The following is a 72,089-nucleotide window of genomic DNA, read 5'->3' as shown; positions in this document are numbered from 1 at the left end:
ATAGAATACAGCCATGGTTAACTCCTGATTTAATACGAAACCAGCTGCTAACCTCATTTCCTACCTTAGCCGCAGCAGTGTTATTTTCGTACAACAAACTTATCGCTTTTATGATTTGTCTGGTATACCACACAAGGATACGACCTTCGCTAAAGCTCTTCTATCAACAGAATCACACGCTTGCTCATAATCTATAGAACTGAGGACTAAAGGTGTTTGATATCTCAGACATAGATAAAAAGTTATGGTTTATGAATAGTGTGTGTTCATTCTGTCTTGATTTTGACATCAAATTTATAACATTGCTTGAAAAAAAAATGATAAGTTTTTAATGATGACCTGAATTTTCGGCTCAGTTTTACAAAGTTTAAAAGCTGTTTTAAATACTCGTTAATGTGTCTAGACTAATTAAAATTTTTCAATAAGAAGACATAAATACTATTTATTGAAATAAAACATATTATGTTGTAATTTTTATGTATAAATTCATTGTATGTTAGGTCGAAATCAAATTAGACTTAATATAAAAAAGTAATGTCCGATTCATACCATAGTCACATTGGTCAAGAAAACAAGTGATGAAAAAATTACGTAAAATGTATATTTTGACCTTTTTTACTCACTTTGCGAGCTTGAACACTCTTTGAAACAAACGTTAATGTTTCTAGGCCAAATGGAATTTTTAAAATAAGATCTAAATTATCAAACAGTTCGTGGTAACGAACTGTAAGTAAGGAGCGACCCGGATCAATAGTAACCGAAACTCTAAAAAACGGAATTTTGATACCAATAGATACATCAAAAGAATCACATTTCTGTGGTAATTTAAAATATACAAATTTCATCAACTTTAGTCCTAGCTATCAAAAGTTACGCACCTGAGAAAATTTGCCTGATTTTCGAAAAAAGGGGAAAACACCCCCTAAAAGCTATAGAACCTTAATGAAAATCACATCATCATATTCAGGGTATAAGAGAACCCTACTGTAGAGGTTTCAAGCACCTATCTACAAAAATGTGGAATTTTGCATTTTTTGCCAGAAGAAAGATCACGGATGCGTGTTTATTTGTTGTTTTTTTCCCAGGGGTGATCGTATCGACCCAGTGGTCCTAGAATATCGTCGAAGGGCTTATTGGAACGGAAATCAAAAGTTCTAGTGCCCTTTTTAAGTGACCAAAAAATAGAGGGCAACTAGGCCCCCTCCAACGCTCATTTTTTTCCAAAGTCATCTGATCAAAATTTTGAGATAGCCATTTTGTTCAGCATGGTCGAAAATATAATAACTATGTCTTTTAGGATGACTTAATCCCCCGAAGTCCCCGGGGGGACGACTGAAAGTTATGAACTTTACCCAATGTTGACATATAGTATTGGTTATTGGGAAGTATACAGACGTTTTCAGGTGGGATTTTTTCTGGTAGGTGGGGGGGGGGGTTATATGGGAGGGTCTTTCCATGAAAGAAGTTGTTATGGAGGAAGGGACATTGCTGTGAAGGGGGCGCCGGATTTCCCATCATTATTAAAGAAAAAGATCAGAAATTAAATAAAAAAAAAAATCAACTGAAAGTAAGGAGCAACATCAAAACTTAAAACGAACAGAAAATATTACGTGTATGATTGGGTTCACCCCCTAATCAACACGTCGCTCTTTAAGCCAAAGATTTTTTAGTATTTTCATAAGATCCATTTATTCTAATTAACGGCCTTTGTGATTAAGGGGTCATTTGTAAAGAATTGGAACAAAATTCGAACTTTAGCTTAAAGAGCAAGGTATTGACTAAGGGGCGAACCCCCTAATGTACGTATTAAAAATCTTTGAATTTAGAAGTTCGTTACGTAAGTTAATTCGTAAGTTACGTATATTTATTACTAATAAAAACGTTCGTAAATAAAATTAAACAAGTTTCGAGAAAGCCATTTAACCAAATAAAAGTAAAATTAATATGTAAATTTTATTTTAATTATTCATGTAAGATGAGCCAATATCAAAACCTGCATTAAATCAAAAACTTTCAAAAATTAAATAAAAAAACAAGTTTTTTTAACTGGAAGTAAGGAACGACGTTAAAACTTAAAACGAACAGAAATTATTCCGTATATGACAGGGGCTGTCACCTCCTCAACGCCTCGCTCTTTACGCTAAAGTTTTTTTATTTAAAAAAAATAGAGTTGTGAGAAAGTCAAACTCAGAAAGTTTGATTGAAAGTTTGACTGAAAGTCAGAAAGTTTGTGAGAAAGTTTTAACGTCTTTCCTTACTTTCAGTTAAAAACCTTTTTTTCTTTATTTAATGTTTATTAAAAAGGAACATATTATGCTGTATTTATTTATGTACAAGTTCATTGTACATTACGTCAAACCAAATTAGAAAGTAAATTAGACACTTGTCGATAAAAACGCTAAGTTTTAAACGCTAAGGAGTGATAACTATGACGAAAGAAAAACGCAATATGTACTTTTTGAATTTTCTGAGTTTAAACTTTACATTTTATTTTCCGATGACTTTTCTGAATTTGAATTTTACAAGTTTAAACGCTGTTTGAAACAAAAGTTAATATGTCTAATCCATATTAAATTTTTCAAAAAGGAATCGTAAATCATATCTATTGAAATAAAAAATACTATGTTGTATTTTCTTACATAAGTTCATTGTATGTTATGTCAAATTAGATCAAATATTAGAAAACATGATTCAACATTAGAATCATATGTTAGAAGTATTGTTCGAGCAACACAATATTCAAACCTGCCGTATGGTGCCAACGAACTATAAACCCGATTCCATAAAACTAACAGCCAAGTCGAAAACATACATACCATCTGCTAGCAATGTGAGTGGCAAGGGCATATCCAGGATTTTTGTTCAGGGGGGGGGTACAAAAAAACTTAAATATGCATAATTTTTTTTATGAATTTTCGTTACGTTTTTACGAGTCAGATAAAATTTCGGGGTGAGGAGTTCTAACCCTTTCCCCGCTCCCCTGGATACGCTCTTGCTATTGGATGACCATAATTTCTTTTTTATGCTGTTTGCTACTTTAGGGTTACGCTAACAACCCCTACTTGAAATATACACTATTTCAGAAGTTTCTATAATTTTCTGCCATTGATAGCTTTTGCAATTGTCAACCCTATGGTCCAATTCGTGCGTTAGAGAATCTACTGCATAAGTTGTTGCCATAAAGCGGGTGCGCAAAATATAGAATATTCATGTCAGCTGATAAAATGGCATAATTGAAGATCAAATTTACAATATTTCCAGTGCCTCTATGCAAAGAGAAAGGTAAAAATATAAGAAAAGGACCTTTGGCAATATGGCACCAACCAACTTAAGAAGAGGTAGCTACCCTTTGAAGTTATAGGTGGCTTTAGGAATCAACGGATCGTCGACGTTTACTTATTACGGGCGAAAAGAAGTGTTAATTTAACAAATTGTCTTTGCGGCTAAACGTGGTGACACTGACGAAGATGTGGGAAGTTTGGTAGATTTTCTACAACTACCAGTGTTTTCTTGATTTTTCTTTTGTCAGGTTCTAGTTTTCTTTGATATTAGTTCGTGCGTTTTCGGTGTTTCAATTTAATCAGGGGCGTTATTTGCTATGGGGCAGGGATCAACTGCCTCCCCCAGACCCTAGTTTAACCCCCAGCTGAAATTTAGTTTCTTCATAAATCTTGTCAAAACTAAGATTAATCTGCATAATTCAAGCATCCACAGAAACGAGCCACTTTTCTTTTAGTATATGTTTGCCTTTATGGTGCTATATGTCTCATTTTCTGTTTTCACGGTGATTTTCACTTGATTTGGGAAAGCTGGCTCCAACTTTGCCCCCCCACCCAGGATATTGGCGAAATTATACCACTAGATTTAATTAGAAATTTAAATAAACAATGAAATAGCTAATTTAGCTCAATCAAATGCCACTATTAACAGCAAGAATAATATCTATTGTACACGTGGCCGCACGCGGCTCGCGAGCCACAAGCAACTCTGAAAAATTAACGGAAATGGGATTTATTTTCATTAAAATGGAAAGAATGATGAAAAAGTCCATGTTATTCGTATCTACCATCATAATATCTTGCGGCAAAAACAAGTTATTCTAAATAACAATTCCGAAAATTACATAGAAAATAGGATAATTCTTCAAGAGGGTTGCAGTCTTAAAATGCATCGCAAGTTACACAATCTGCAACTAGGCTTGGAATCTAGTGCCACAATCAGAGTAGCACAATTTAAGAAAAGCTGCTTACAGATTACTGTCCATAATGGGGTAAATAGAACTTCAAGAGGAATACAATCTTAAAATGCATTACACAATCTGTAAATAAGTTTGGAATCTAGTGCCACAATCAGAGTAGCACAATTTAAGAAAAGCTGCTTACTGTCCATTTTCGGAACAAAATGGCATTGTGAGTCAAATTTTTTCAACAATGAAGTTTATAAAAATCAAAGCACCGTTCACAGCTCACAAACGAGAATTTAACGAAATTAATTCGTACTGCACCAATAAACTATAGAACCGACTTCAGAAAATTCACGACCAAGTTACAAATACACCTGCCATCTACAAGCAAACAATACTGTCATGAAACAAGATTTAAATATATTTATGTAGTTGAATGTATTATTTTGAAAAATAATAAATTCTGAAGTATAAGAAAAAAATTAATTTATTATATTTGAATTTATTATCTATTTATTCGAAGACATACACGAGCAAATAAAAATAACATAATGCCTGATGTTTTGATATTATATTTTTACGTTGGCTCTTGTAACGAGATATTGGTAAAATACAGCTCCGTCTGCAGTGAAGGACATCTCTGGTACATATACTGTATTGATACTCTCATATCGCATTCACAGGATTACATATTCATATCACAAAATTGTATATTTTATAATTCATATATACCACTGTTTGCATCATGATTCTAGAGTTTTGGCATCTGTCACTACTGACTTTGCCGACAAGTAGGAGACCGCAACCTCTTTAGTTGAAACTATTTTAATGATGGTGGTGAAAATAGCTGGAGTTCTTAAGTTACAAAAATTTGGCTTTATCCAAATTTTTGTAACTTTTGTAACAAAATTTGGCCACGCTATTTTCAACGTTATTGTTTAGTAACGTTTAACTTGCACTATTTTAATGACGGAAAACTAGGAAAAGATATACTAAAGTATATTATAGTAACTATACTATTATACTAAGTATATATATTATAATAACTATAGAAAACTCTCTACTAACTATAAGGGAGAAGAGTAAGCATCAAACCCTTACTTTAGGAATTATTTCTTAACGCTTAGTATTAGATCACTAAGCGATGTAACCGTTATATCACTTTTTTAACTTGGCACTCTAGTTTTTATGAAGGAGAGATGAGCCTCGATTATCTCAATGACAGAGATGCTACAGTAGCCTCATCATATATATATATATATATATATAGTACCGCGAGCCCGACGGCTTCGTCGCCGAGTCCCGGCACTCGGCCGGCTTCTATATATAGATTCTCAATGTCGCTTGTCTTCTAAACGCAGACAATTTGAAAGACAATTGAAAAGACATCTCTTGTCATTATGAAAGATATATCACCGAACCTTTGTTTCTTTCAATTGTTCAGGTGGTAGGACAAAACTTCTTTTTTTGTCTTGGCTGGTCTTTTGTCATTATGAAAGACGTATCGCCGAACCTTTTGTTTATTTTAATTGTTCAGGTGGTAGAACAAAACTTCTTTTTTTTTGTCTTGGCTGGTCTTTTGTCATTATGAAAGACAGATCACCGAACCTTTGTTTCTTTCAATTGTTCAGGTGGTAGGACAAAACTTCTTTTTCTGTCTTGGCTGGTCTTTTGTCATTATGAAAGACGTATCGCCGAACCTTTGTTTCTTCAATTGTTCAGGTGGTAGAACAAAACTTCTTTTTTTTGTCTTGGCTGGTCTTTTGTCATTATGAAAGACATATCACCGAACCTTTGTTTCTTTCAATTGTTCAGGTCGTAGGACAAAACTTCTTTTTTTGTCTTGGCTGATCTTTTGTCATTATGAAAGACGTATCACCGAACCTTTGTTTCTTTCAATTGTTCAGGTGGTAGGACAAAACTTCTTTTTTTGTCTTGGCTGGTCTTTTGTCATTATGAAAGACGAATCGCCAAACCTTTTGTTTATTTCAATTGTTCAGGTCGTAGGACAAAACTTCTTTTTTTGTCTTGGCTGATCTTTTGTCATTATGAAAGACGTATCACCGAACCTTTGTTTCTTTCAATTGTTCAGGTGGTAGGACAAAACTTCTTTTTTTGTCTTGGCTGGTCTTTTGTCATTATGAAAGACGTACTGCCGAACCTTTTGTTTATTTTAATTGTTCAGGTGGTGGAAAAAAAAAATTCTTTTTCTTCCAACGATTTATCTAGTCCAGGTTTTTGATTTTACAAGGTATGGAATGCATTGACCACCATCTTTGTTTCTTTTAATTCTTCAGGGGGTGGGACAAAAACTTCTTCTTTTGCCTTGGCTTGTCTTTTGTCATTATGAAAGACATATCGCTGAACCTTTGTTTTTTTTATGTATTACAATAATTAACCGAGTCAACTCCAAACGAGCAGAAATTAACATAAGTTGGGTCCAAAAACCCTATGCCTTCCCAAGGCCAGAATAAAATTTGCACTTTACTGAAAAAACATAAATGTTCTTACTCTTATAACTTGAATAAATCAAATAATTTTAACAATTTGATTATTAAATATCAGTATATGTATATTAAAACTGACAATGCACATTCATTTGTATTTTTTCAGTAAAGTGCAAATTTTGTTCTGGCCTTGGGAAGGCATAAGGGTTTTGCACCAAACTTATGTTAATTTCTACTCGTTTTGGGTTTGACTCGGTTAATTATTGTAATTTCTGTTCGATTTGGGTTTCAATTACTTATCGATGCTGATTTGTGGTAGTTTCAAGCTTGGTAGATCACTTGATTTTATCTTTGCTCAGTTTTGGTTTAATGTGGTTCTTTACTTTTCTTTGAAAAACTTGTTTTGTCGAAATAGTTTTTTAATTAATTTCTGTTCGTTTTATATTGACATAGTCTTTTCAAGGAAAAAGAAAATAATACTTTAAATCTTTTCGTTTTGAAGACTTTATAGTTTGGCCTGCTATTTGTATGCCGGAGAAAAATTTTCAGCAATTTTTAACAGCATACACCCTTTTAAAAATCTGGACACAAATAGGACTGTTTAATTTAGTTTCATAACTCCTCTAGTCGACCTGTAATGGAAAACTTGATACCATTCGCAAAAAAATCTGTTTACTTTCTTTGATATCTTGGATACACTTACGCTATTTGGATTTGGTTAAATTTTAAGAGCAGAAGTAGCCCCGAACGTTTGAACATAGTACCCTCAGTCGTTCTTGGGATACTGCTGTGATGCCTTATTGGGAATTAGCATTATCACAGTGCATTTTGATTTAGCTTAAGTCAACATTTAGTTTTTAAACACATAAAAATTTGATTTGAGGAAGACTAAAATCTATTCTATAAATACAACAACTTTCTATATAAACCTTATATGCCCCCAGGGCATAACTTACAACCCCTACACTGAGGGCTCTGAGGGGGTTATCATCCTAAAAGACCTAATTTCCGGAACTATCAACTACGTTGAACAAAATGGATATCTCAAAATATTGATTGGATGTGTTTGGGAAAATGGTGGGCGTTAGTCGCTATCCAATCACTTTCAACTATTGAAAAGGGCACTAGTCCTTTCAATTTCTAATTGAATGAACCCTTTTGAAGTTTCTATGACAAAACTTTCAATAAAAACTTTATATGCCCCCAAGGGCGTAACTTACAACCCCTGCACTGAGGGTTGTGGGGGGGGGAGGGGTTGTCATCCTTAAAGACCTAATTTCCAGAACTTTCAACTACGTTGAATAACATGGCTATCTGAAAATTTTTATTGGATGTGTTTGGGGAAAAGGTGGGCGAAAGAGGCGGGTTAGTTGCCCTCAAATCACTTTTGAGAATTAAAGATGGTACTAGTCCTTTGAATTTCAAATCGAACGAGCCCTTTTTCAAGTTTCTACAACAAAGATTTCAATAAAAACCTTATATGCCCCCAGGGCATAACTTATAATCCTTGCCCTGAGGGTTGTGGGCGAGTGTCCTCCTTAAAAATATGTTTTCTATCTGGAAATCAACTACCCTGAACAAAATGGCTATCTCAACATTTTTATTGGATGTGTGTGGGGGAATGATGGGTGTGGGGGGAGGGGGACTAGTTGCCCTCCAATCCCTTTTGACTATAAAAAAGGGCACTAGCCCTTTGAATTTCCAGTCGAATGAGCTTTTATTGAAGTTTCTACGACAACACCTTCTTTAAAAACCTTATATACCCCCAGGGCATAACTTAAAACCCTTGCCCTGAGGGATGTGAGGGAGTGTCCTCCTCAAAACATATTTTCTATCTGGAAATCAACTACGCTGAACAAAATGGCTATCTCAACATTTTTATTGGATGTGTTTGGGGGAATGATGGGCGGGGGGGGAGGGGGCTAGTTGCACTCAAATCACTTTCGACTATCAAAAAGGGTACTAGCCCTTTGAATTTCCAACCGAATGAGCCTGTTTTGATGTTTCTACGACAACGCCTTCTATAAAAACCTTATATGCCCCCAGGGCATAACTTGGAACCCTTGCCCTGAGGGTTGTGGGGGAGTGTCCTCCTCAAAAACACATTTTCTATCTGGAAATCAACTACGCTGAACAAAATGGCTATCTAAAAATTTTGATTGGATGTGTTCGGGGAATTATAGGCGTGGGGGGGGGGGGCTAGTTGCCCTCCAATCACTTTCGACTATTAAAAAGGGTACTAGCCCTTTGAATTTCCAATCGAATAAGCCTGTTTTAAAGTTTCTACAAACACGCCTTCTATAAAAAGCTTATATGCCCCTAGGGTATAACTTAATACTCTTGCCCTGAGGGTTGTGGGGGAGTGTCCTCCTCGAAAACATATTTTCTATCTGGAAATCAAGTACGCTGAACAAAATGGCTATCTCTTAGAAAAGGGTACTAGCCCTTTGAATTTCCAATCGAATGAGGCTTTCTTAAAGTTTCTACGACAACGCCTTCTATAAAAACCTTATATACCCCCAGGGTATAACTTAAAACCCTTGCCCCGAGGGTTGTATGGAAGTGTCCTCCTCAAAAACATATTTTCTATCTGGAAATCAACTACGCTGAATAAAATAACTATCTCAAAATTTTGTGTGGATGTAGTTGGGAGAATGATGGGCACGGGGGGGGGAGGTGCTAATTGCCCTCCAATCACTTTCGACTATTAAAAAGGACACTAGCCCTTTGAATTTCATATCGAATAAGCTTTTTTTGAAGTTTCTACAACAATGTCCTCTACAAAAACCTTATATGCTCACAGGGCATAACTTAAAACCCTTGCCCAGAGTGTTTTGGTGGAGTTTTTTTCTCAAAAACATATTTCCTATCTGAAATTAACTACGCTGAACAAAATGGCTATCTAAAAATTTTGATTGGATGTGTTTGGGGAAAAGGTGGGCATGAGAGGGAGGTTAGTTACCCTCCAATCACTTTTGACTATTAAAAATGGCACTAGCCCTTTGAATTTCAAATCGAATGATCCCTTTTCAAGTATCTACGACGAAGATATCAATAAAAACCTTATATGCCCCCAGGGCAAAACTCATAATCCTTGCCCTGAGGGTTGTGGGTGAGTGTTCTCCTTAAAAATATGTTTTCTATCTGGAAATCAACTACACTGAACAAAATGGCTATCTCAACATTTTTATTGGATGTGTTTGGGGGACTGATGGGTGTGGGGGGGGGGCTAGTTGCACTCCAATCACTTTGGACTATCAAAAAGGGCACTAGCCCTTTGAATTTCCAGTCAAATGAGCCTTTTTTGAAGTTTCTACGACAACGCCTTCTTTAAAAACCTTATATACCCTCAGGGCATAACTTAAAACCCTTGCCCTGAGGGATGTTCGGGAGTGTCCTCCTCAAAAACATATTTTCTATCTGAAAATCAACAACGCTGAACAAAATGGGTAGCGAAAATTGTTGATTGGAGGTGTTGGGGGGAATTATGGGCGTGGGGGGGGGGCTAGTTACCCTCCAATCACTTTCGACTATTAAAAAGGGCTCTAGCCATTCCAATTTTCAATCGACTGAGCCCTTTTCAAAGTTTCTACGACAACTCCTTCGATACGAAGTGCCCGGGTGGAGAAAAAACACATTGTGCCCACATCGTTCTTTACTTAGGCAGCGCTTGGGCGCTGCCTAAGATGTATGCATTTTTTCTTGAAAACGGCTCCTTTTTTTTCGGGAGAATTTTTACCGTAGGATATTTTGGTTTAAAAAAACGGTCTAGACAGGTAAGAAGTTTGAGAAAATTCATTAAGAGCCCTAATTTTGGGAATTTTTTTTAGTGATATCATTTTAAAATAAATCAGTATTGCAATGACGTTGTCACATTTATGTGAAAAAATGGAAGATTTTTCTGCAAGGAAAAGTTTACAATGAAGAGATTAAATTGCGTAAAGAGAAAAAACTAGTAATTGCAAAAACATTTGTATATATTTTAACAAGGGATTACAACAATTCAAAAACCTTAAAAAAGCAAACCAAAAGTTTGAAGCTTGGTAGAAATCAGACTTGCTTGAATAATCAAATATCTTTGAAAAGACATTAAATTGCTTAACGAGCAAAAACTGGTAAGTGCCAAAATATTTGTATATATTTCAACAAAGGATTACAACAATCCAAAAACCTTAAAAAAGAAAACTAAAAATTTGAAGCTTAATAGAAATGGTTGTTAGGAATTGGATTTGATTGAATACTCAAATATCTTTGAAAAGACTTCAGTGAAAAGACATATGTGTATGAAAAACTTATCTAGAGGTAGACCCAAAAAGTGAAAATTTTCAAGTGTTATAAATGATAATTCGTTGGAAGAAAAAGAAGTTCTTGGCCCACCACCTGAACAATTAACAAATCTAGTACCTGGACCATCATCTTATAGTAGACCAATTAGGGCAGCTAAAGCAAAAGACATTGGCATTAAATTCCCAATAAGTGGAAATCAACAACTTGGACGATCAACTGAGACGAGACTCAAAAAACAAAAATTTACAAGTCTTATAAATGACAATTCGTTGGAAGAAAAAGTTTTGTCCCACCACCTGAACAATTAACAAATCTACAACCTGGACAATCATGTAAGACTACACCAATAAGGGAAGCTAAAGCAAAGGGCATTGGCAAATTGCCTGAAGTAATGAAAATCCAAAATGAAGTAGAAAGAAAATGGGATTAGAAGATAAGCGACAGCGAGAATCAAAACGTGTCAAAATTGAAAATGATATCAATGAGAACTAAAATGATAATTCTTTGGAACCACCTGAACTATCAAACGTGATAAGACCAAGAGAACAGCCCGAACAGATTAAATTCACAAGGGTGAAAATCAACAACCTGGACTATCAAACAAGACAAGACAAAACAAATTTTTTTTTACAAGTATTATAAATGACAATTCTTCAGACGAAAAAGAAGTTTAGTCCCACCACCTGAACAATTAACAAATCTACAACCTGGACCGTCATGCAAACCTAGACCAATAAGGGTAGCTAAAGAAAAGGCATTGGCATACTTTATGAATTAATGAAAATTCAAAATGAAGAACAAAGAAAAATGGGGATAGAATAAAAGCGACAGTGGAGTCAAAACGTGCCAAAATTGCAAATAATAGACATGATAATTGGGTTTTGGATTTTGACATGGATAAGATCATTGATACTAACCATGCCTTTGTAAAAAAAAAAAAAAAAAAAAAAAAAAAAAAAAAAAATCAGCAATAGGCTTATGTATTTCATAATGACAAAAGACAAACCGGAGCAAAAGTTGACGTTCAACATTTTATAAAAGCTCCAAGCGATGAAATAGCAATAAATAAAGTCATTAGAGATTATAAGGACGGTATCCAAAAACCTGATACTGCATCAGTCTGTGTTAAAAAACAAAGGTTCGGCGTTATGTTTTTCATAATGACAAAAGACAAGCAAAGGCAAAAGTTAAAGGTCCAATAAAAAAAACACGTAATTTTATAATGACACTAATTCTAATTTAGGTTAATTTAAAATACGTGAGCGTTTGACTTGTGAACATGAATCACAAGTAAATACGACTAGAAAACTAGTCGATTTAAGAATCACAACAGCAAGACAAAGAGATTCGGAAAAAACGATTGTGAGGATCATATTGAACTTAACACAACATGTTTAATAGTGGTATGTGGTTGGAAACTGGAAAAGACGTATTTGTTATCAATAACACCTTAAGAAATTAAATGAGATGATGTATCGATCTAAACAGCTAAAGCAAAAGGTATGGAAACAACTTTTTGAGGTAAAGATGAACACAAATGGACAATGAAGTCTACGGTTAGAAAACAAGGGACAGCGATGACTGACCACAGAAACGATCTAAATAGGTCATGAATTTAAGAAGGTATTCGTATTTTTCACAGGGTGGCTATACCGAACCTGTGGTGTCATCATGACATCAAGAAAGGCTCAAATTGTCTGCAGTTAGAAGACAACAGATAATGAGAGTCCATATATAGAAGCCTGTGAAGTGCCAAATGCCGGGGCCCGGCGGCGAAGCCGCCAGGCTCCCGATACGATGTATATATATATATATATATATATATATATATATATATATATATATATATATATATATATATATATATATATATATATATATATATATATATATATATATATATATATATATATATATATATGTTTCTAAACGTTTAGCATTAAATCCTTAAACGTTAAATTTCAAAACACTAAATCACTTTTTCAACTTAGTATTCTAGTCTTGACGAAGGAAAGATCTTCAGGTGTGAAAAAACGATCTAGATAGGTCAAGAATTTTGGAAAATTTCTTTTCCCTCCCAGCTTCCTTAACTTTTTTCTTAAATCCTCAGCTACCTGAAATTCGAGACCAAAAACAGGAGAAACTGTCAAGCTGAAGTTTGACAGTTGTATAAGAGTGAGTAAAAATCAGTCGCGTCATTCCTGTTCTTAAACTTTCCGACTTGGTTTTCTGTTCAACGTTCCGACTCTGCATTGCATTTGATCTCCTATTTGTATCAAATTCGTATGCACCGGTTTTTTAATAAGTTAGCCACCTTGTAGGTCAACTGAACTTTATAGGCTGAGAGAACAGGTCCATTGAACTTTAATTGGAGCGCGGAGGGGCTCCACTTTGGGGAAAATGGCTCTAGAATTTTAATATCTCTGTCCGAAATCTTTATTCTTTTCAAAAAAAAAAAAAAAAACAAAAAAACAACAGACTTATCAAACTATTTATCTAGAATTTACTTGCTATATTGTAGATGCCGTCTTAGACTCAATTAAATTTAGTCTTATCTTACAATATCAGGTTCAATGTAATTTACAAATTTCCTTCGTTTTTCAATAAATGGAAGAGAACTATTAGTAATAGACAATTTAATATTTTTACACTAGAATATTTAGAAATACTTTCCAAAACATCCCAAATATATTTTAAAAGTTTTCTGGCACCTTCACTCCAGTTTCTTTGGCTAGGTATAGCATCTCCTCTGAAAAAGAAAAAGGTAGGTAAAAAAAAGCCTGGACATTAGTAAACACGAAAGCAAAAATACATTTCTATTTCACTTGGAGGGGAGAGGGATCAGGGACGTATCCAGGGGGGGGGGGTTAGGGGTTTGACCCAACCGTCCAAGTGAAACAGAAAATAAATATGTTAATTAATAAATATATGTTTGAATAGCACAATGCTTTGTACGCTTAGTGATAGTTGATAGTATTTCTAATTTTTCTTTATTTATTTCTTTTATTTCCTTTTTTGGGAATGTTGTGAGGTGTGTTGGGTTGTTTGTGTAAATGATTCTCAAGTTCCCACTTCTTGATTTTATTATCGGAGGGGTGGGAGAGTGAAGCGAGAGAATATATTTATTTGTTTTTTGGTTGGGTTATGTTAGGGTCCAAGGAAATATAAGGAAATAATTATCACATATTTTTTTTTTTTTGGGGGGGGGGGGGTTTGTCCGGCATGCAGTAATGCATTGGATAGTGTTTTTAAATGAGAAGTTGTTTATTTATTTATTGTAACCCGTTTGTAAATAAATAAATAAATACAAAATTGCTTGGGCATCTGGAGGCTGTCTATACATACATCTCCATATCATATATTTCTGTATAATATAAACCTATAAATTCTTTGTCATATTTTATGTAAATTGGGTTAACCTAATTCTTTCGACGTATGCTATTCTTCTGCAAATATATTAGGCAACAATCAGACGTCTTGCATAACCTTAGAGCTGATTACATTACCATTTGTGTAAATTTTTAATGCAAGAAGTTAACCAGCCTCCTTAAGAGAAATATATGGGTTTACAGCCTAATTTTGTTGTTGATAAAGGAGTCTTTGCTCCTCTCAGGATCAGACCAGTTTATTTCTCTGACCTTTTCTTTCTGGGATGAAACCACATTTACTTGGACAATTCCCAAGTACATGTAAGGGCCAGGGGACATTTAAGCACAAATTTAGCTCTTAGAAATCACTACACCCTATATTGGCCTCAAGCGATGGAGTTGAAATAAGTGAGATATATACACATCAGGAACATTGATAAACAGATAATCTTAGCCTCATAATAGAAATCCAGGACATCAACACAGATATGGAAAAACTATTTTATTGAAAAAGTAAGAATTTTATTTAATAAATTTAAGTTGTGTTTAGAATATAAAGTTCAATATTTGTAACTTACAAATTTTGGAGTCTTGGTCAAATTCTGGTTCATGCATAAGCTCAAAATTAATCCTTACTAATATGAAAGAAAGGCAAACAAAATTTCTAATTGGGTAAGGCTAACATATTCCTTTTTGAATTATGATAATAGTATTATTACTGAATTGGGTGTGACCCCTTAACTAGGATTTGACATTAAAATTAAGTAAAAATAAAGAAATAGAACGATTAAGAACATTAAGAAGTAGAAATTTTTCATAATTAATTAAAACAAACAAAAATAATTAAGGAATAGAATTAAAATTAAGAAGTAATTAACAAATAGAAATGAACAAATTAGACTTTGGTTCTACAGCATGAAAAAGCACAAGCTAAGCTATATATATTAAATATGTATGTTACCGTGAACAGTGGCGTATCCAGGATTTTGTTTCGGGGGGGGGGGGGCGTCAGTCTACCTTTTTATAGCAGTCATGTGAGCAAGAAAATTATCTATCATAGTGCAAGATTTCAGGCGAGGGGTAGGGGGAGGGGTTGCTAGGTAAAGAAATTAAAAGTACACACTTGTCATGAGTATTTCTAGTTGTAGACTTTTTTTGTTTGAGAATGGATGACAATATTTTGCCATTAAAGTCAGAGTTAAAAAAAAAGTTAGAAGTAGTGAGAGTTTCTATTTTGGGCGAGTAGATGTTTTGGAACTGCCACGAAGTGGCAGAATTTAGAAAATATAAAACAAAGAAGTGCATTATTCCTTATATTTGCCTATGGGACCCTTGTTTTAGAGAACCAAATAAATAAAAAATAATATTATATCAAAGACAATTGCCCAGAATTTGGTTTCGGAGGGGTAGGGCCTCAGTCTAACTATTATAACAGCCACGAAAGCAAGAAATGTATTGATATTAACATTGTTTACAGAAGATAAAGCACAGTTAAAGTTTAAAAAAACAGAATCAGCTGCACTTAGAGAAACGTGCAACGAAAGACGACCTAACCTCTCACAGTAACAGCCGCCGGTCTTTTTTGGCTGCAAATCGATCAAAAACTTGCTCAGCATCGACCTGATAGCGTGGTTCAGGGTCATGTGAGCTAGTCCCTTCAGACGCTCCTCTCCCGTGGAGCTCCGCAGAGAAGTTTTTAATCGCTTAAGACAGCTAAAGCTCCTCTCAGCAGAAGCGGTAATCACTGGTAATGTCTGAAAAATCGTCAAAAGCTTTCGAATGCATCGGAAAAATCTTGCATCGCATGACACAAGAGTCAAAGCAACAGTTGATGGTTTCTCAGACTTTCCGAGCCACTTCTGTTTCTAAAAGGACTAACTCACATTCGAGCGCACGTCTACCCCTGTGAAATCCCTCGTAAACAGCAACAGCGTTCACAAATTCATTAATATTTAATGACTCGCTGTTAGCTGGCAAAAGCCTTCCGATTTTGAAAGATGCCTCCTGATGGCGCAAAAATCTTTAATCAAGTTCCTCAATAAGTGAAGCAAAGTAAGGTTCGAACAATGACTCGCGATAAAAAACCTTGATGGACTCATTATCGTTGATGGACGTTCGGCGGATAGACATTGGAACAGCCGGAGCCACATTTACCTCTTGTGCAGGCTCATAGGCTTTCTGAAAAATTATTTCAAAATCATTTTGTTTTAACTGCAGTAAAGTATCAGAACATAGTTTAATATGCAGACAGCACTCAACTAAGTCTAAATCTTCGGCTTGCAGTGCCTTAGAGACAGAGAGCATTATGGCACTAACAAACTCTAGCATAGCCAACATGAACATAAAACTAAATTCGGTTGCTGCTGAAACCAACGCATTTGCTTTTGAAATAACTTCCGTATCGCACCGTATCCTACCAACTATTTCCTCAAGTACGGGAATAATCGCAAAATAAAAAGACATAAAAACTAAAATGCAATCGTGACGCTCCATCTCGTTTCGCACAACTTCACAAGCTTTCTCACGGGACTATCAGGACAAACGACAGCGACCGCTTCTACAAACATATTCGTTCTTTTTGGTGATGATATTAAAAATGATGAAATCTGCTGTATATTAGCAAAGGTTGACCTAACAAGTCCTACCCTACTATTTTTACATAAAGCCAAATTTAAGCTGTGCGACGCACAGTGGGTATAGATGAGATGCGGATATTTTTTCACAATTTCTGCCTGTGAACCAGAATAACAGCCAGACATGTTGCTGGCCCCATCAAAACCAGCCCCCACAAATTTCTCTATTTTTAAGCAGATTGTAATGCATTGGCAAATGATTGGCTCTGCTACTGCAGAGCCGGTGAGATTTCGCAAACAGAAAACCCGAGAAACCGCTCTTCAAGTAAAGCACGAGTTTCATTGTAGTATCTGACTACAAGAAGTAACTGCTCCTTATTGGAAATGTCTGTAGTCTCGTCGGCAAGGATTGAATATTCTACTAAACTATTTACATCACTCACAATGCTTAGCACAATAATGGACGCGGCACAATCGATCAGGTCGTTTTGAATGATGGGAGATATATACTGCGCATTTTTTGCGCCATTTTCGAAGTGTTCTTTTAGACATTGCTCTCCACTCTCTACCATTAAACGCAAAACACCACGAAAAATGCCTTCATTTACGTTAGTTTCGTCGCAGAGTTTACCCTCCTCTCTGTGTCCTCGCAGAGGTAACTCATGCCACCCGCAAAAAAGGACCACACACAGAATCGGTGTTAGAATTTCTCGAATTTCCTTTTTTGTTTAAGTCTCTGCACTCGATCTAGCAGACCCAATGCTCCTAGCTCATTTTTCATAAACGGAGACAAAGCTTTCGGCGCTAATCATTGAATCAAGATGGTAACGAGAGTTCTGATGCGCCCGCATGTCTGAAAGGAAATGCTTGAGTCCTGAGTATGGTTTCGAGACTAGAGAGCCTTGAACCTGATGGCTACCCTTCCCAGCAGCTTGACAAGCGAATAAAACGCATTTTGCACAAAAGACACCCATGCACGATGGACTGAAGACCAACCATTCTGGGAAAGTTTGTAACCAAGAGTACTGAAAAGATCGAACTTTCGTTTTTCCCTTTTCGATAAATGCTTTCGAATGAAATGGAAAATTCTGGTTCGGCTTGAAGTGACTTGTTAAAAGATTGTATTTTTCTTCGTCTGAAAGGTTTTTGAATTGATCTAGTTTTCCGGCATACAAGCCGATATCTAACTTTGAAAGTACACGGGACGAGTCTACAGAATCCTGTTCAGTTGGCTGGTGAAATTCGGTCATATCTGAGCCCTTCGAGCAAGAAGCATCCACACCGCTCATGACATAGTCAATACTACTAGAAGCAGAGGTACTACTGTCATCGCCAAAATCCAAGTCTAAAATAAAAAAGACGAAATGAAGTGACGAAAAGAAATAAGCATAGATAATTTCGGAGACCACACTGCCTTTCCATGACGATAAATAAAAGTTCAAATAGGGATAAAATCCTTTTAATAGACAGTGAATGATAACAGTGATAGAAATTCACAAAAATACCAGATATTTCGGTCACATATACAGTGACCGTCATCAGTAGTAAAACTGTATATGTATATGTGACCGAAATATCTGGTATTTTTGTGAATTTCTATCACTGTTATCATTCACTGTCTATTAAAAGGATTTAATCCCTATTTGAACTTTTATTTATAGAAAAAAGCAAAAAGTAAAAAACCAGATTAAAAGATAGTGTGAATTACAAATTATTAGATAAATCATAATTAATCATAGTTCTATTATATATCTTGGTCTTTAATGGACGGGAAGTAAAAAACACAGAGATATCCATTCAGCTTTAGATCCAAAGCTTCTTGGAAAAACATACAAAAAAGGGTGATTAGTTGCTTATTTTTGGCAAACCCTATATTTTCTTAAAGCAGGACTGAAGATATTATCTATATTTTAAAGTTAGATTTCCATTTTCTACATTATGATATTCTTCAAAACCAAAACGCGTGAATTATTGTGCTAGTCCGAGTTTCTGAGTTTTGGGTTCAAAATTTTTACGCGTGACACAAGACCCAGGTCAACAAGCATGCCAAATTTCAATCCTTCAAAACATGGAATCTAGAGAAAAAATTTAGTAATGTGGAAACGCTGCGTTTTCCGCACGATTGCCTATTCAGCAAAAGATCTGAATATGTCCAGTCATTCTGAAGATGTGTATTTTATATGATCTATATGCTTTTCAAATTGAAATACTCTGAATATTGTTGAATTCACATGAGAAAATGTGTGATCGGTTCCACACGGAAGCGCTAGTTGGAGCCGAGGGGTTAACAACTGGGCATTTTGAGGGACATCTGGAGGCATGAGGCACGGAGGCATGCCTCCGGAGGCACGCCGGAGGCATATTCCAAAGGGCGCAATATGTAAGCTTCCCTGTTATTCGCTATCTGTCGAATATTTCAGCACCTTCAAAAGCGATCTTTTAAAAATTGGAAAAAATCATTTACGGGTTTATTTGGCAAGGAAAAGAACCCCCAAGACTGAAAACAACTGATATGTACCTAAAGAAGAAGAAAGGAGGACTGCAAGCTGTTGATATCCATGCAAAAACTAGGTAACCCTACATGGCACTAATGGTGTCACTTTTTCCTATTACACATGCTGCGTTGCCACCAGCTCAAAAATAAAATTCCGATTTTTCTTCAAAAAAAAAATCCGAAATTTCAAAAAAAAATCCCGGAACACGGTTTTTAAGTTATACAACATAGGGCTGCGCGGTGATGACGTAAAAAGCAAAGCACGAAATTCAAATTACCGTGAAACGTGGTTTCTAGTTGTAACTAACAACTGATTGTCAATATTCCTAGTATTATTTCGACGTGAAAACGTTCTGGTGGATTAGTAGGATCTACGACAAATATTTTAGGCCAAAACAATTCGCCAAAGTTCCGAAAAAGCGTGTCTACGCATCCACGTTTCATCGTTATTTGAAGTTCCCGCCCAAGAATTGACGTCACGCTTCGCAGCCCTATTCAATATGGCTTGGCCAGCGGTAAAAGTTGCCTTTCATCACGTCTTCACACGTCGCTTTCCCTTTTATCATACCTGCTTTTCTGTTTAGTGGCTGTGCCAAGACACACCCTTGGATCTCGGATTCTTAATTGTATAAGAAAAAAAAGGAATCTGGTGCTTTGAGACAAAGGAATCCGGAGGAAGCGCAGGTCCCCTTTTCCCGAATGTACTTAGAATTAGACTTTCTTGGTGGTAAATCCAGGCCTTAGGGTATTTGAAGAGAAAACTGTAAAGAAACAGTCAGAAAAACTGTTACTACCGAGTTATTAGTAAAAAGCGCTAAGTAAAACAACCAACCAAAAAAAAATAACTAGTTTCTCAGATATTTATTGTGCGATTTCACACCGACCTCTGCATTGGTTTGTGGTGACTCACGTAGTCCTACTCGTCGGCCCTGGACCATCATCCGTTTTAATCGGTCACTACTCAGCTTCTCAGAGCTTTCCCTCAGAAGCCACAACAGCGTGGATTTTTTTATTGGTGTTATGGAGCCGTCAGAAGTCTTGACAAGACAAAACCTAGAATTCTTCATGTTCGTCACAGGCTCACTAACCTAATTTTTCTCAACTTGGTGTTTCACACCGTGAGCAATCACTGGCAAATCTTCAAAGATGCCGTCACTTTCCGAGCCCGATTCAGTGTCAGTCGCGGAAGCTCCCTCCGGCTCCCCCTGGATACGCTACTGACCGTGAAAGACCAAAATTGTAGAATGATGACTTTTACTGACTGTATATACATAGTCTCCTGGTCCCCTTTATTGCAAAAGCCCCCCTTATTGCAAGATATACCAGAGTGAAAAGCATTGTATATAAATAATATAACAGTAAGATCACGGCTCAGTGATTTTGGCTACTACATCCTCAGTACGTACAAACAGCTCTTCCCATTTAATCTGTCATCACCGGTTAATTGTAAATTACCCTGGCATGCGTATTTTCATAAAAACCTTCTCAAGATGCCCTTGAAACCGACTCGATACTTCGAAACCTACTCGTAATTCCTAAGAACATCTAATAATAACATTGCACTTCTAATTACCGATTTTTATATATGTATTGGAATTTAAAATTAGATTCTTTTAAATTTAGTGTTATAAAGGTGAAGCCAAGTTTCGCGTTCAAGAGAAATCTGACTTGTCTACCCGTGAAAAAATCGAACATCGCTTATATTTATACTTTTTTAAATGTTCTCGAGAGCACTTGTATCTCGGTCCGCCTTTGTATAATGGTTGAGATAGGGAATGATCATACTGTATTATATTTATATACAGTTGTGAAAAGCATCTCTAATTTCCATGAATTTCTGCAAGGGCGTTTACTCTGATAAATAGGGCTTAATCTCTCTTTGAAGGTAATGACCCAAATTATGTTTATTTAAGCATTAAAGCAAAAACCAGTATTGATCTTAGATGAGGTTTTTAACATTTCTTACATAGCCTCTAGCCTTGTCGCTCACTAACAGCTTCTGGTCACTTACCAATTTGGTTATTCTCAATCTTGGTGTCAATTTTTCTCTGATAATATTTTGTGTATATTACTAATAATTTAACTGTTTATTAATTATCCATTCTTTTAAGCATTTTGTTTTATGTATTGAAGTAAAAAAATTCCGTGATTGAATAATTTCCATGTTTCTGATATTTACGTACCTGCAGTGCAATGTATAATTCAGTTTTTGTTTCTCGTCTTTGTAATTTGTTCAATGTGTTTTTTTTGTGCGTTTTTTCTTTTTTAGTGATACTCCGTCTTTTGTACCTTTTTTTGACGGGTAATAAATAAATAATAATTATTACCCCCCAAAGGATATGGAAAGGAAAGCTACTAAATGCAACTATTTGGTGAATTGACCAAGTCTTACCTCTTGTTGCTTTAGCTTTACTTTCAGCTTTTAAGGCATCCCTAATAACCTTTCGTCTTGCTTCTTCAACCCTCCATTCGTTTTCACGTTTTTGCAATGACCCAAATCTGTAGCTACCATACACAATTCCAACGACTAGGGCACCATATCTTCCAGCCTAAAAATAAAAACATATTAAACAGAAAAATATTAAATATTAAAAAAAATAGCATAATTAATATTAGAAAAATATTAAACAGCTTTTTCAACAAAAAACAGTTACTTTTATAATCAAATGTGCATACATACCTGACCCTCAGGTAGGGATAAGAGACTTTTCCCAGGTACAGGGAGGGGGGGGGGGGTCAAAATACATAAATATATTCCACTCTTTTCTCACCTAAGGGGTCCCGCCATGCAAAAAGTAGGGTAGCAAAGTAGCAATGCTACTTGGCAGTTTTCAAATTTGTTGGCAGATTTTGTCTGAAAATGCCATTTTTACATATAAAAAATTTTGCTCAAAGAAAAGCTGTCAAAACACAAATTGTGCTCTGGCGTGCAAAAAGTGGGGTAGCACAGCCTAGTAGCAATGCTACTTCGCAGTTTTCATGGCCTAGTAAAATTTGTTGGCAGATTTCGTCTGAAAATACCAGTACTTCTATCCCTGAATCTTTTGGAGGTTTCCCCTAAAATATGTCAACTCGAAAAAAAATCGGTTCCCCAAAAATCCCCTTTCGTTCAGGGTTGCCACCCCAAGTGATTTATCACTTGTAACAATCCACCCCTAGTAAATATCACTTTCACTTAACTTGACATAATTTTGTTTACTACTTTCCAAAGTTTTGGTCTCAGTTATTTACTACACATCAAAAACCCGACATAGATCATTTAATTACCGACCTTTCTCCTATGCTAGTAAAAGCATAATGTTTATAAGACTATAACCATTTCATCAAAGAGATATACCATTTCATCAATGGGGAAAAGAAAAGGAGAAATCGGATGTTTGGAAAAATTATTTTATTGATATCCTTTTTCATCCTCAGTGATCGGAATTAAGCCTTTATTATCAATTTTTTGGGAAGTATATTATTGCTTTTTCCTTTAGGTTTATTGTGAGTAGGATTTGTTTTGGATTTTTTCTTTCCTTAACAGTATGTATCCTAGCTCTTCTAGCCCCCTCAGAGAAGAGGATCAACTATCAAATTGGTATCCAGAAGCTGACATCCCCATCGCTGCCAATGCCAATGCCATTGCTGTATCTCCAATCTCTAGTGATGACAGCCAGAATAACACCATGATAACAGTCTCAGAGTCCCCAAACCCAAAAACTGATTCCCAGCTTAATGATGATTTTCCGACAGTTATTAGGAAGCAGAAACGCAAAAATCCCTCCACAAGCCCTCCTGAAATAATAGAAAGCCCTAACTCAGTTTCAGCTATGGAATTGAAGAACAAGCCAATCACCCTTTTCACCTCAACAGTAAAAGACCAAGAGTTTACCACCAAAAATATCTCTAACATTAGAATGAATCTATTCAAATATTCAATATGTAGTATAATCATGTAAGGTATCTGCCCCTGATTATAAGATCAATTTGCAGTGAGATATACAATGAACTTCCCACAAAAGCAATACACTCAACCAAAATAGAGTAGATTTGTTTCACTTTAGCTACAAATACTTCACAAAATATTGGTACTGACAGGAGGGGATATTTAAACAAGCCATCTGTCAAAATTCAACACCAACAACAGTTTTTCTCCTGCCGTGTAGTCAACCACTGGAGCTCAGATATAACAGTCTCAGCACACAATAATGAAACTTTCAAGAAGTTACTAGATGTTGATTGAAATGGTATTCCCTGGAAGTACCAGTGGGATGCATTTGATGTTTGATCATCCACATCATCAACTATGGTGCAATTTACACATTAAGATGGATCTTAATTTGATTCCAAAGTGCAAATTAAGGTTATAGAAATTAGATATGTATACAGCCATTCAGTGACTGAGGAAGATTCTCAGCTAACGCAGAAATCAGAGCTTATTTTAAGAATACAAATATATTAATATTAATTGATACATATTAAGCAATACCAACATCTGTTGATGCATTGCTACTTTCAAAGTTTCAAATATTAGACTTGGTTCACTCTGCTACTGAACCCTCTATAAATGTTTGTTGATGGAAAGGAAATCATTGCACACATCTTGCATGCCAGTCACTTCTTATAGGATTACCCTTGAGTTATTTCCAAAGAGGTGTAAATGTTTTGCCTTTAACACTGGCCCAAAAAATGTCTGCTCACATGTAAGTCCAGACTTTTGCTTTCTATTAGCCAATGTAGAACAAGTTATTATGAAGTATACTAATTTACAAATATTAATTTAAACTAATTACTAAAAATAATTTATAGTAAAGATTATGATCTAGTTCTACTTACTGAAGTATGCCCTAAGAATATCAAGAGCAGATTAGAAGATAATAAAAACATAAAGATGCTCCAGAGCCATTCCTGGCACATGAGGCATCAAATTGATGTTTCACTTACTGTGCCTTTTTTCACAGGGACAAGTAGCAAGATTAGAAGATATGCACATTCAAATGCCCGGCTACCAAATCATTTCTAACCTCTCATCGCAATATTGTAAGCATGGACTCATAGCTTATGTAAAAGCTGGATATAACGTCTAAGAACTGAATACAGAATGTAACTTGCCATCCATAGAGACCTTTTGGTTTGAAATCATGGACCAATGCCCAACCAGGATCAATAAACTGTAAACAGTCAAGGTGCATGTCCTGAATTTCAGATCAGTTGCCCCTCTTCTTTCTGGGAACAAGTTGACAATATCCCAATCTTTAGTTTATTCTTCTTTTCTTGCAATAAGTTTGTCAGCTTTTTATTGGACACTCAGATATGTATACTGCAACCCCTCCTGTTTAGATACCAAGTACATGCTCTTTAACTTGTTTCACAAAACCACAGGAAATTTCAAAGGAGATTTCTTGTCACATGTGACTTTAATTTCCCTAGTCTCTCATGGAAGGAAGCGCTTCTCTATAACCCTGTTACTTGTCGTCTGCCGGACACAAAGTGGGGTAGCAAAGTAGCAATGCTACTTGACAGTTTTTAAATTTGTTGGAATATTTTGTCCGAAAATACCATTCTTACATATAAAAATAATTTTTGCTCAAAGAAAAGCTGTCAAAACACAAGTTGTGTTACTAGAGTGTTGGGAGCTTTTGAAATTCTGCTACTGGCAGCTTTGGAACTTTTTACATACTTGCTTGTAGTTCAACCATCATTAGTCCCTTTATTGATTGTATTCACAATTTCTGTTCTCTAAGCTGTCAATTAATTCATACATTTTTACCCCCACCAGCAACCAACATTACTTGACCAATTTTTTGCTAATAATAGTAAACTAGTACAAAGGACAAATTATCTCCTGCCTATTGGTAAAAGTGACCACCCCAGCTTGAACTAGTTATTCTAGTTTTAAAAATGCAATTCCAACATTTAAAAACTCAAAGCAAAATCCACAGGATTATAAACAACATCAAGACTTTTCCCTTAGATTAGAATACAGATTTTCAAATCTATAAAACCATATAAACCAAGACTGAGTAAAGACATGAGGCTCAAAACACTTTTTTTCTCCTCATTTGAGCAGTACATCTAATTCTCTATGTTTTACTTTTATAATGCTAAGATTGTGGCCTAAAAGTTCATCAGTCAGTGCCCTTTGGACAGATAAGAGGAGGAGGAGGCAGGCACCTTCCCAGAGCATCATTGAGGCTCTACCACTTTACTCACCAACTTTCCAGGATAGACAAAATTTTTAATTCAGACATGAATGATACCAGCACTTGGAATAAGTATTAAAGCATGCATTGACTGGTAAGCTATCTAGCCTGTGTTCATCTTCTAGCTAGCAAAGGATATGAGTTAAGCAAGTCTAATTCACAGAAGGAAAAATTGCCCTAAATCACATTGTCCAGCAATTAAGGAATTATCCTTTAGGTGCTGATTAGTCAAGATGTTGAGCCAGTGTGTTGGCTGCATCCCATTCTTGAAGCCATGACTTGGATGACCAATCTTTGTCCACAGCTCTTTTGAAGGCCTCCACAATAGGGGCTGAGACTGCTCCTTCACTTATGGTGTTCCAGAGCCCCACAACTCTATTTGAGAAGAAGTTGTTCTTTAGTCTGGAGTTGGCTTGTTTGCAGTACAGCTTCTTGGTGTGTCCTCTGGTTCTTGTTGACTGGCTGAGTTCAAGCATATTTTGTTGCAAGAACTGAGCGTGCAGCATTTTTTACATCATGATGACATCCCAACATTTCTGTTGATAGGAGAGGGTAAGAGTCTGTAACTTCTCCAGGCAGGATGGGTAGTCTAGGCTTTTACAACCCTCTATTGATTTAATTGCTTGCCTTTGGACACTCTGGTTTTTTGCTGTTGCCTTTATTTAATGGGGTTGCCATACACATACCAAATTCCAGTTTTAGTTGCCATAATGAATTGTCCTGCAGTTCTTAAAGTTGAATTCTAACCTCCAGAGTTTTGCCCAATCAGAGAGTTTGGCTAGGTCAGGTTGTAATAAGGCTTGCTCTTCTTTTGTTTTTGTAAGGCTGATGATTTTTAAATCATCAGCATACAGATTCATTTTATTTATGACAGATTGTGGGGCATCATTGATATAGATGTTGAATAATGTTGGACCAAAGATTGTTCCCTGTGGGACTCCACTTTTGACTTCAGTACTATCTGAGGAAAATACTGGACTGTTCTCTCCATGCACATTTATACTCTGCCTTCTATCTTTTAGGAATGCCATCACCCACTGAATCATCTCCTGGCTTACCTCAATTGCAATTAATTTTGCCTGTTGTTGATGATGACATACTTTTTCAAATGCTTTGGCAAAATCCAGGAGAATGAGATCTACAGGGATTCCTCTATTTAGGAGCTCTGTGACAAAATTGTATGCATCTAACAGATTTGTATCAATGGATCATCCTGATATAAATCCGTGCTGACTGTGTAATAAAATTGTTGGAGGTGAGATGTCTGACAATGGCAGTATTTACTTTTCCTTTCAGAATTTTCCCAACAATGGATATAATGCTAATATGGTGGTAATTGGATGGGTCTAATTGGCTACCATCTTTATGAGTGCAGGCAATATTAGCATTCTGCCAGTACTGAGGCACTGTATTTGTATCCAGGCATTTTTGGAAAAATCCCAAGAGAGGCAAGGCCAATTCTGCATGAACTTCCTTCAATGTCTGAGATTTCATCAGGCCCTACATATTTGTTCTAGTTCAGATTTTTCAGTCTAGCCTCAACATTCTCTTTACTGACAGTCTCTGACCTGTTAAGACATATTTATTCTTTAAAAAGGATTAAATCCCAGTTTTTGAACAAGTGTGAATAAAAAGGATTATATTCGGAATTAATTAGAGACTAAACTTCATTTTATCCTAAACCCCAAGAATGACTAGGAGAGTATGCCCTGAATGTTGCTGCAGCAACTTTAAACTGTTTGATATGCAATGACTGCAGATCATATATTCCACCAACAATGTGCTGGAATTGAACATTTCCAACAGACTAAAAGTTGGCTATGCCTAGATTGTTCTGCAAAAAAGTATAGTTTAAACAAGGATAGTCCAAAAAAGGTAATTACTTTTGCTGTTACTTGTTCCAGTCAACCCCAGCCTCTCCCAATTACTCCCCCTCGTCATCTATCAGGCAATAACCTGGCGAACATTATGATGGAAATTCGATCATGCCCTCTAGCTCCAAACCTTCCAAATAACAATGACCATCTCGAAGTCAACAAATCTAATGCCTCGTACCAGACTGAAACTACTACTTGTGGCAATTGTTGTTCTAATCCCCTATCAGACTTATCACTCCTTTCCCTTATAGCAATGAGAGATAAATTAGAATCAATAAGCAAGGAAATATCTGCAATCACAGATCATAGGTCACGTCTAAATGAAATCCCTCCAGAGTCGTTTAATGTTAATGAGGATCAAAATCAGGAAATTATCATTAATAAATCCCACCTGGATAAATATTCAATTGTTTCCTGTAACAAAGAGGTGATGAAACAAACTTGTATTATTCAAAAGTTCAGTTACCTTGGGGATAACTTAGTTAAGAGTTCATCTGACCAGGAGAACTTGAAGTCGAATACTAATGAATGCGAACTAAAGGTCAAGTCAATTAAGATAAGCGGTCATGAACTGACTACACGTAAGAGTGTATCCAAATTTGCCTGGAAGGATATTTGCAAAAAATGTAAATATCTGCATTGTTTGCAAGAGTTTTAATGTTGGGGGTGAGTGGAAGGTCTCTGACTGCCAACTATTATACCAGAGAATTTGTATTAAGTTTGGAAGTGGTTGTTGTGTTGGTTTTGACTGGATTCATTTGAATCCTGGCTTTGATACATTCAAAAAACTTTTTAATAATACCAGAAAGAGTTATCATCAACTGACAAACTCTCCTATGTATTAGCACTAGCACTATGAATATGGGTCGGCCAAAAAACGAAGTTTGCCACACCAGCTCACTGTTCCCACCAGCCCTCAAAAGCAACATGAATCCGAATAATCAATAGTACTGAACAAACCCATACAGAAGACCTCCATGTTATGTTCCAGCTCCCTCTCATTTTAATTGTCAAATCAGTCCATCTCCTCAGTCCTGTTATTTGCATCAAATGAACCCAAGAACTTACAACAAGTGTCCAATAGCAAATTACAAAACCCTGGTATGATACATTGCTCATCCTCCTACAGATTTCCCAGAACCCTTCTAGCGAATGTAAGGTCACTGGTAAATAAAATGGATGAAATTCAAATTCTTGCCTTGCTGAAACATGATCTGCAACTGAAGACTTTTGCTCCATTCCAAATTATGACTCCCATTTTAAGCCCAGGATAGACAAAGATAGTAGCCCTCTATCTCATGGTGGAGGAGTGGCTTTTTTTGTTGGTCTTAACCATCCTAATTGGATTCTTTCATTTTCTGAAATAGTGAACAGCTTCAAAACTGAAGTTCAATGGCTATGGACCAGACCCAAAAACCTCCCAAAAGAAATATCTTGCATGATTTTTTGTATTATTTATTACCCTTCTCGTAGTGGATTTAAGAAGGAGCTGCTGGCAAATCTGCAACTTTATACTCACAGAATTCACTGCAAGTATCCTTATGCTGCAATCACATTATGTGGTGATTTTAATTAGCTAGACCAAAAGTGGCTTAGCTCTGTTCTTAGCCTTGATCAAGTGGTCAAGTCGCCTACACGCAGTGGTAAAACTGTAGACTTAATTTTTACCAACATTGAAGATTACTACTGTGTCCCCAAAATAGCCCCTCAATTGGGGGCAAGTGACCATCTATGCATTTTTTGGACCCATTTATCTTCCTTTCCCCCTAGGCAATTGATCAGTTATTCTTATAGGCCCATTGCTCATGAGAAGGTTGCCCATTTCAAATTAAAATTTAGTTCCAAATCTTGGGCCAATATCCTATGTCTTACCAATGGTAATGAAATGGCTTCTAAGTTTTCAGCAGAACTTTTCTAGTTATATTGTGACACCTTTCCAGTGAAAAATTTTACTTGCAAATCAAACTGCAAACCATGGATAAATAAAAAAATTTTGTGCCTAATAAATGAACGTGATAAGCTCTTTAAGGAAGGAATTTCCAAGAATCTCGAAAACTTAGAAACATCATTGTTAGTGAAATCTGTAAAGCAAGAAAGGAGCATGGTGCACACGTGCTCAATAACTTTTGTATTTGGACCCTAAGATGTTCCACAAAGTGTCCAAGATCTCATGGGAAAGGTCTCTTCAAAATTTTTCTTACTGGAGAGTAATGGTGACCCAGTGGGTGCAGATGCCATAAATGATCATTTTGCTTCAATTTGTAAAATTCACCCGCCACTTCAACATATGCCGGCCAACAGTGCATTGAGTGACATTCCTGTGATTGAAATTAATCACTCAACTTAAACTCAAAACTCTTGACACAAATAAGTCAGTATGCCCAGGTGATATCCCTAACAAATTGATTGTGGAATGTGTCCAGTATTTAAGTGTACCTCTAACTGCTATTTTTAACCAATGTTTTGTAGATGATATTTTTCCAGTGTGTTTTAAACAAGCTATTATATCTCCCATACCAAAAACTAAGACCCCAAAAGTTCCCTCTGACTTAAGACTAATATCAAAAACCTCCATTTTCTCTAAAATCTTTGAAAGTTTTATTTACCATTTCCTTTTTGATGATATTCATGATAGAATCAACCCAACTCAGTTTGGCTATAGGCCGAATCATAGCACCATGCATTGCTTAATTTATATACTTGACACTGTTTTCAAACATCTTGAGTTGAATATTTCCTACGTTGAGGCTGTTTTTGCTGATATTCGCAAAGCCTTTGACAATTTGGATCATCAGACAGTTCTAGATAATGCAAGGGCTTTAGGTGCAAGAATTTTGTTTTATGTATGTTAGCTAGTTTTTTGTCTGGCCATGAGCAATTTGTAGTCCTCCCTAACAGGGATTCATCAGGGTTTTCCTCAATTTCCTATGGAGCACCTCAAGGGACTAAGTTAGGTCCTTTAGCATTTTTAACCATGTTTTACCAAGTTTTGGCAACTCTTTTAAATTTGTGGATGATCTGACATTGCTGAACCTTTGTCAAACATCTAATACTTTGAATGCTAGACTTGATTCACTCATTAACAATTTAAAGAATGATCTTGACAATGTTAAACTCAACTTAAGCATACCCAAAAGCAGTTTCATGCTATTTTCTTTTTTTAAAAATATATCCCCTATCAATATTTACCTTTGCATACCAAATTTAAATATTGTTAAACTGCTTGGTGTGCAATTGGACAACAACCTTAAATGGAAGTCCCACATTTGCCACTTATTTAAGTCTGGTAGTTTTCTCCGTAAATCTTTTTCCCTTCTCAATCAGTTCTCTATATCAATCCAAAACCTTAAAATAATTTATTGTTCTTATATAAGACCCTGTCTGGAATATGCTTGCCCTGTCTGGCACCCTAGGTTGACCAAAGACCAATGTTCTAAAATTGAATGTATCCAAAGAAGAGCAATACAAATTATTCTGGGGAGAGCCTATACTACATATGATGAAAGTTTGGGTGGACTTGAACTTATTACATTTGAATCACAACATTACATCCTTACCATGAACTTTGGTCACAAGCGCCTTAGTTCTGACTATCATTGACGTTTTTTCCCCCCTTTAAAGAAATTCCCCAAACCCTTTCTAATACAGGACTCAATGCTCGTAGAGCTCCAAATATCAAACTGGATCTGCATCTCCAAATGATGACCATTAGGTACAAAAACTCTTTTATCCCATTTTGTTTCCTATTTTAATAATTGATATAAATTTTTTTTTATGTGTATCCCCTACCATCTGTTTTTTTTTTGTAATTCTGACGTGCTTATGCTAGCTTTTGTGCTCTATTAGCCAATAAATCATATTCTACTCTATTCTATACTTAGGTTGATTGGGAAGTGGATCTCTATCTGGGGTAGTAAAGACTTTTTACCTTAAATTGCAGCTAGGAGCAACCTAAGGATTTCTCCTTGTAGAGCTCTGGAATGATGACTAGTTGTATGCAGGTTCACTTGTGACCAGGTGCTGTTCTATCTTTGATAGCAACCCAATTGAGTTTACATTCTCAAGAGGACCACTCAGCATCTAGCCTTCATTTAAAAACATCAACAGATTCAGCAGTAACTGTTTCATTAGATAGTTTGTTCCAATTATTGACAATACATGTTGAGAAAAATTGAGTACAGAATTCAGAAATTGTAGACTGCTTGACAAGTTTCAGGTGATGACCTTTAGTTTTTGAATTGGTACCCACAGTAGGGAATAATGCTGGGAGAACTGAGTGAAGACTCTAGAAATTGTAGACTGCTTGACAAGCTTCAGGTGATAACCTCTAGTTTTTGAATTGGTACCAACAGTAGGGAATAATGCTGGGAAAATATTAGCCCTCAATAACTTAAAGGTTAAAATGGCATCCCCTCTATTTCTCCTGTAAACATGTGTAGGGAAATTCAGCTTTGATAGTCATACAGGGTAGGAAAGCTCTTGCATGCCAGATATCACTTTAGTAGCACATCTTCAAGATCTTTTATGTCTTTTTTAAAATATGTAGAGGCAAGAGACATTCCAACTTCAAGCTTAGGATGCACAAGTCCCTTATAAAGAAGACTGATAACTTTAGGGGAATGAGACAAAATAGTATACTTAATCAGTCCCAAGGTCATACTAGCCCCAGCAGCAGACCTCTTAGCATGAGCACTGAATTTTAATTCATTGTCAATAGTGACACCAAGATCTTGCTCATTCTTTACAGAGGAGAGTGGGTGGCTAAGAAAAAATAAGAGTGGCAGGGATTCAGTTTGCCAAAGTGAATGATAAAACTGATTGTTCAGTGTCTCAGCTATGTCTTTAGTGCTGGTAATATAAACACTCCAAAAACAGAAAGCTCAGTTACTGAGTGTCTTCCTGGTTTTTGTAGGGAAGCATAGGTTACCTCCAAAATTTCTTGGGATTTGATTTTGGAAGCATCTGAAATTGCTTCTTCATACTTTCTTGTAAGTTTTGTGAAAGCTGTCGAGCCTCATTATGGAGTTGCTTAAATCTATCATAATTGACCTGTGTTGGCATATCTTTATATTTCTTCCACTGCTTTTTTTTTTTTTGGATTACTGATTTAATATCACAGGTGAGAAAAGGAAGAGTTGTTGGCTTAGGATCCACATCATTGTTGTATGTTTGTCACAAGATGATACAAGAATCTCTTTCATTTTACTCTATGATTCAGGAGCATCTGCATTCTCAATGAATGACCAATCTTTTCTTGATAATTCTTGCCAAACTTGGTTGTAATTTGTATGGACATGTCTTACATACTGATTTGACAAAAAAAAATTACTTCAAAAGAAGGCAAAAGGATCTCTATGTGTAAACAACTTTCATTGCCCCCCAAATGTGCAAATATATAGCCCAAATTATATATTTCCCAAGCATTTTTCCATTTAGTAAGCATTGCGTCAGTTTACAGGTAAGAAGTTGAAACAAAAGTGATGCATGCTAAAATGAATTGAACATAGAGCCTATAATTTGGGCTATATATTTGCATAGCTTTTGTCTTAAGAAGCACAGCAAAGGTAATGGGAGAACCTGAAACCAAATGGGGAAGTAAAACTCTCTTGGACTTAGATTATGCATCCTAGATGAAAGTGTTAGAAAATAAATGAACTTTTAGAGATTTTGCAAGTTCAGGGTGCAAGAATAGGTTCAAAGATTACCATTAAGAAGACTAGTTGCTAAGGCTAGGAACAAGTGAAAATGTGATGTTGGGCATGAAGAAGATTGATCAAGTGGACAGCTTCACTTACCTAAGTATTATTAGTAAAGATGGTGGATGCAGTAAAGGTGTTAAAAGCAGAATAGACAAGGCCCAGGGTGTTTTTTTTTCACAGTTGAAAAAGTTTGGAAGAATAGAAAAATAAGTCTGCAAACTAAGATTAGAATATTGGAAGCTTTGGTGATGACAGAGGTCAAGTATAGTCCTGAAGAATGATCACTCCAAAACACAGAGGAACATTTACTAGATGTATTACAGAGAAACTGCCATTGGATTGTTTTGGATACCCAACTGACTGACTATACCTCTAACAGTAGGCAGTACAAAAAGTGTGGTTCAATCTGACTTTCTAGGGCTATAATAAGAGAAAGGTTGAGATGGCTAGGTAGCATTCTGCAGAAGGATAGCATATTGCCAAAGATTGTCCTTTTTGGCCAACCTCTAGGGCCAAACAAAAAGCAGGTCATCCTGAGTTGGGGTGGGAGGATATTGTAAGGAAAGATTTAAGGGAAATGTTATATTCACTTTAGTCATAACTCAATGATATGATTTGGTATATATTACCCTGAATTGTTGACAGCAAAGTTTTGAATTGCAAAATTCAGCACTATTTTTGTTGATGGCATCTGAAAAACTTTTAGCCTAAATGGTAGGAAAAAAGTTTATATTTGAGTTGCCCAATGAATGAGGTTTGATTTGTTATATATAAGTATTTTTGGGATATTTTACTCTTGAACAACTTATTTATAAACCACTGATAGGCTATGTTTTTAACAGCTTTTCAATAACTTAACTAGTGTTGATAACTTCTTGTGTGGTTACAAAAATGAAATACCTTTGGGACCCCTTTAAGGGTTCAAGATGCAATTTCCAACAGAAGCAATTATGCCTATTGAATTAGCCTATGAAAGAGCATAAAAAAAGGCATCAAATGTTGTTTTCACTTTCATCAGTGCCACCTGCTAAATTATAGTGCCACCTGCAAATTTACCTATTTTTTGGAATTGCTTCTTCTACAACTTGAAAAAGCTCTTAATTGAAGGCAATTATTGAATAATTGCCTTCAAGCCTCTGTCTAGGGAGAACATGAGGGTAAGTCAAATAGCCTATGGGAAATAATCTGCATTGTGTAGAGGGGAAGGGGTGGAATTATGGACATTAAAATGCCTTCCTGGTATATAGGCTACCTTAGTCTGTGGATCCATTCCCATAGGCTAAGTTTCATTTTCCTAACCTAAACACTTTCCAAGATAGCAAAATGTAGCCTAGATTGTCTGGAATTTTACGAAAATGTATCTAAGGGTATATGATAAACTTACACGGATCAGAGGAGACACATTAACTGGAGGAGCAAAAGACATTTTGGGTCTAGTACAACTGAAGATGGAAAACGAGAAAATTTATATTTTTACTGGGGTTCTTCTACAAGCACTTAAGGTATGATTCAGCGTTGCCAATACTTTCAGATAAACTATTTTCCGACAAAAGTTGTACCACAAGAGATTAATTTGTACCATATGAACAGTAGGTTAAAAATTTGCCGCTCGTGCCGCAGTTATGATTAATTGATTTCACTGAAAACTTAGAAGAAGTTCTAGGGCAAGAGCAGGAAAAACGAACCCAAGGAAGTAGCAACCTCATAGCTTGAAACATGAAAAATGCTTTTATAGACTTTCTCAGCTTAACAAAATAGCAGTATCAAACAGCTAAAAGCATTTTAGAAAAAGGTTCCAGTGAAATTTTCTAAAAGCGCTCTCGAAGCTGTTGTTGGGGTTAATCCTTTCTGTCGAAATTTTGAGCATTAAGGTAAATAATGGATAAAGTAAGAAGGTCAATACAAGAATTTATAATCCACCTATAGGATGAGTCTACAGCCAGAAGCGCCAGAAGCTACAAACAAAACATATCAGCCATCACGCCATGAAAAGGGCTAGCACCACAGATTCCCATGGATCCACAGACTAGGCTACTCACCGGTGCGTTACGCGTTGACCACAAAATTCACTTGTAATTCTACATAAGTTCTTGATCGATTCAACTAATCAGAACTAAATTAATTTATCAGAAGTATTTCGACTATAATGCACAAGAAATCAGGTTAAACCGTACAAAGGTAATAAAACTGTAACATTAAAAAGAGATGAACATTTCTGCTAGTTGGTCATTTTTTTACTGTTTCTTCTTGTAGACCAGATTTTTCATATCCCCTTCCGCAGTTTTTCCACTTTGGATGTAAAACCATTTTCAAGGGTGGTTTCCAATTCTTTGAGACGATGCGTTTTGCACTGAGAAGCCCGTTCAAGGTGGTGAAACTGAGACGGTTTATAATACTGGTTTTGTTCAGATTGACAGCAGAGGAAGTTCGCACAGCATCCGTGGAAGCGTAAAGTGAAAAGCCCGAGCAGAGGAAACCGCTTTGACCCATTAACATCTTTTTACTTGTAAACCCGAGTCTAAAACACGGCTGGATCTGAGTCAATAGAAATACCAAGCTCAGAGCAAAAAGTAATAGGCCTTGTCTCGAGGAAACAAAAAAAAAATGTTTCCGGGTTACTGTTTCAACTGAGCAAGTTTTTTAAATTGAAGAACTGAGAAACCGGCTTCATATGCTTGTGTTTTTTGTATTTGGCCTTTCCCAAACAAATGGGGTTCCTGGACCCATCTGACTGACACATAGCTTTTTTTAGGATATGACCAGGCCAAAGGACGACTAGTGGAACTGCATCTTCTTCCTGTTGTCCCTGTATGTTGTATTTTAAGTCAGTTGTCATTTCACAGACAAAAATACTAGAATAAACTGAAGAGCTACGAACCATTCTTTTCGTTCACATCTACATTACCAATTTTAAAATTCGCGCGAGATTTCTGTAGTGTCGCGTCTGCGTTCGACAAAAATTCCTTTTATTTTGCTAATATCCCTAGAAGAAATAACTTGAGGAAAGTTTTCGATAAGCAACAACTTGACCAAATATCTGAGTTGACATGTCAGTATTTTGTGGTCTTTATTTAACCGAACAAAGAATTTTAGTGATGTAGGAAAAATTACAGCGCATCGTTTAACAATTTTACCGACTTTTACCAAGTGACCAAAACACTGGGGGAGGGGGTCCCCCCTACCCCCATACATGACTGTCCTGCTTCTAGTTTAAGACATTCCATAATATTCAACAACCATTAAAGAAAAAAGAGGACTAACAGCATTTGATAATAACACTTAGTAATTTTGATTTTTCATATAATATTACTCAGTATCATATAATCTTACCAATAATACTATGGTAATTAACTTTCATTTCCATCTATAGCCTATAAAAGACTATTTAGCTCTTGCAATATTTGCATGCCACATTCAATCTTGCTCAAAATCAAGAAGGAAAAGAAACTGATTATAATCAATAATGGTATTTTTCCATCCGACACTCCTGTGTTAACTAGTTTCTAAACTAAGTGAAACAAAATTTTAAGAAGGATTATAGTAAGTAATTAAACTAAAATGAACAAGTCTATGTTTAGCCCATATGAGATCAATCTCACCGAGTCTTGAAGGTGTTGCAGTTACATGTGACATTTTCATAAACAATGACCAGCTATTCAATAGTACTGGTTGCAATGAATTATTAATAATTAAGATTATGGGGTTCCGTTGACCTACAAATCAAATCAAAATCATTTTCTGAAAAATATTAATGTAATTAACTATACTGGCAATTAGGAGTACTTCAAATAAGCACTGTGAAAGTAATCGAGCCACATCAACCTGGACTAGAATTTAATCAAAATAATTTTTTGAAAAAAGTTAATGTAATGAACTATAATGGCAAATAGGACTGCTTCAAATAAGCACTGTGAAAGTAATTGAGCCACATTGACCTGGACTGAAATTCAGAATAAAGAACCAGCACTGGTACTTTATAAATTGACTCTTAAATGTTAATTAAATATGGTACTTATACAAAATATGTTTTTCTATCTCTGAATTTGGAAGAAGCATCAAATGATACTACTTCAGAATAATACTTTTCCCACCAGCCAAGTGGGAGACAAATCTTCTTTAAAGATATATATTGATGGAGATTATCAGAGACCCAGTTGACTAATGAAAAGAAAATGTATCTTTTCCCCAATAAGCAATCAGTTTCAAATTCTACTGGTTTAACTACCTCCTCCCCACTTTGCAGACATTAAAATACAAAAAAAATGACCATTGCAAATTTGAATGTAATATGTTGATGTGTGCGCAGCTTGTCCTTCACAGTAAACTGTAAACGTCATAAAGTTTCACCACCAGCCAAGAGTCTAGCTGAAATAACCTGCACACAGGGTACTGAACTTAAAATATATTCCCTGAAATTTCAGTTTCTAGACTTAAAAGAGCTACTGTAAGATCTATAATCAAAACCAAACCATTACAAGATAAATAAGTAGAAACCACTTGCAGTAGTCCAACTCATCTTACACATTGAGTCAAAAGGAAAAGGGCTGAATAGTCTCAATGGAAAGCCTGCTCAACCCATAACAGAAGACTTTTTCATCTTTTTATTTCAAGAGAACATGCAATTAGCATGAGCTATTAGCTTTACTCATCTTTATGTCAGCTGCTACAGTATGGTAACCTACATATAACAAACATACAGATAATGAAAAAAAAGAGGAAACTGACTTTTTATTTTCTGTTAGCCATTTAAAAACTATGGTAGCGTAACTTGCTTGGTCATTAAAACCAAATTGGAAGAGGATTAGTGTAAGCTTAGCTAATAGGTGGACATTCTTAATGGAATTGTTCGGCATGCATTTAGAGGCAAAAGCGTAACTAACAGTAAAAGGCTTTAATTCTAATCCGAGTTTATGCTGGACTGGAAGTAAAGATAAAAACTTAAGGGCAAGCCTTTCCAGAAGGAAACACTATAAAATTCTGAAAACGACTAAAAAACATATTTACAATGTTGATTTACACCATTTCTAAGAGAAAATCAATTTACTATAGGCCCTCCAATAATAATATAATAGGCCTATGTTGCCTAAACCTTACATTCCTTGTAGATTTTCTCATTGCTTGATGCAGTTGATGTTACTTGTTTTCTGTTAAATTAAAAAAAAGCCACATATGGAAATTGTACTGCATATATACAAAGCGAATATAACCAAAATGTGACGGAATATTTGGACTGTACCAAAAAATATTCAAGTGTACCGCATTGTACCAGGACCTCTAAATTGTACCAAAACAGTACAATTGTACCGCGTTGTTAACGCTGGTGGCTAGAAAGGCTCCAAACTGCGTAAAGTAAAAATTTGTTTAAAATTAAACTTGCCCAAGCTAAGGAGATTGGTTGTCTTTAAAGTATTTGGTTTCAACTATCTTTATGTGAATTAAATACACAGTCAGGAACAAGACGGTTAATTAAACAGATGTTCGCTATTTCGATAAATCAGTGACGTTGGCAAAATTGAATTTTTTTTTTTTAATTGTGCTTGTTTTTTAATTACTTATGCTTTCATGAGTTACAAAGGGGAGTTTTTTTTTTTTTTTAGCAAAAATTAACTTTTTAAGGTTTCAGCTCTTATAAACAACTAAAAAACCATGTGTCAAAATTTAAATCCTTAATTTCAGGTAAGTCAGTTTTGAAATTAAATAACATGGCAAAAGTTGGCTATTTTATCTTTCAAACGCACCTGCTAGAATTTTTCACTGGGGGGATAGGATTAGAGAAGCTCTTTTTTCAGAAGTATCAGGTTTTTTTTCAACAAATAAAAAAAAACCTGATTATGTATATATGTTGTATTCAGAAGGAAACGTGGAATAGGGATTCTTAGTTCCATGGTCTTACCCCTTGGTCATTCATTCAGTTTTAAAACATTATACACAGGCTGTCTAACAAAAATTAGAACAAGTCAGCGTCTCAAATTCCAAGTAAAGAATTTTTATTTTTATTTTAAACGCTCCTATGAAGAGGTTTTAGAGAATTTTGGCTCTTCTTCAAATTGAGCCTCACCATATACGTCTTTTTATTTAGCTTCGTCTGCATATATTCAATTATCAAATCTTGCAATCAATTCCCTCCCCACACTTCCCAAGATCTATTGAATGGAAACTATGCAAATACATTGATTACCGATTACCGTACATCAACGGAATAACATCAACTAACGTTATCTCATTTATTTTAATTGGGTTTAATTGGCACTATATTTATGTAGCTTTCTACTACAATAACTCTAACAGCCAGAAAACATCTCAAGATGTGGCTATTGGTTCTTTAGGAGAGGAAGACATAGTCTTGTTATGTTAAGAAAAAGATGCCGTTAATTCAAAATTCCGTTGTTCAAGCAATTTTTCTTGTTTTTCAGGTCAATGGATTTTCTTTGTTATTCAAGCCAAGGAGCTGTAAGTTTCCTATACAGAGGTTTCAGACGAGGCGATTATAATAGTATACTTTGTGTTTCGATCTTACTCTATTTTTGGTAGTTCTTGGCTATTACATTTCTTAGTATTGGACGTGATTGTCTTGTACTGAATTGCTAGCCACCACTGCAACCCGGATTTTCAAGCCAAAAGATTTTCCTTGTTGTTCAAGCCAAGGAACGGTAAGTTTCCTATATAGGGTTTTGGACAAGGTGGTTCTAATAGCTTACTTCTTATTTTGATCTGATTCTATTTTTAGGAGTTATGGGTTATTGTATTTTTTACTATGGGATATGGTGATCTCTTACTAGGTTACTAGCTACCGCTGCAGCTCGAATAACCTTGTCAATACAATATTTCAGGTAATATGGTCTAGAGGTCTTTCTTTACATCAACAATAGCGTAAATAAGTTATTTCCACCTCAGACATGGTTGTATAATTTTTAGTATGTATTATTTTATAATTTGTTATCATTTCATATATGTTATTCAATATTTTATTCATTGTTATTTTTTATTATTATATTATGGGCTAGTATTCGTTCTTTACTATAAAAAAACTTGATAAAAGACAAATGTGTTGCATTATAATTCTTATAATGATTTATTCAAATATTTCATGCTTATTAAGATATATTCTAATATTTCAGTTACTATGGGATAGAGTTCGTTCTTACTATAACTTCGAAAAAATGTGTGTCGTTGAGTTTACATATAGAACTGAAAGATTGTAGATTGGCCTAAATGATAATACAACCTCAACTGCATTCCAATTTAAAAAGCAAGACAATTGAAAAGTGTCAAAGATTGCCATTAAAATCCGTTTATCAAAAGTATATACACAGCTTTGTGGAGGAGTCAACTCATTGAATACCTTGCTACAGTGCAGTGGCTGAAAGTATGCCTCATGATCGGAAGTTTGCAGGCTCAATCCTGCTTGTGGCAAAGGATAAATGTCAAGTAGAGGAATGATTCCTTGGTATAAAGATGTAGCTAAATTTCCCAACTTCTCTATATCGTCTAACCGCTCATGATTTGAAGTCAGGATATATAGTGCAGCCATCTCAGTTAGCTGTAAATCAATGTTTTTAATTAGCTATCAATAACCTGATTTTTTTGCAGATTAGATTATATTTTCTTCCAGGTTGCTAGCTGCCGCTGCAGCCCGGATTACGGACAGGAAAAAGCCAATGGCCTTTTCTTAATTGGAATAGTAATAGACGATTCTCAGTATGGCACTATACCCCATACAAGGAACTTTTCAAAAGAGGCTTGTATCATCAAAACTTTTTGTTACTATGTGCCAAGGTTTGTTCTTTGCTAGGTTTCAGCTATATCAGATGAAACTCACATAGTCCCCATTTATAATTAACTATTTCGATCCTTTATGTAAAAAGGAAAAGATGCCTTTTGCAGAATGTCCTGGTTGCAGTCACTTTTCTTGATTTTCAAACCAATACATTGTCCTTGTTATTCAAGCGAAGGGATGGTAAGTTTTCTATATAGGGGTATTGGACAAGTAGGGTAGTTCTTGTTTTTATCTGACTCTATTTCTAGGAGTTATGGGTTATTATATTTTTTAGTATTGGATGTGCTCGTCTCTTACTAGGTTGCTAGCTACAGCTGCAACCCGGATTAGGTCGCTAGTCATGCATAATACTTGAGTTACTAGGGGCTGTAGTTCGTTCCTTAATGCAACTACAAACAGGAAAAAGCCTACGGAATTTTCTTTTTTTTGGAATAGTAGGAATCGATCCTCAAAGAATAAGGCAGCTAACTAAGTCAGTAATTTCTTCTTTATCATGAGCTTCATCATTTATATATGTTAATATTTCCTACATGGTCAAGTGGTTAGGATATCTGGCTCTCACCCAGTTGGCTCGAGTCCGATTCTTGGTATGAAAAGTGTTTACTTATGGGGATTTCTTAAGGAATATAATTAAAATAAATTTATGTTATACTAGCATTTCTAAAGATAAAAATGTATTGCGTCATCATCTATATAATGATTCCTTTAATACCTGGTCCTAGAATGTCGCGAGAGGGCTCATTCGAACGGAAATTAAAAGTTCCGGTGTCTTTTTTATTTAAAAAAGAAAATTTAACTAAATTACTAAAATATAAAAAGTTTAAAAAATCAATAATTAATATTAATAAAAAATAAAAGTTTTAATAAAAACTTTTTTTATTTAAATTCTACTTAAAACTGCACTTTTATTGCCAATCTTGATGAATATTTCGTAAAAATTTATTTTTATATAAAAAATTATTTTTGTTAATTACAAAAGGCTTCTATATACAGCAATTCTTTTTAACATGAAACACTAAAATCTTTTTATTTTGATGATTCAAATACTTACGATTGTGAAGTCATTCGTCAATATTAACCATGAAAATGCAGTTTGTCGTAAAAAATTTATTGTATTTAAAAATATTTTTTAATTACAAAAGGTTTTCAACCCCATCGATTTCCTTTAAAACGAGCAATTAAACCGCTCTCTAAAATGTTCCAATGCCCCGCTATCTGAGGAAAAGAAAAAAGAAAAGAAAAAAATGCTAAACTTTTTTAGGAATATATTTTTAATTTTGGGTCACTAAGAACTGTTTTACCTGTTGGGGCCCTATTCGAGGCTCAAAATGTAATGTCCTCCGGAAGCAATTATTAAATTACGAAAGAGGATAAAAAAGGCATCATGTTGCGATCATCCTCAGAGACATAATATCTAGAACTTTAAACTACGTTAAAAAAATGGTTATCTCAGAATTTTGTTTGGATGTGTTTGGGAAAATGGTGGGTGTGAGAGGGAGGTTGGTTGCCCTCCAATCAGTTTCGACTAGCCTATTAAAAAGGGACTAGCCCTTTCAATTTCCAATTGAATGATCCTTTTTTGAAGTTTCTACGACAACATTTTCTATAAAAAAAACTATATGCCCCAGGGCATAACTTACAACCTTAGCTCTAAGGGCTCTGGGGTGAGTGTCATCCTCAAAGATCTAATTTCCCGAACTTTAATCTACGTTGAACAACATGGGTATCTCAAAATTTTGATTGGATGTGTTTGGGGAAATGGTGAGCTTGAGAGGGGGCCTAGTCGCTCTCCGATCACTTGCGACTATTAAAAAGGGCACTAGCCCTTTGAATTTCCAATCGAACGAGCCCCTTTTGAAGTCTCTACTAAAAAGCTTTCTATAAAAGCCTTATTTGTCCCCAGGGCATAATTTACAACCCTTGCCCTAAGGAGTTTGGGGCGTTTGTCATCCCAAAAATCATAATTTCCAGAACATTCAACTACGTTGAACAAAATGGCTATCTCAAAATTTTAAGTGCATGTGTTTGAGGAAATGGTGGACTTGAGAGGGGGTTAGTTGCTCTCCATTCACTTTTGACTATTAAAAAGGGCACTAGCCCTTTCAATTTCCTATAAAATGAGCCTTTTTTCAAGTTTCTACGACAAAACTTTCTATAAAAACCTTATATGCCCCCAGGGTATAACTTACAACCCTTGCCCTGAGGGCTCTGAGGGGGTTGTCATCTTAAAAGACCTAATTTCCAGAACTTTTAACTATATTGAACAAAATGAATATCTCAAAATTTTGATTGGATGTGTTTGGGGAAATGGCGGACGTGAGAGGGGGGTTAGTTGCCCTCCAATTACTTTCAACTATTAAAAAGGGCACTAGCCGTTTCAATTTTCAATCGAATGAGCCCTTTTTGAAGTTTTATTACAACACTTTCTATAAAACCTCATATGCCACCAGTGCATAAATTACAACCCTTGCCCTGAGGGCTGTGGGGGGTTTTCATCCTCAAAGACATAATTTCCAGAACTTTTAAACTACGTTGAAAAACATGGCTATCTAAAAATTTTGATTGTAGGTGTTTGGGAAAATGGTGGGCGTGAGAGGGGCGTTATGTGACCTCCAATTACTTTCGACTATTAAAAAGGGCGCTAGCCATTTCAGTGTCCATTGGAATGAGTCATTTTTGAAGTTTCTACAACAAAACATTCAATAAAAATTTTATGTGGCTCTAGAATGAAAATTATCACCCTTGTCCTTATTGATGGTGGGGGGGGGAGGGGTTATCACCCTTAAAAACCTAATTTCCAGAACTTTCAACTGCGTTGAACAAAATAGCTATCTAAAATTTTTTATTGTATCTGTTTGGGGAAAAGGTGGGTGTGAAAGGGGGGTTAGTTTGCCCTCCAATCACTTTCGACTATTAAAAATGGCACCAGCTCTTTGAATTTTAAATTAAATGGGCCCTTTTTCAAGTTTTTATGACAAAACTTTAAATACCTTTTGTTCCCCCAGGACATAACTTATAACCCTTGTCCTGAGGTTTTTGAGGGGGCTATCATCCTCAAACACCTAATTTCCAGAACTTTCAACTACGTTGAACAAAATGGCTATCTCAAAATTTTTATTAGATGTGTTTGGATAAATGGTGGGCGTGGAAGGGGTGTTAGTTGCCTTTCAATTACATTCGACTATTAAAAAGAGCACCAGTCATTTCAATTTCCAATCGAATGAGCCCCTTTTGAAGTTTCTACGACAACGCTTTCTATGAAAACCTTATATGCCCCCAGGGCATAACTTATAACCCTTGCCCTGAGGGCTGTGTTGGGGGGGGGGGGTTGTCATCCTCAAAGACCTAATTTTAAGAACTTTCAACTACAACAAAATGGCTATCTCAAAATTTTGATTGGATGGGTTTGGGGAAAAAATGGGCGTGAGAGGGGGTGAGTTGCCCTCCAATCACTTTCGACTATTAAAAAGGGCACTAGACCTTTGAATTTCCAATCAAATGAGCCTTTTTTGAAGTTTCTGCGACAAATCCTTCGATACGAAGTGCCCCGGTCTAAGACCAAGAAAAAAAATAGTAGGCCTACATTGTGCCAACATCGTTCTTTACTTAGGCAGCGCTATTGCGCTGCCTGTGATATATTTTTCTTGTCTTTCTTATCTTTCCTGAAATCTAATAAAATTACTGGTCGGAAATTTTCACTTTTATTTTTTCAAAATTCAAGAAGCTAATGCCCGTGTTACATCATAGTCACATCTATCGATAAAAAAAAGCCAAATATCATGAATGACAAGGTAATTTTCTTGATTTTAGCGTCACACTTGTATTTAAAAAGCAAAAAATTAAAATTGCAAGAAATTAGTTTAAAGAGTTTGCACCAACAGTAATGTGTGTCCAACTATTCGCTACTAATACTAAGTCTTCTCAACTTGTGTCAGATTCCTCTCCCAGATAGAAAAACCGCTGTTCTAAGTTTTCATCTATTCCTGTTTTAAAGACTATACCTTAAACCTTGAATCTGATTGGTCAGTCAAGAAATTTATGTTCTAAAGTTGAACAATGTTCAACTCGAGAAATTACGAACGACGAACGTAATTGGCGATTCAGTCGTAGGTAATTTTGATTTTATCGACAAATGTGACTATAATGTGGCACGGGCATAAATTTCAAGACAATTTGAGAAACAAAATTCATGAAATAACCATTTTGAATGCCATATTTAACATGTTGACTGGAGGCAAAGAAGAAAAAGCGTAAGAAACTTTCAAAATCCCATATGGTGTGGCTTCTATTAACAATTAAATAAAATAAATAGTTTTTTTTTTAACTGAAAGTAAGGAGCGACTTTAAAACTTAAAACGAACCGAAATTATTCCGTATATGAAAGGGGCTATCCCAACCTCAACGCCCCGCTCCTTACGCAAAATTTTTTATTGTTTTAAAAAGTAGAGTTGTGACGAAAAGTCAAACTTTAGCGTAAAGAGCGGAGAGTTGAGGAGGGATCAGCAACTTTCATATACGGAATAGTTTCTGTTCGTTTTAGGTTTTAATGTCGCTCCTTACTTTCAGTTAAACAACTTGTTTTTTTTATTTCTGATTGTTTCAGACATTAAATCTCCCATTTTTAATTCTGATGTTTCCCCCATGAAAAATTTCTCCATGAAAAGATCCTCCCACATTACCGCCTCCCAACGAACCCCCATCCACCAGAAAAAATCCCCCTGAAAACGTTTGTTTACTTCCCAATTATCAATACTATATGTAAACAATGAGCAAAGCTCATAAATTGCAGCCCTCCCCCAGTGGACTGCGGGGGATTAAGTCGTCCTCCAAGACTTAGTTATTAGATTTTTCTACTATGCTGAACAAAATCGTTATCTCAAAATTTGGATAGTTGCCCTTCAAATTTTTTGGTCACTTAAAGAGGACACTTGAACTTTTAATTTCCATTCGAATGAGCCTTCCCGCAACATTCTAGAACCACTGGGTCGGTACCATCACCCCTGGGGGAAAAATCAACAAAAAAACAAATAAACACGCTTCCGTAATCTTTCTTCTGGTAAAAAAAAAGAAAATTGCACATTTTTGAAGATAGGTGCTTGAAAACCCTACAGTAGGGTTCTCTGATACGCTGAATATGATGGTGTGATTTTCAATAAGATTCTATTACTTTTTAGGGGGTGTTTTCTCTTTTTTTGATAATAAGGCAAATCTTCTCAGGTTCTTAACTTTTGATGGATAAAGCTAAACTTGATGAAACTTATATGTTTAAAATCAGCATAAAAATACAATTCTTTTAATATATAATTGGTATCAAAATTCCTTTTTTTTTAGAGTTTTGGTTATTACTAAGCCGAGCCACTCCTTACTTACAGTTTGTTGCCACAAACTGTTTGATAATACGTCTATGTCTACTAGGAAAGCAAAAAGTCCCCTGTTGTACAAAATAGCGTTTTATTTACCAAGTCCAGAAACAGAGCAGACCTGAGTCACACACGACCCAGAAAAGAGTCAGAACAGATTCACAAACAGTCTCGAAGAAATATAGAGTACATAATACGTATATATGGAGGGGATCACTGCTCCAGAATCACATAACCGACATGTATAGTTTAATTACAGATCCTGGGCCCAATTACTTTATTGTAATGAAAGCTGGTCATCGTGGCTGTAACAACAAGACAATAAAAATATGTCTTGATGCATGAAAAAAGAATAATAAAAAAATGTGTTTGGAAATGAAGCCCTGTTGTGAAGTACAGCTATATTAGAAACGGATTTGTTTTAATTGAGAACACTTTTTTACGCATTTTTTTCAAACTAAAAATCAAATTGACAGAAATTGTGAGAACTGATTTGGGGCCCCTCCTAAAATCAGGGTAGGGCTATAGCCCCAGCCAGCCCCCCCCCGCGAAATGACGCCCCTGTCCTCCCTTGCTGTCTGAGTCTGTGATTATACTAAAAAGAGATACGAATTTTAGACTAAAAAGTGCTGTAAATTCTCTCTAAGTCACTGACATTTCTTTTTCATTGTTTACTATGGGTCTGGGTTTACTAATTGGTCAATCTAGTGGTTTGTCCTCGTCATAAACCGCGCCTGTAGGTTCATCTTCCCGGATTTTGTGACATAGTTCTGTGATGATTCACTTACATTTATAGCTGAATTTTTCTTCAATGCTGGATGCTTTCGTTGGGTTTCAACCGGTGCTTCCACTTTTCGATTTCAATTTTCCCTATTTTTATATCATTTTCCCCTAAAATTCCCTGTCTTTAGGTCTGATTTCTCCCTATTTTTCTACCTAGAAAGAAGTGATATTTTGCTTAACATTTCCATACAATCTAAATAAAAAAAAACGTAGCGGAGCATCAAATTGTTATTTTTTACTTCAGATAATGATATATATAACATCTTTTACACTACCGAGAACACTTAAAAAAGTTTAATTAAGTATCATCCCTCCAAAATAAAACAATATGTATCTCTTAATGGATTTATCATTCCCTGAGATTTATCCCATAGTTGGTAAACAATTAATGTTTCAACCCTTTCTCTTTTTAAATAATTATTTCCAATTCTATGTGCACTTAAGAATCTCCTGTCAAATTCCTGAAGAAATAATATGTAATCTCTCACTTGAATTCTAACGCTCTCTCTAAAGTAGGTCAAATTCCTTCCTCTTGTAATTTATCGTCATAGGCTATTTTTAGATCTAGGTTTGGACTATCGAGGTGTTGTTTTGGCTCGATTCCAGTTGTCTTCCATATTTGGACTTCCCCCTGGACTGGCGCCTCTTATACTACTTATATCAAAAGATTCGGCTTATTATGCTGATTTTAAATATATAAGTTTCATTAAGTTCAGTATTACTCTTTCAAAGACTACGAGCCTGAGAAAATTTGTTTGATTTTTGAAAAGAGGGGAAAACACTCCCTAAGAATCTAAAAAAATCTTAACAAAAATAACATCATAGATTCAGTGTATCAGAGAACGCAAGAGGGTTAAAGCTCCTATCTGCAAAAATGCAGACTTTCCCAGAAGATGTATTTTTTCCATGTGGATGGCAATTATGCCCCCTTCCACGCCCTTTTCCTCCCAAAACCGTTTGATAAAAATTTAGAGATACCGTATTCATTTTGTTCAGTATAGTTGTTCAGTATTTGTTCACACCCAATAAACTTGTCTTTTGAGTTAATTTGACTTCCCACAGCCCCTGGGGAAAGGTCTTGAAAACATAAAATTTGCCCATTGTTTACGTATAATATTTGTTATTGGGAAGTATGCATACTATTTTCGGGTAAAGGATTGAATTTTCTGCAGAAGGATTTCCTGCAGGGAGGACTTTCCATGGAAGGTCTCCGGGGGATGAAATTTTTTAGGGAAAATTTTACACTGGGGGAATTTGCCAAAATTCCGAAACCAAAATTCTTTTTATTTATTTTACCTTTCTCTTTGTCGACCCAATTTTACGCGTGGAGATGTTAAGGATAATTGTCCGGGATACATTTTTGACGGGATTTAATTGTCTAGGCAATCTTTTCGGGGAGAGGAGGGGATTTTTCTGTGGAAGTGGAGCCGGATTTCCTGGCATTAAAACAAACATTTGAAATAAAATGGAAAAATATTTTTTCGTCTTAAAGTACGCATAAAGAGCAACACTGTAACGAACAGAAAAATTATATATATGAAAGGGGTTGCCCCCTCTTCAATACTTCTATCTTCACGCTCAAGTTTGAATTTAGTCCCGATTCTGTAAAATCGATTGCCGAAACACAATTGTCATTTGCATAGAACACTGAGAAGCTTAGCTATAAAAAACTTCAGCGTGAATAGTCGGGTGCTTAGAGGGGTCAATTCCCTTATTATGTTATCGTTCCTATTCGTTTTAATTTTTAATGCTGCTTCTCACTTTTAGGTGAATTTTTTTTTTATTATTAAACTCCTGGTGTAAGTTCATGTCTACTTGCCGAAGAATATTCATTAATTTGGAGAAATTATTGCACATTTTATTGCTCTGTATGCGATTATTGCCTTCCTATACTTTATTTTTGTTATCTTTCTGAAAATAAGTGAAATAAAAGTCTCGTTTTCGGGGTTAGAGAATAAAGAAACAAAGATATTGTAAAACTTAAAACAACGAAGTTCCAGAGTGTAATTCAGCCATTTTTTTTTATTTGAAAACAATTTTGAAGTTTTTGCCGCAATGTCGGCAATAAGCGTTTTCAGCTATGGGTTCCACCTTCAACTATTGAAAAGGGCACTAACCGTTTCAATTTCCAATCGAATGATTCCTTTTTGAAGTTTCTACGACAACACTTTCTATAATAAGAAACCTTAGATGCCCCAAGGACATAATCACAACCCTTGCCATGAGGGCTGTGGGAGGAGTGTCATCCTCAAATAGTCTTGATAATTTCCAGACTTTTTAGCAATGTCGAACAAAATGGTTATATCAAAATTTTAATTGGATCTGTTTGAGGTAATGGTAGGTGTGAGAGGGGTTTTAGTTAAGCTCCAATCACTTTCGACTATTAAAAAGGGCATAAGCCCTTCTACTTTCCAATCAAATTAGCTCTTTTTGAAGTTTCTACAACATCACTATCTATAAAAACCTTATATGCCCCAAGGGCATAACTTACAACCCTTGCCCCGAGGGCTCTAGGGGGGTTATCATCCTCAAAGACCTAATTACTAAAACGTTTAAATACGTTGAACAAAATGGCTATCTAAAAATTTTAATTGGATGCGTTTGGAGAAAAGGTGATTATGAGAGGGGGGTTATTTGCCCTTAAATCACTTTCGACTATTAAAAAGGGCACTAACCCTTTGAATGTCCAACCGAATAAGCCTTCTTTCAAGTTTCTACGAAAAAGGTTTAAGTAAAAACTTTATATTCTCCTAGGGCATAATTTACAACCCTTACTCAGAGTGCTGTGGGGGGAGTGTCAACCTCAAAGATATGACTCCCGAACATTTCAATTACTTTGAACAAAATGGCTCTCTCAAATTTTGATTGGATGTGTTTGGATAAATGGTGGGCGTGGAAGGGGTGTTAGTTGCCTTCCAATCACTTTCGACTATGAAAAAGGGCACTAGCCCTTTCAAATTCCAATCGAATGAGCCCTTTTTGAAGTTTCTACGACAACGCTTTCTCTTAAAAAAATCCTTATATAACTCCAGGGCATAAATTAAAACCCTGACCCTGAGGGCTGGGGGGGGGGGGTTGTCATCCTAAAATACCTAATATCCACAACTTTCAAAGACGTTGAAAAAAATAGCTATCTCAAAATTGAGATTGGATGTAATTGGGGAAAACGTGGGTGTCAGAGGAGAGTTAGATACCCTCCAATTACTTTTGACTATTAAAAAGGGCACTTGTCCTTTGAATATTTAGTTAAATAAGACTTTTTTTAGTTTTTTGCAGAAACACTTTCAATAAAATCCTTGAATGGCACTAAGGCACAGATCTCAACTTTTGGCCTGAGGGTTGTGGGGGAGTGTCCTCCTCAAAAACATAATTTTTATCTATAAATCAATTACGCCGAACAAAATGGCTATCTGAAAATTTTTATTGGATGTGTTTGGGGAACTGGTGTGTGTGGAAAGGGTGTTAGTTGCCTTCCAATCACTTTCGACTATTAAAAAGGGCGCAAGCCACTCCAATTTCCAATTGAATGAGCCCTTTTTGAAGTTTCTACGACAACTCCTTCGATACGAAGTGCCCTGGTCTAAGACCAATAACCAAAAATAAAATAATATATTGTGCCAACATGAAGCTTCTCGACGCGTGATTTTAACTCGTCATTATATTTTAATATTTTAGTTACTATAGGCTAGAGTTTATTCCTTATCATAAATACAATGGACTAGAGTTTGTTCTTTACTATAATGACGCGAAACATTTTTTCAAACAAAATTACAAACAGGAAAAATCCTATGGCTTTTTCTTATTGTGAATGGTAAGAGACGAATCAGGCAGCTAACTAAGTCCAGTAAGTACCATAGTTTGTTCTTTACTAGGTTGCATGTATCTTTACAGTCATCATACTATGAAACTTACATAATCTCTTGTTATATATAACTATACTGATCTTTTATGTAAAAATATTGTCACAAAATGTATATTTTTTCTTAATATACTATCCTTGGTAGCTCTGTCGTTAGAGCGTAGGTCTCTTAATAATAAGCTCGTCAGTTTAATCCTCCGCCGGGGCAAAATTTATTTGTTTTATGTGTTTGTATGGGGGCGTTATAAGAGACGACCCTCAGAGAATTAGGCAGCTAACTAAGTCTATCTCTAAGCTAGATCTGCAGTCATGATACCAATGAAACTTATATAATTGTCATTTATAATTAATCGATCCTTTATGTAATTATTACTCAATTACTATGGGCTACAGTTCGTTCCTTAATTCAATTCGCCATAACTGAAAAACATTGCTTTTCCTTCGCTGTTCATAGGTATGCTTATATATATATATATATATATATATATATATATATATATATATATATATATATATATATATATATATATATATATATATATATATATATATATATATATATATATATATATATATATATATATATATATATATATATATATATATATATATATATATATATATATATATATTTTCTTTCAGTATTAAAAAAAAATGCTTGAAACATCTCAAAAATGTCAAACAACAAGAAAATATAACACATGAGATCAGATAAATAAATATAAAACTAAATAAACTTTTTCACAACTTTTTATAGATTTCCTTTTCAACTAGTTCCTCATTATAGTGGTTCACGATGTATGGAACAAACGATGATAGGTACCTTTTTGATGCCTTTCGGGTTGGGGGACAAAGGAGTTGTTACGACGAAGTGAGGGCTCCTCTAAGTGTTTTTGCCCGACTGATCTGCGATGCCTGGAAATCCGGTAATGTTTTGCGATTGACATCAGAGCTTAGATATTTTTTTTCCGAAACGCATCGTGAGATCGTGGTACCTTTCAGATAGTTTCTGAAGCCTCAGTTTCTGCAGGCTGTCCTCATAGGATGTATAATTTGCCCTAAGCATTATTTGGCACGCCCGCTTCTGAATATTCTCAAGCTTTTTGGTTTGGAAAGCCGCTAGACCTGGGTGCCAAACGGGACAAGCATACTCGGTTTGCGATCGGACATACATACAGTATAGACTGCGCATAATGGAAATTTGGATATTGAACCGTGTTAGGCAAGCAAAGGATTTTAGGCATAGGGAAGCCTTTTGGAGGATAGACTGTATATGTGGATCCCATTTCAGGTTGCTTTTGAAAATTACTCCTAGGATGTTTATTTCATCTTTAGTTGTAAGTCCAGTGTCTTCTTGGGACGGAATTGCAGATTTTAAAAAGCTAACACGTAGAATATGGCTCTTGGTTTCACTAACTGTAAGCATTACATCTTCAAGATTATGCTTTATCTGGGAAAATATTGATGAGGTGGTGATTTCCTCTGCTAGGCTCGTTGAGGTGCGGAATGATATGCTTGACAGGTCGTCAGCAAACTTGTAGCGACTTTGTATATGTGCTAGGACAGGGTTAGAAACAATCAAAAAGATCAGTGGTCCTAATTTTGTCCCTTGAGGTGCTCCGCACCATATTTCTTGGAATTCGGGTGCTTCATCCTGCGTGAGCGAAACACATTGGTTTCGTTTGTGCTGGAAGCTTGCAACCATTCTCACAAGAAACTGTCGAGCACCCATTTCTTTAGCTCGGTTAATAGCTATCAGATGTTGGATGCTTTCAAACGCCTTTACTATATCGCTCAGAAGGATTTCTGCGTATGTCTCTTCCTTCTCGAGATGTTTCATCAGATCGTCAAGAAGACATACAAGATAGTGGGAAGTATTATGTCCAGGCCTGAAACTGCCGAGGGTCTAAATTAGCCGAGGGTCTAAATTAGCTTCAATATCTCCATATAAATATCCACAGATAAAGCCTTCAAACACTTTGGAAAGGCACGGTGTTTTTGAAATCGGGCGCAAATCGTTAGGTGAGAGGTTTTTTTTTATTTTGGGAATGAGAGTTATATAGGCTGTCTTGAAGCACTCCGGGAATGTACCATCTATTAGAAATTGATGGAAGCAGGCAGCCAAAACATGACTAAGCTCCTCAGAGAAATGAGCTATTAACCCAATAGGAACTTCTAAAGGGTAATTACTCTTTCTGGTATCCAGGCGTTTGAGCTTCTTATATACTTAATGAGGGTGAAGGATTGGAACTTGTGCAAGGGTCCATTTTCAGGTGGTTCGTCAAGAGGTGGGTGTGTGCGACAAATATTTGAAAAATGTGTTTTGATCATATCAGCGCTCAGAGGCTCACCATCAGAGTCGTAGATTGTCAGCTGCTTTCGAGTCCGTCGCATAATTTCCTGGACCTTCTGGTGGAATCTAGAGGGGTTAGACTTCCAAAGCTTGTTAACCACTTGAGCACCAAATTCCTTTCAGATTTCTTTATTTTGAGACATATGACATTGCGCAATTTTTAAGCCTCATCTTCATATCCCAACTTATAGAGCTCATGTCTAAATTTGATTAGATATTTAATCTCTTTAGTCACCTACGGCTCATATTTTAACTTGGCTAGGATTGTCTTTTCGGGAGACATTACATTATATTCTTGGAAAAGCTGAGCAGTGACTTCTTGCATCATATTGTTGCCGTTCTTCATAGTAAGGACTTTTGACCAGTTTTTCCTAGCTAGCCACTCTCGGTAAATCTGGAGTTGTTCTTGAGTGTGTGGGCGGTACTTCACCACTGACAGGGATCTATCAGGAGTTTTTTTGATAGGCTTCTAATTCACATTAAGGTAGGCACTCATTCCAAAAGAGGGGAGAGTGTAGGGGGGGATTATAGAACTCCTCAATATTGGTAAAGATAAGGTCTAGTACTTTTTCCTCGCGTGTTGGGACTTCAACAACTTGCGTAAGTGAGAGTGAACTTGAGAGCCAGCTAGCACTTAAATCATTAAAGTCGCCCAGGATCTGAATGGCAGCGTATGTGTATTGGGATCTTATGTAGTCAACCGAATGTTGTAGGTAGAGTACGAGTTCCTTTCGGAACGATGCTCTTGGCGGGTAGTAGACTACACCAAAAATGATTGACGATACTTCTTTTGGTAAGTATCGGGGCCTTGTCCAAAGCCACAGAACTTCGTGCTCAGGTTTCCTAGGGACAGGTATATTTAGGGCTCGATTCGGAATTGCTGACTTGCAAAGAAAACCAACTCCGCCACAAAGACTCACAATGGCCCCGTCCTTATTTAATGTTGGGAGTATATACACATCGTACCCGGAAATAACCGTGCATGTGTCAGACGCGGAGCAGGTTTCGCACGAGCAAGCTACTTCAATGTCATTTTGTATGAGGGTGGCTTACAGCTCTTCAACTTTATTCTCAAGAGAGCGGACGTTTGCGAGCAGGATTTTTGGAAATGAATAATTCTGCCTTGTGTGATTACAGTCCTTTGTCGTATCGTGTAGAGTTCGGAGTCTTTGGGCATCAATTTGAGCCGAGAGCTGAGTTTACTAGGGGTTTTATGTTAAGGTTGCAACAGGTATTTTCACTTGTTGAAGGTGACCTTTTTGTTGATTGTAAGGTGGTGGGAGTTGTTCATGGAGTAAAGCTTGATTTATTGGTGATGGGATTGAGAGGTGGAAATCAAGAATGGGCTGTGTTAGACTAGCGACTCGATGAGTTGTGAAAATCTGTTCCTCGTTGGAAAATGGGGAGTAATAATTTGGTGTGCTGGCGGGATAGTTAGTCTGATATCTGGTACGGGCCCGTATGGTATAGCTTGCCATCTTATTGGGGGTGCTGGTAGCCACGGTCTTCGGTAGGGGGGAGGGGAAGCTATAGGATGTATGCTGTTGTCTTTCCTCGGAGGTGTGAGTTTCAACTGCATTAAGGGGACAATTCTCAGTAAACCCTCTCCTGTTCTGATATCTTTTTTCCAACTTCGAATTTTGCAGGGAACCCGTTTTTTGACTGCTTCGGGTGCGTTTTTATTGCCCCATGCAGGCGACGTTTAGCTGGCAGGTGCACTTTAGGACAGTCATTCACGAAGCAAAGACCACAGGAGAACTTTCGGCAAGGTTCTTTGTGTACCAATATACATTGATCGTTGCCACATTTTGCCCTATAGAAATCTGTGCAGATATGTAGAAAGGGACAATCCACGCTGTTTCGGCAAATTCCCCGGAGGTGGAAACGGCATACTAAGGGTTCTTTGATTTGTTCCTTTAGATTTTTGCTTGGGACCCAATCCTTTGGATTGGGACAATCCACACTGTTTCTGCAAATTCCCCGGAGGTGGAAACGGCATACTAAGGGTTCTTCGATTTGTTCCTTTGGATTTTGGCTCAATTCATCTTGATCAGGAGAGATTTGGGTACTTTGGTTTAGTTGTTTAGGCGTATGACAGGGACGTTGATAGAAGTTAGTATACTTGAACGAAAAGTACCGGCCTGACGGCTTCTGCAGAGCCAGTACTAGGTCTGCATCTATTGCAGCGCATGCACTGTGCTGCCATCTTTTGCAAGAATGACATTCAAAGGAGGGGCTTCTCCCAGTTGGTATGTCACAGGTGATGCACCTAAAGAGGTCAGGGATTAGCAACGATTCGGAAGGAGGCAAGCCTAAGGCAGGTAAGTCATTACTGTTCTGTGTTTTTCTAGCCTCATTTACTTCTTCTGCTATTACTTCAGGAGCGGGTGTTATTGGTGGTTGTGTAACTGGTTCAAGTTCGAGTTTTTCACTATCACCGGGGTTCATAATGGCAAGAGGGGTTCATACGAGGGCTTAGTGATAACAATAGGACTTTCGGCCGACTTGGAGAGAATACTACCTGTTTGGGGGCGGAGAAGCCCGCTAGATCCCGCTGAATTGGGAATGGAAGTAGTTTTCTTAGTCGGTTTTCCGCTCACTTTCGGAGACGCAACAGTAGCAGCAGTTTTTGGTTTGCATGGAGGGCAAAGGTATGTATTCTTTAGTTCTGGAGAGTATTTAACTTTACCGCATGTGAAATGAAACCACTTGTTGCACTTAGTGCATGCTACGCCACGGGTCTTGCTGGTTACATTGGCGGAGCAGATTCCTCATGTATCTTTAGTCATGGCTAATTCTGGCACAATACACAGGAACAGGGGAAGTGTCGGGACCCGCTCACCTATTCCCCGCAATTCAAAGGTAATTTAATACCGGCGGGTACGTACGGCGCTTGCGGCAGGTACCCTCCCATCTTCTGCCTATTGCCTGGTATATCCTGCCAGAAATCTGCACAAACAACTGCTCTTAATATATGTATTTGGTGTTAAGTGCGGCCAAATAAAACGCGGCTCTCAGGAAGAGTCCGGCGTGATTTGACTTCGTAATCCGGGGTCGGCTAGTAACAAAATACAGCTCACAGAGAAAACGCAGCACGAAGAAATCGCCGTTCTCAATGTTTATCTAATATGAAGGAAAGAATACCTGATGTAGATTTGTCAAGACGTGATTGGTTGAATTTATTTCAATAGGAATGATTTGTGACGTCACTAATGAATTTCTTCAAGTAATCTTCACTCCTGGTTATATATATCACTTATATGGATTAAAATACAAAGTCTAAGAATATTTTTTTTTTTTTTTTATTGCTCCTTCCAAAATTAATGTACGAATTTTCTAAGAAGTACACCTTCGCATATTTTCTGTATTGTCTAATATTTTTCATTGCATCTGTAAACTGTTCCACATTTGCCACATACCTTAGAAGCTATTCATTAAACATACAAGTTTTCTTTTGGATATTACTATGGAGTTTGCCAGAGTATTTCTAGCCAACTTTTCAACAGCATCCACTCTTTCTGTAAGAAAAGATAGATCTTCCAATAGAATTCGTGGTGGAGTTGCCATTCTTGTAAGATCACACCTCAAATTCAGTGGTATAAACCTCCCTGATTTCACTCATGACATTGATGCAATTGGTTCAAAGTTATGGCTGGCAAACATGGAGGTTACAGTTATTAATTTATATAATCTAAATGGTAATAACAATGGACAAGATTTTTTCAATTTCATATCTAATAACTTATAAAATTCAAATTTGTTGGTTGTTGGGAACTTCAATGCCCACAGTCCTACCTGGGGTTATTTGCCTCGAAATAATGCTGTCAAATACATAGAGGAATTCCTCACCAATTTTACCAATATAGTACTGGTGACTCCTAGACATCTAAATACCTACCTCAATAAATGATGTGGGAGCTATTCAACTATTGATCTTCAATTAGTCTAATCAAATTTAATAAATAAAATTGCTGTCAACAGAATTGACAACCTCCTAAGCGACCATTTTGCCATATGCACAAAGATTGGTGACCCAGCCATCATTGATAACTTCATTCCCTACTATGTGTGGCAAAAAGCAGATTGGCCAAATTTGTCCCATATTCTCTCATACCATTACTACTCTTCACTATCCACTGACCAAAACCAGGTCTCTGAAAATCTCACATCACTACTTCTTGATGCTGCAAAAGTTACCATACCCCAGTCCCAACGCCCAAAAACACTGAAGAATAATAAACCCCCTAAGCCATGGTGGACAGCCTCTTGCCAAGAAGCTTGGCACAATAAAAGGAATGCCATCAGATCCTTTAAGAGAAATCCAAGCACTGGAAAATATATAGCAAAACTACACGCAGAGGCAAAACTTAAGAGAACAATCAAACTTGCAAAAGAAGAGGCATGCGAAAACCTCCTCTTAGCAGTGTCCCGTGAAACGCAAGAATCAAAGATCCATAAATTCCTAGACAAGATGTGTGACAAATTCTCCACACAGAACCCCTTCCATTTAATTACCAGCTAACTCTAAATGGTCACCAGCTGGAAACCAACACAGAAAAAGCTGATTTTTTTGCAATTATATTATTAAATAATAATAGTCTAAATTCTATACTTGATTTCCCAGGACACCCCTGACATAATCAGACAATACGAAAAAGGTTAAAGCGGCGTTCACAAGCGTGTCTAGCTAGAATCCTATGTCTAGACACGTGTCTAACCAGAATCCAACGTCTAGGCAACAACCGTTCACAATTAAAATTCGGCGCTTAGCTAGACACGCTAGACAAGGTGCTTGGCTAAATATTGAGTTCTAGCCTCTAGAGCTCAATGTCTAGGATTTTTTATTACAGCCAATCAGAATGTGTCCAGATCCACTATTTTCATAATTTTTGTTTACATTTGTAAACTAAAATCTGATTTTTGTTTTCTCATTAATTTGTTTTTTTCATTTTAGGCAAATATGCAGCACCAGAAATAATAATGAAGCACACTAAGGCAATTGTTTTGCTTATCTCATCGATTAGCTTGTGACAGTAAAAATAGGGATTATAATATTTGAAAGTTTTGCCTGCATAAGCTTTGTTGATTGGCTAGAAATGACAATTTGAAACTAAATTTGTAGTTTTAGCTAAACACCGAATTTTACATGTGAACGGTCGTTGCCTAGACATTGGATTCTGGCTAGACACGTGTCTAGACATGGGATTCCAGCTAGACACGCTTGTGAACGCCGCTTAAATCATCCAAAGCCTACAATTGAAGAAGAAGAAGAAGATGTCTAGAGAAAGATTGGGATTTCTCTAAAAAGAACAGTTTTTACATTACATTACAAAGGATTAATAAGAAAAGAGGTAGAAATAGTTTACTAGGTTAAGTATTGTCTCTGATTGGTTATTGGGTTCATCCCTGGAATCTAGGCAAATTGAAGCTTAATCTTTGAAATTGAGGTAACATTTTACTTTTGGCTATATTGGAAAGGGGTTGGGTTAGGAAAAATAAAACTTTCAATGATGGGTCTAAAAACCAAAGTATGTTCTGGGAAGGTATTTTGAAGTACCTATCCCAACTCCTTCTGCTTCTAGAGGGTCCTGACCTTTGATGACCTTTAAAAATCTGTGTTATGAATGTGAAAACTTTGCAAAATAGATCTTTTGATTATATGAAGGGTAAAATTCTACTTTAGCTACCTTTGACTTTCTTGGAATGGGGTTAGGTTAGGGAAATGAAACCTTCAGGGATGGGTCTACAGGCTAAAGCATGTCCTGGGAAGGTGTTTTGAAGTACCTACCCCCACCCCTTCTCCCTCTAGAGGGTCTGGAAATTTGCTTACTTGACAGGTCTATACTGATTGAAATTTTAACAATACAACATTTTACCTTAATTTTTGGTTATCAGTTTTTTTTCTCTGGCTTTAGCTCAGAAAATGCAATTTCAGTTATTTGAGCATAATTTTAAGCCATATCAATGTTTTATTTCCAAAATTTAGGAAATGTATTTGCATAGCCTATCTTTAAAACCTTATAAATTGGGATTGAGCAAAGTGGTGAAGCTGAAAACAATTTTGCTGTACTTCATTTAAGCAGAAGATGTATTTTGCAAGGTTTCACTTCTATAACTCACAGATTTTTAAAGGTCATCAAAGGTCAGGACCCTCTAGACGGAGAAGGAGTGGAGGTAGGTAGGCTACTTCAAAATCTCTTCCCAGGACATACTTTAGCCTGTAGACCCATCCCTGAAAGTTTCATTTTCCTCATCTAACCCCTTTCTAAGATAGTCAAAAGTAGCTAAAGTAGAATATTACCGATATGCAAATACATTTCCTAAATTTTGAAAAAAAACAACAAAAAAACAGATTGATAGGCTATGGCTTAAAATTCTACTCAAATAACAGGAATTGCATTTTCAGAACCAAAGCCAGAGAAAAAGAAACTGATAACTGAAAATTAAGGTAAAATGTTGTTTTGTCAAAATTTCAATAGGCCTAGGTAATAAGCCTTGGCCTGTAGGCTAATGTGGGCAAATTAATGTAGGATAATTTGTGTAAAGTTCTACCAAATCATATTAGCCTGTTGAGTTAGGAATAAAGTGAATACACCATTCGATGCCTTTTTTTATGCTGATTACAAATATAATTTGCTTTCTAAATTCAGTTGATGGTACAGAGAATAGAAGAGGAGGGGGGCAGCCACCAGATAGTTGATGTCTATTAAAAAGTCTTTTTGCTTGGGCGGGGGGGGGGCACCAATGTCAACTCCATAATTGTGTAAGAGACAATTGTACAGGAAAACTGCATCATCAGACTGGGGGGGGGGGATACCATAAGCAACAATATTAAGACAATATCTTTCAAAATGCTGGTGCTCTGAACATGCTATCCAACAAACATCAGATTCAGATAATTGGGCTGACAGAAGTTGAGACAACTTAGAGGACACTATAGATACCACTAGGTCCTGAACTATTGAGGTAGAGCAAACTGATAGTAATGAATTTTCAATATGTGATACCCTGTTTGCAATACTGCTAACTTGGGCAGAAATGTCCCTTTTTATGTCAGTTCCAAAGTCGGGAAAGTGTTTGTGTCAACTGACTAGTGGTGGCAAATTCCTACTTAAGATCTTCCCTGAAAGATTTCAAGGAATTGTCCATAACTTATGCTAACTTATTTATCATAGCTTGCTCACTAGAGGGGGGAGGGGAGGGTTAATTTTGCAGACTGGACATGATCAGGAACATGTAAAGGATTGCATCATCTTAGTTAGTAGTTTATATTCTCCAGGGGGACAAATCCAGACTTTCACCACAGATCCACTTCTCACAAATATCACACTCAATAGCAGAGGACCCTTCATCCAGTTCAGTAGAACAGGCAGCACATTTGTCATTGCCTTTAATTGGGCTAATATGTTTTCTTTTCTTTTGAAAGTAATTAGAAACCAGCCAAGCCCTGTCCTAGAACAGTATTTGATATTGTGTCCCTTTTTTACCTCTTAAGACATCTGGTCAACATTTTGAGGTACCTATTTTGTACTTTCTTTGTTACTGCACAATTTTATATGTGTAGGAGTTTCGCATGAGTAGAGAATTATCCCGGGGGGGGGATTTTGGCTCCCAATATTATTGTATTAAATGTTATTAAGATGTGAGTTTGTTTATTGTTTTTTTTATATGTTTTGGTTAATTTAGTCTAGTTTGTTTTTTCTGTTTTTTTTTTCTTTTGATAAAGACTTCCAGACTTGAAGCCAAAATAATATGAGTTTTTTTTTAATATTCATAGTTTGCTTGTTTTGAAATATTACACCTTTTTTTCTATATTTTCATTTACATAATTTTGCATATTGAAAGGATGTGATCTAAGAAACTATTTGAGTGGCAGTATATGCTAGACCACCAAATAATGGTAGTAGTCATCCTTTCCTAAGCATAACTGATATAATTCTTGGTAATGAAGGCTTTCTTCAATCAATTGAAGCTCATTAAGCTAGCACTGTATATCTTTTCACTGCTCAAAACATGTTACTATATTTTTGTCATAATTTATTTCTTCAATGATTTGGTTATTAGTCAAATTTCTTTGATTTATAGTTGTACATTGTTATGGTTTATCATATCCTAGTTTTAACTTTTAGCTGCTCTATTGTGAAGAAAATGACAGTTGCAGTCTTCTTGTAATTCTTAAGCTGACCATTTGTCCAAGTATTTTTTGAGCAATCTATATGAAATCAAGTTTTTAATATTGTTGTTGTGAAAGTTTTAGGAGCTGTGTGCTTGGATTTATATATCATGTGTTTAGTCAGTAGCAGCTCAGAAGCACTATCAACAACAGTGATTTTCATACCATATGCTTGGGAATATAAAGTGGTTATCCTGTTTATAAATTTGGTTTTTCCATCCATTGTATTTTCTTTCTTTTCGTGCTTTTTTATTCATTGGAATTTCTGTTTGTTTTAGGTTTAATTTTGTCATTTTTTGTTGATTAATATGCTTAGTTTCTTTCTTCTTTTGAGTTAGTTTCTGGTATTTATAAGTTTTAATGCTGCTCTTTGATTTTCTGTAAATTCTAATTCTATATAATGTGGATAAACATCAACATATTACCTGCACATACAGTAGCCTAATATGTCTCTGTCAAAAGAGAATAAGGTGTCCAAAAATATTGTTTAATTGTCTCCCATTCTGGCTCTGTTAAGGAAGTATGACCTAGACAACCTAGAGCAATGATTACCTATTTTTCTTGGTATTTACCTAAATTTCTTGGTACTTGTGCATTATATGGGCCTTTCTAAAAAGTCAAGTTTGGTTAATACTAATGAAATAAAATAGGATGAATATATAATAGTTTAGAAACAAATTTGGACTATATATTTGCACATAAGGGGGGGGGGTAAAGCATAGCATATATTTAATATGTAACCTAACCTAGGTACCTCCCCCCCTAAACCCCTAAAAACAACAGTTTAAATATTGTATACGCAATGTAAACATCATTATATTACTCTAAAGCAGTTAACCATCAAAAAGGGATTTTTTGTGACTGGTTTCCTTGTATAGTGCCCAAGTACCAATTTCTCTAATAAAACAGTTGCAATGGCTAAAACTTTTTCTATTATGTGCAAAGGTGAGACAAAAGAGGACAAATAGATTTTCTTGAGGCCAAGAGATTGTAGCATAACTTAATTCATTGTTTTGAAAGACTTCTTTCATTACATTATTGCCAGTTTCTTGCACTGAAGGATTTTCTTTTTTCTTTGCAGTTTCACCACAAAAAAAGCAAAGTTTGTTGTCTGTTTTTACTCTTACTATAGTTTGATTATGAATTCACAAAAACAATGACAATGAACTGAGCAGCCAACACTTAGTTTTTTACTTAACAGAACTCAGAGATCACATTTCCAGCCAAAAATGGGGTAATAAAATTGTTTTATTAAAACAGCAGGAAGGAACTGTTTCATATATTCTAAGACATGGGTTTTATAAGAGTGGGATCAACAGGAAATTTCAAAACAAGGCTATTAAAAAGTAATAGTGCAATTTAATGACCATGAAAGAACAAGGAACAAAAATGGTTAGAATGAAAGAGCAAATTTGAAGGAACAAATATGGTTAAAATAGATATGAAATACAAGTAACAAGGTTATTTTTTAAATCTAGTAGAGGGAGTGGCATGGCCCCTTCAACCCCTTCTCCAATTGGCATGCCTGACTGTTAGTTAATAAACCTTAACTTATTTACTGTAACAATCTTTTTATTTTGCTTGTTTCTATTTGTTCTTCGTTTTTTTATGTTTAACATTTCCTTTATACATTTGTAGATGCTGACATATAACATCTTACCAGTTCCTTACAAAAATATAAATGAGTCAAGATGCTATCTTGCTCATTTCCACTATTCCTTCTGCTCTCTAAACCCCAGTTTTATAAAACAGTTTACAGCAATGAACTGTAATAAAGGAGCATCTGAACCCAATAGTAACCAAAACATAAAAAAATGGGATTTTGATAACAGTAGATAAATCAAAAGAACTAGCTTTTCATGCTGATTGCAAAATATAAGAATCATTAAGCTTAATGTTATTCATCAAAAGCAATTAGTCTGAGAAAATTTGACAGATTTTCAAAAAAGGGAGGAAACATCTCCAAAAACTCAAGGAGTTTTAATGAAAACTGCACCATCAGATTCAGTGTATCAGAGAACCCTTGTATAGAGGTTTCAAGCTCCCTTCTGCAAAAATTTGGAATTTTGTATTTTTTTGCCAGATGGAACATCACAGACACATAATTGTTCTTTTTTTTTTTTATCATATTCCCCCAGGAGTGATTGTATAAAACCAATTGTCCTAGAAAATTACTCTTTGAACAAAAATTAAAAAATCTAGTGCCCCTTTGAAGTGGCCAAAAAGATTGGAGGGCAACTTGCCCCCTTTTTACTTAAAGTCATATGATCAAAATTTTGACATAGCCACTTTGTTCAGCATAGTTGAAAAGTCCAATGATTATGCCTCTGTGGATGACATGACCCCCCCCCTCCCCACAGCCTCTGGGAAAAGGGCTGCAAGCTCTGGAATTTGCCCACTGTTTACATATGGCATTTGTTATTGGGAAGTATAGCCTACAGGCATTTTTCAGGATGAGGGAGGGGGGTTTTTTATAGGGAGAGAAGTTTCTGAGTGTGAACTTCCCTTGGGGAATTAGACACCAGGGAATTTGGCAGAATTTCTATACAAAATTGTTTTTGTTTGTGTTGTTTTCTATTTGACTACTTAATTTTACATGTGGAGATGTTCTGGGGGAAGTTTTCAGAGGGGTTGGAACTGTACATGGGAGTTTTCTGTTGGAGAGAGGGGGGGGGGGGTTCCATGAGAAATTTTTTTACATGAGGTAATTTTGCACAAGCAAAACTTTCCACTTGGGGGATTTCCTTGAAAAAAATCAACAGCAGAGCTCGTTTGAGTGAGGGTCCAGTTACACAATGACAGGGTTGCACAGGGGTTCAGTTAAACAAGGATTCAGCTGCACCTGGGGTCACAAGGGTTCAGTTACATAAGGGTGCATGAACACTATTTCAGGAGTTGTTCTTAAAGAGTTGGGACAAAAAATTGAACTTTAGCATAAAGAGTAGAAAATGGAGAAGGGGAGTCTCCCCTCATTTACAAAATAATTTGTATTTGTTTCAAGTTTTAATGCTGCTCTTTATTTTCAGTTGAAAAAAACGTCCTTTTTTTTATGTAAATTTTTCTTCCAGAATTTGGAGTGCATGGATCTTTTAGTTTTATTTTGTAACAGAGCCAAAGGATTTTCTTCTGACAAAATTAATTTTTCAGTTTTTTTTTTAGGAAAATGCATTGTACTCTGTTTTCTTTGATACTGGGATGTAAGAAGTCAATACATAAGTTTAATTTTTTATTCTTTTGCAAAAGATCCAGTTCTTTTCTATTTCTTGCTTCTTTTAATTTATTTAATTTCTTTGTTTCCTATTTTCACTACTTTTTTAGGGATATGTTCAAAAAGCCAGTGAAGTCAATAAGAAGAAGACAAGCCTCTGAGGATGATAGTCATGGAGACAATTTAGAAGAAGTAAATGTAATAGCGTCCTTTAAAGAGAGTAAAAAGAAAAAGAAAACTGATAAAACCTCACAAATCCAAAGGGCAGTTGTCAGTTTTGATGTTGATGAAGGTAGAAAAATGGGCTTACCCACACTCATTCTATTTTGTACTGGAATATGCTGATTTAACCTGTAGCCAATTTTTGCCAAATTTCACAAAAATTGCACCAGTTTCAACTAGTATGTAGGAGAAAACACATTTTGTTACATTAAATAGGTATAAATTAGCTTCATGCTTAATGTGGTCATCAGTTTTGATCCTGATGAAGGTAAATAAATTGACTTTCCCTCAGTCATTCTCTGTTGTACTGGAGTATGCTGATTTAGCCTGTTGCCAAATTTCACAAAAACCTCACGAGTTCCAACTAGTGTGTAGGAGAAATTTTTTTTTTTTTTTACTTTAAATATGTGTAAGTTAGCTTCGTTTTTTATTTTGTCATCAATTTGTTGACGAAGGGCTTACCCTCACTTATTCTGTTTTGTTTGGAATATGCTGATTTAACCTGTTGCCAAATTTTACAAAATTTCGTAGAAATCATGCCAGTTTTGACTAGTGTGTTCCTACACTCTAGTAAAAAAAAAATTCTTTTTACTTTAAATAGGTATAAATAGCTTCGTTTTTGATTTTGTCATCAATTTTGATTATGAAGGGCTTACCCTCACTCATTCTTCTTTGTTTTGGAATATGCTGATATAACCAGTTGCCAAATTTTTACCAAATTTCATGAAAATTGTGCTAGTTTTGATTAGCATGTAGGAGAATATTTTCTTTACTTTAAATAGGTTCACATTGTATGTTTTCATCAGTTTTTATGTCGATGAAGGTAGGAAAATCAGCTTACCATCACTCATTCTGTTTTGCACTTGAATATGCTGATTCAACCTGTTGGCAATTTTTACCAATTTCACAAAAATTGTGCCAGTTTTGACTAATGTGTAGGAGAAAAGAAATTTTACTACTTTAAATTGGTATAAATTAGATTCATGTTTGATGATTTTGTCAGTTTTGATGTTACCCTCACTCATTCTATTTTGTACTAGAATATGCTGATTTAACCTGTTGGCAATTTTTGTCAAATTTTACCAAGTTTCACAAAAATTGCGCCAGTTTCGACTAGTTTGTAGGAGAAAATTTTTTTTTCTTGCTTTAAATAGGAATAAATTTGCTTCATTTTTGATGTTGTCATCAGTTTTGATGTTGATGAAGGTAAATACATCAGCTTACCCTCACTCATTCTATTTTCTTCTGAAATATGCTGATTTGACCTGTAGCCAATGTTTGGTAAGTTTTACCAAATTACACAAAAATTGTCTCAGTGTTTAGACTAGTGTTTAGAGGAAAAGAAATTTTGTTACTTTAAATAGGTATGAATTAGCTTCATTTTTTATGTTGCCATCAGTTTTGATGTTGATGCAAATAAAAAAAGTGGGCTTAACCCAACTCATTCTATTTCACACTGGAATATGCTGATTTAATATGTTGCCAAGTTTTGGCAAAATTGTACCGATTTGGACTAAATGTCATGGAAAAAAAGAATTTTTTAAATTTTAGATCAAAATAAATGAGCCAGTTGCATGGTGTCTACTTGGTGTGTTCATAGCGTGATTGTAAGAATAGGCCTACAGTTCTAAGGAACTATGACTTAGACCTTAGATTCTTCTGTGCTTCAAGAGAGGTTGAAAAGTTGCCAAGAAGAGCTGTCGGTCATATCTCCTCAGTGTGGCTGTCCGCATGTCTTCCCAATGGGGTTGAAGTGAGGTGTTTAGATTTTTTAGATCCATTTAGTAGCTATGTCTTCGCCTCAGATTATTTTACATAATTCTAAAAATAGGATTCTAAATCTGTACTAAGAATAGGCTTTAAATGGATAAAGGCAGGTTCCTTTATCACTTATAAATGTCATGGTTTTCATTTTGAAAATTTACTTTTCAAGTTTTTTAAAACATATTTTAATCTTCTGATTTACAGGTTGGACTATCAATTATGTGAAGCATTTGGAATTTAATAGACATTTTGTCTCTTTTTTTTTACATTTCGCAATTAACAGGCATTATATCTCTCAAGTTTTGTTTTTTACTTTTGATAAGAGAACCTACGTAGGCTATTAAGTATATGCATGTACAATTTTTTTTCAGGGGTGGGGGATGGGGAGAGGAAACATTTGGCTCCAAATTAATACCGGAATTGGCCCAGTCTTGCTTGTCTTTATAGCTTAGAAGAGATTAGGAAATTGTAAAAATAGTTTTGCCTTTTATTATGTTTGATTATTTTTTCTTGCAATTGTTTAATCAAACCATACTATTACAATACAGTTGTTAGGCATTTCAACGGAAATGCAGGGGTGAGGGGATATATTTTTCAAAATCTAAAGTAAGGATAATTTGCGTGTTCTTTCAGTTTTGTATATATGAAAATACCCAAAATAGGTATTTTTCTTTGAAATACCTGTAAAAAAGATTTTTCAAGATCTAGGGAGGAATGTGCCCACCCCTCCCCCCAAAGATGCGTCTGGGCGTTGTTTGGACAATTAGTCTCAGTACAAAAATATTTAGCTTGACAGGTTTTTGTTAGATTGACCCTTACAAATTCATAACGTATATCTTTGCTATTCTTTTTAGAGGCAAGTATTTTCTATTTTCCGCATTTTGAGTATAAGTATTTGTAATGACAGCTTTTTGTAACTACTGATATATATGGCACTTCACAATGATTTTAGCCTTCAGTATTATAGATTATTTAATAAAAAAAAATGTTTCAACTGAAAGTAAAGAGCAACATTAAAACATAAAACGAACAGAAATGATTACGTATATGAGAGGGGCGACTCCTCAATACATTGCTCTTTACGCTAAAGGTTGACTTTTTGTTTCAATTATTTGAGAATGACTCCTGAAACACAAGAGCCATTTAATTATAATAATAAAAAAATTAAAAGTTCTAAAACAAACTTCAGCATAATAAGCGAGGTATGGAGGATAGAGCCCCTCTCATATACGTAATAATTTTTGTTATAAGTCGTGCAACGATTTTCTTCTTTTCTATTCAGGGAGGTAGTATGCTTTGCCAAAAACCTATAAACAGGGATCTTAACTTTTTTTCTCTATCTTTTGGATTTTGTTCTTATTTTTGAGGCTTTCTTTCTATATTATTATGGTAAGATGTTATTTTTTTTTGCTAGTTGTAATGATCAATTTGTATTCGAATGTTTTCCACAAAAAAGTTAATATTATATCAGTGATTCCTAAATAAAGGAGGTGTTCTCCTTTGGGAGATCACAAAGGCTTGTGGGGTAGGGAGGAGGCGGGGTTGTAAAATTTTTCAGTAGTTGTGTTTATAATTTATAAATATTAATAATTAATGCCTATTAACTAACATGATTGGGGGGGGGGGGCTATAGACTTAGTGGGTTGTAGTGACAAAAAAAGTTTAGATAGCGCTAAGCCAATCCTGGGATTCACGTTAGTCAAGAAGACTTTATTTTAGGTGGATTTACAGTTTACGATTTATGATTTATGGTGGATTACGTTGTACAAGATGGAGTGTATGACATACAGAATTTATTTTTAAAGAGGTTATGGGGTGTGATTTTAAACTAAAAGACAAATTGTAGAGAACGTGTATGAAATTATAGGGAAAGCTGCAGAAATATTGAGATCTGGAGAAGAGATTCACCTCTGTGCCTGCTGGCCATCACAAAGAAAAGCTTGACTTTATGTTAAACTGCTAAAACAGCGGATTTTTGTGTAACTTCAGTCCCTAAGATAAGAGAGCAATCTGCTAACGTTGGCTGCTTATGTTAATACATGTACGTTTTTTCAGACCTTATTTTGTTTTAGTTCTTCTGTTGAATTACTAATTTGTGTTTTTCATTTGTTTAGAGGAAGAAGAATGTTTTCAAGTGAAGAAGTCTTCCCAGAGTCGTAAGATCACAAAGCAAGTTGAAAAAGTAAGAAAAGACAAGGATAAAGAGCAACCAAAAACTCAAAAGGAGGATTTTCTTAGCGAAACCCGAAAACCTAAAGATGAAGAAGTTTCAATAGTTGTTAAGGGAGAAGTAAGAATAGTACTTCCTGATATTTAAACAAAGGGGGAGTACAGTGGAAATCTTCTGTAAGATTAACGTCAAGGGTTCGTCGAACAGCTTTAAAATATTTTGCTGTCTGAATTTCTGAAGCATAACACATACTTAAGGTTTTGACCCCCCCCCCCCCCCTCCTGATCCCATTCTAAAAACCTGGACCATTTGAACTACTGAATTCTCAACAATAGAGGGTACGGGGGGGGGGGGGTAGGAGAATTTAGAATTTTTTGACAAAAATTAATTTTTGAAAAATAACTGCTCCTTGAGGTATTTTGACTTTATGCATTGGGATTCCCTGTAAGATTAAGCGAAGGGTTTCTCCCTAAAAAAATTATATAATATTTTGTCCAACGAATTTTGATTTTTTTAAGCATAAAGCATGCTTATGGTTTTACTACTCCTCCCCCCCCCCTCGCTGCTCCCATCCTAAGGGTCTCTCCATAATTTAATATTTTTTTTTTATAACACGAACTTTTATATTAGATCATCATAATTTGCTGTTTCATTAAAAAAAGGTTTCTAGATAAATTGCACGTTATAGCGATAGGGAGTAAAATTTGGAATGCGTAGAAATCTTTATAATATTATTGGGACTAGTTCATGGTGTTTACTATTATTTAGTTGTGAGTTTGGGTCCGAAACTCCTTAAACCATGCCATTTCCTTTTTTTCTGGTTATTTAGTGGTGTCTTGTTAATTTTTTAAGATAATAGTTTTTTAAATTAATTTTGAGTTAATTTGGGGATTTGCTGCATTTTTGCAGTCACTTGTTTTCAATATCGGGGTGATAGAGGTCAGCTTCTAGTTATTGGATGCGATGAAGTGATGTGTGGAAGCGATGAAAGACTTGACAGTCCTTTTGCTTATTAGAGGAAAGCCAGGACAGACAGTGTCTGCGAGAGGCAAAGCTGGCATAACTTTTCAGAAATGTTTGAGAAGCCTGCGATTAAATATTGATGTTTGACCCCGCGGTCTTTTAAAATTTTCAAGAATCAACTAGATAAAGATATCAAATTATCTAAAATATTGAGTTTTTTTTAAGTAGACAGTTTTTTTTTAATCTCGTGAAGTTTCATTCAGAGAGCGCAACTACTTCCTTGAAAGTCCTTGACCCCTCCCTCCTCTCTCGTCTTGAAAAGTTTTACCTGTGATTGAAATAACATTTATTTAATTGCAGTCTGTTTCAGATCAAACCAGTAAAACACGGATTTGAAGGCAAAATACTAACAGGCAGAGAAGCTGAGTTTGCTGAAGATCATTCTGACGAGGAGGAAGTTGAAGAAAATGGAAGAAGTGTTGCATATCGAAGACCTGATCCCTTTCGTAAAGTCTTACAAGGTCAGTGCTGCCGTGTTCACAAAGAATCTTCGAGGCTTTGTTCCAGAAGCAAATTACTATTGCTTTTTTTATTTACTTTTAACTACTATTTTTTACTATTGCTTTTTTTATTTACTTTTAATTACTATTTTTTACTATTGCTTTTTTTTATTTACTTTTATTTACTTTTAATTATTATTTTTTAGTATTGCTTTTTTTTCCTTCGACCGGGAGTACAATGCGTGATTGGGGGAAAATCATCCAGCGCTTCCCGTGTTTTCCCCCCAGATTACTCCAGGTATCGGGGGTGGGATTTTCCGCAGGGACAATTTTTCATGGGGATGGAAGTTATCAGAGGGTTAATTTTTCAGGGGAAATTTTACACTGGGGGAATTTGCCAGAATTTCTGTACGAAATTCTTCTTATGCGTTGCTTTCTCTTTGCTGATTCAATTTTACGCGTGGATATGTTAAGGGTAACTGTCCGCGGTAAATTTTCGCCAGGATTGAATTGCCTAGAGAATAAATCCGTGAGGAGGGGGGATTTTACCGTGGAGGTGTAGCCAGGTTTTCTGGCATTATTTAAAAACGATCAGAAATTAAATTAAAAGAAAACAAGTTTTCTCAACTGAAAGTAAGGAGCAACATTAAAACATAAAACCAACAGAAATTATTACGTATATGAGGGGGCTGCTCCTCCTCAACACCTCGCTGTTTACGCTAAAGTTTAATTCTGTCCCAATTATTTAAGAACCACTCCTGAAACACGATTTTCGTTCAATTAGAACAATGAAAAGCTTTTTTTTAAGTACCAAAAAACTTTAGCGTAAAGAATGAGGTGTTTAGGAGGAGCAGCCCCCCTCATATACGTAATAATTTCTGTTGGTTTTAAGTTTAAATGTTGCTCCTTACATTCAGTTGAAAAAAATTGTTTTTTTTAAATATTTAATTCCCTAAAGAAATATAAATAAAACAAAATAAAACTAGTGTATAGTCCCTCGCAGGATACCATGGCAAGGAAGTACAGCATAGGGGCTTAATTTCACAGTCCTGGAATATAGTGGCTTTAATAACATTATTCGGCGGTTAATTCTGTAATACATAAAATGGTGCTAGCCAAATGCAGTTATATTTCTGTAAGGTCCTATCTAGTTTCACTCTGTCGTATCTTCATACTTATTGACCTGTTAAGTTTTTTTTCTTTTTTTTTAGGCTGCTGGAGGTCTATTAACTTATTTACTTGCCATTGAATTTTTTCTTGCCATTTCCCTTGCCATTGAATCTTTCCCTTGCCATTGAATCTTTCCCTTGCCATTTTCCCCTTAAATTTGCGGTTCCTTGATAAAAAAAATAAAATGCTGTTATTTTAGGTGGTGTTATCCCTGATGCTGCTACAATTCACGCCATGAGAAAAGAAAGGGAAAGAGCTAGAGAAACTGGAGATTTCCTACCTTTGGATGATACTAATAGGTAATTGCTTTCTTTTTGTTTATTTATTCTCTTTTATTATGTTTTATTTATTTATCTGTTTATCTTATTCTGTTCAAATTTATTTCTGTTTTTATGTTCTGTTTAATTTATTATTCTGTTTAATATTCTTTTTAATTTAATTTATGTTTAATTTAATTTATTGCATGTTTTTGTTTATTTATAGATGTAATTGGACCTGTTTTCAGTTTAAAATCTATTTTGCACAAGTTATGTAGATTAGTTCTTAGAAGTAAGCGTAGTCAATAGAAGAAGTAGAATATTCCTTTATTAAATAAGCTAGGTACCTAAACTCAGCAGCAACATTTTAAGAAATTTAAAATAAATTTCTTGTGAATTATTATCTCAGTTAATCAG

At 35.7% G+C, this 72,089-nt stretch overlaps 3 protein-coding genes across 4 annotated transcripts in view; 1 reads left to right on the top strand and 2 right to left on the bottom strand.

The window, feature by feature from the left end:
- Positions 1 to 13,538: 13,538 nt before the first annotated feature.
- ATPsynE (ATP synthase, subunit E) lies at positions 13,539 to 34,642 on the bottom strand. The gene is made up of 3 exons (XM_089092835.1): positions 34,498 to 34,642; positions 21,745 to 21,901; positions 13,539 to 13,666 (listed from the first exon to the last, which is right to left on the bottom strand). The coding sequence occupies exons 1-3, from the start codon at positions 34,537 to 34,539 to the stop codon at positions 13,611 to 13,613; spliced, it is 255 nt and encodes an 84-aa protein (XP_088948961.1). The 5' UTR covers positions 34,540 to 34,642; the 3' UTR covers positions 13,539 to 13,610.
- Positions 34,643 to 51,838: 17,196 nt separating this feature from the next.
- LOC148949132 (uncharacterized) lies at positions 51,839 to 52,732 on the bottom strand. Its single transcript, XM_089092634.1, has one exon. It carries the CDS (start codon positions 52,730 to 52,732, stop codon positions 51,839 to 51,841), a length of 894 nt encoding a protein of 297 aa, XP_088948760.1.
- A 5,790-nt stretch (positions 52,733 to 58,522) lies between these two features.
- Positions 58,523 to 72,089, top strand: part of LOC148949131 (PAX3- and PAX7-binding protein 1) — a 93,391-nt gene continuing 79,824 nt past the window's right edge. For both annotated transcript variants that reach the window (XM_089093195.1, XM_089093194.1), the window contains exons 1-5: positions 58,523 to 58,596; positions 64,737 to 64,918; positions 68,727 to 68,902; positions 70,116 to 70,266; positions 71,615 to 71,714. In XM_089093195.1, the coding sequence (XP_088949321.1) occupies positions 64,741 to 64,918; positions 68,727 to 68,902; positions 70,116 to 70,266; positions 71,615 to 71,714 (605 nt within the window). In that variant the 5' untranslated portion in view covers positions 58,523 to 58,596; positions 64,737 to 64,740. The remainder of the gene's footprint in view (positions 58,597 to 64,736; positions 64,919 to 68,726; positions 68,903 to 70,115; positions 70,267 to 71,614; positions 71,715 to 72,089) is intronic.

This window comes from Artemia sp. Qi Xiang Cuo, chromosome 8 (assembly GCF_049724085.1).
Source record: "Artemia sp. Qi Xiang Cuo chromosome 8, ASM4972408v1, whole genome shotgun sequence".
Taxonomy (NCBI): domain Eukaryota; kingdom Metazoa; phylum Arthropoda; class Branchiopoda; order Anostraca; family Artemiidae; genus Artemia; species Artemia sp. Qi Xiang Cuo.
Note: the sequence above shows the minus strand (reverse complement) of the source record. Positions and strands in the feature narration are given on the sequence as shown.

Excerpts from the sequence above, each read along its gene's own strand:
- ATPsynE (XM_089092835.1), bottom strand. The coding sequence starts at position 34,539 with ATGTCTTTTGCTCCTCCAGTTAATGTGTCTCCTCTGATCCGT. Across the intron at positions 21,902-34,497 it reads ATGTGTCTCCTCTGATCCGT|GCTGGAAGATATGGTGCCCT; the intron begins GTAAGTTTATCA and ends TTTTATTTTTAG. Across the intron at positions 13,667-21,744 it reads TAAAGCTAAAGCAACAAGAG|AGGAGATGCTATACCTAGCC; the intron begins GTAAGACTTGGT and ends TTTCTTTTTCAG.
- LOC148949132 (XM_089092634.1), bottom strand. The coding sequence starts at position 52,732 with ATGAAACATCTCGAGAAGGAAGAGACATACGCAGAAATCCTTCTGAGC.